Source organism: Citrus sinensis, chromosome 4 (assembly GCF_022201045.2).
Source record: "Citrus sinensis cultivar Valencia sweet orange chromosome 4, DVS_A1.0, whole genome shotgun sequence".
Lineage (NCBI taxonomy): Eukaryota > Viridiplantae > Streptophyta > Magnoliopsida > Sapindales > Rutaceae > Citrus > Citrus sinensis.
The window spans coordinates 7,401,220-7,473,308 of NC_068559.1; the positions used below are offsets into that span (position 1 = coordinate 7,401,220).

The 72,089-nt window shown below is 33.2% G+C and overlaps 3 protein-coding genes, 1 long non-coding RNA gene and 2 other non-coding genes across 7 annotated transcripts; 4 read left to right on the top strand and 2 right to left on the bottom strand.

The window, feature by feature from the left end:
- The first annotated feature begins 16,187 nt into the window (after positions 1-16,187).
- Positions 16,188-25,752, top strand: LOC102629442 (DEAD-box ATP-dependent RNA helicase 5). Of its 2 annotated transcripts, none has more exons than XR_003062426.2 (7): positions 16,188-16,502; positions 17,066-17,722; positions 18,417-18,505; positions 19,101-19,200; positions 20,288-20,533; positions 24,675-24,920; positions 25,198-25,346. XR_003062426.2 is itself a non-coding variant. In XM_006492107.4 (7 exons), the coding sequence occupies exons 1-7, from the start codon at positions 16,347-16,349 to the stop codon at positions 25,496-25,498; spliced, it is 1,722 nt and encodes a 573-aa protein (XP_006492170.1). In that variant the 5' UTR covers positions 16,189-16,346; the 3' UTR covers positions 25,499-25,752. The 2 variants fall into 2 exon arrangements, 1 of the variants encoding a protein (XP_006492170.1); XM_006492107.4 differs by having other exon boundaries at positions 16,189-16,502; positions 24,675-24,847; positions 25,198-25,752.
- Positions 19,647-19,793, top strand: LOC112496012 (small nucleolar RNA snoR135). The gene has a single exon (XR_003062430.1). It is a non-coding gene; the product is annotated as a small nucleolar RNA snoR135 (small nucleolar RNA).
- Positions 25,753-31,736: 5,984 nt separating the features above from the next.
- Positions 31,737-36,001, top strand: LOC102629737 (glucomannan 4-beta-mannosyltransferase 9-like). Its single transcript, XM_006492108.4, has 9 exons — positions 31,737-32,444; positions 32,546-32,644; positions 32,746-32,998; positions 34,112-34,222; positions 34,320-34,456; positions 34,697-34,810; positions 34,907-35,106; positions 35,189-35,380; positions 35,466-36,001. Exons 1-9 carry the CDS (start codon positions 32,133-32,135, stop codon positions 35,626-35,628), a joined length of 1,581 nt encoding a protein of 526 aa, XP_006492171.1. The 5' UTR covers positions 31,737-32,132; the 3' UTR covers positions 35,629-36,001.
- Positions 36,002-37,986: 1,985 nt separating this feature from the next.
- Positions 37,987-40,275, bottom strand: LOC127901943 (uncharacterized). Its single transcript, XR_008054312.1, has 2 exons — positions 40,194-40,275; positions 37,987-38,271 (listed from the first exon to the last, which is right to left on the bottom strand). It is a non-coding gene; the product is annotated as an uncharacterized LOC127901943 (long non-coding RNA).
- A 13,879-nt stretch (positions 40,276-54,154) lies between these two features.
- Positions 54,155-56,378, bottom strand: LOC102630016 (uncharacterized). Its single transcript, XM_006492109.4, has 5 exons — positions 55,645-56,378; positions 55,421-55,542; positions 55,282-55,322; positions 55,082-55,180; positions 54,155-54,593 (listed from the first exon to the last, which is right to left on the bottom strand). Exons 1-5 carry the CDS (start codon positions 56,186-56,188, stop codon positions 54,431-54,433), a joined length of 969 nt encoding a protein of 322 aa, XP_006492172.1. The 5' UTR covers positions 56,189-56,378; the 3' UTR covers positions 54,155-54,430.
- A 13,118-nt stretch (positions 56,379-69,496) lies between these two features.
- On the top strand, positions 69,497-69,603 carry LOC112496013 (small nucleolar RNA R71). The gene has a single exon (XR_003062431.1). It is a non-coding gene; the product is annotated as a small nucleolar RNA R71 (small nucleolar RNA).
- Positions 69,604-72,089: the final 2,486 nt, after the last annotated feature.

Here is a 72,089-nt window from a genome sequence, read left to right on the forward strand (position 1 = left end):
CTTCGTGATAAAAACGCTGAGTTACTACATAATTTAAGATGTAGGAAACTTAGTGAATTTCAATGTTACAAAACCTCATTCTTTACCAGACTATTTCTAAGGGATGATGCAAATCATATAACTTGGAAAGAAAAATTTCTCGCTGGATTACCTACTCTTCTAGGTGAAAAGGTAAGAAATTCCATTAAAGCCCTTTATGATAACCGTATTCCTTATGATGAGCTCACCTATGGTGAACTCGTCAGTTTTGTCAATAAAGAAGGATTAAAGATTTGTCAAGATTTGAAATTACAGAAACGACTTAAGTGGGAGCTTAAGAAGTCTAAACAAGAATTAGGCAGTTTCTGTAAACAATTCAATTATGACCCCTTTAAAACTTCTATCTCCAAAGATTGTAATGGCGAGTGTTCTACTAAACCCCGCAGGAGACATTACAAATCAAAAAATTTTAGGAAACCCTTCCGTAATTTTAGAGAACTTCCTTATAAGAAACCTTCGAGGCCTTATAAGAAACCCAAATTCTCTAAAAGAAAAGAGTTTAGAGCCAAACCAAAGACCCCTTTCAATTACAAAGAAGCTATATGTCATAAATGTGGCATGAAAGGTCATACTGCAAATTATTGCAGGATGAACAAAAAGCTTCATGAACTTGACCTCGCTGAAGAGATCCTTTCCAAATTAGCCCCCCTTCTTGTCGAATCTTCTAATTCCGAATCTTCCATGTCGGGAGACAGTGATCCATATCAAGTTGATGAGCTCTTTGACTCAGATGACTCTGTATCTAGCAGTAGTGAATCTGAATCTGATTCATATTTAAAGAAAATCAATGTTTTGACTAAAGACCAAGAAACTTTTCTTGAACTTGTAAAGCATATTTCTGATCCAAATCTTCAAAAAGAATATCTTGATAAACTTTTGAAAACTTTGGATTTTAATAAAGCCGAGACTTCTAAAGTCCCAATTGTTAAAAAGAATTCTTATGATCTTACTCAAATTTTGGATAAAAAGAAAACAAAGAAGACGGTTCCTAATATCCAAGATCTTCAGAAAGAGATAAAAGAAATCAAATGTGAAATCAGAGATTTAAAAGAAAAACAAAAAAGTGATTCTGATACTATCCAACTTCTTTTACAAAAACAATTGCAGGATAATTCAGACAATGAATCTAATCCTGATGATGGTGATGACATTAAAGTAGAAAACATTGAGTCAGTACCCAATGATTTCCTATTTGTTTTAAAGCAAATCACCACAAGAAAGTATTTGGTTAAAGTCACTTTAATCTTTTCTGATGATTTTGCAATGGACGCCATTGCCCTTTTTGACACTGGCGCCGATTTAAATTGCATTAGAGAAGACATCGTCCCCAAAAGATTTCATGAAAAAACAAGAGAAAGACTTTCTGCCGCTAATAATTCCAAACTGAATGTCAGTTCCAAGGTTGAAGCCTCAATCCATAATAATGGTTTTGATTTTAAAACATCTTTTGTCCTCACAAATGATATTCATCATGCCATCATTTTGGGAACTCCTTTTATAAATCTTATAACTCCATATACTGTCAATTATGATAGTATATCCTTCAAAGTAAAAAACAAGAAACTTGTTTTTCCTTTTATTGAAAAATCTAAAACAAGGAATTTAAACATTGTCAAAGCTTGTTCTGTTTACCAAAACAAAATTAATGCCATTCATAAGTCCAAACATGATGATTTATTTTGTTTACAAAAAGATTTGAATTTCCAAAGAATTGGAAGTCAATTACAAAATGACTTTATACAAAGAAAAATCTCCGATTTCAAAAGCCTTATTGAAAAAGAAATATGTGCCGATTTACCATCTGCTTTTTGGAACCGAAAACAGCATTTAGTGGATTTGCCTTATGAAAGTTCTTTTGATGAGAAACAGATACCTACTAAAGCCCGTCCAATCCAAATGAATATGGAATTGGAACAACATTGTAAAAATGAAATAATTGACCTTGAAACTAAAGGACTCATTGTAAAATCCAGATCACCTTGGTCTTGTGCTGCTTTTTACGTAAATAAAAATTCTGAAATTGAAAGAGGCGTACCTAGACTTGTGATAAACTACAAACCTTTGAATAAAGCTTTAAAATGGATTAGGTACCCAATACCTAATAAAAAAGATTTACTCCAAAAACTTTGTTCAGCTTTCATTTTTTCTAAATTTGATATGAAGTCTGGTTTTTGGCAAATACAAATTCACCCTAAAGATCGATATAAAACAGCTTTTACTGTTCCTTTTGGACAATACGAATGGACAGTAATGCCTTTTGGTTTGAAAAATGCACCCTCAGAATTTCAAAGAATCACCTAAACAGTAAAACACTTTCCTCCCCTTGGCTCTGATACCAGAAGGAAATAGGATCGAAGGATGGATGTGTTTTCGTAAAAATTGCCACCACACTTAAGGCGCTTACCACTCGCCCTAAAAGCTTAAGCTGTTAGGAGAAGGCGCTACTTTATACTTAAGCACCACCCGGACCAAACCAGGTAACGTCTCCACATTATGCCACGACATCGTGACCCCACATCGGCCTTACAGGAGTCACCACAAGGGTGCGGGCCCCAGTTCCAGTACTGGGATAATATATTAAGCCCATTCCTCCCCCCCGAGTTTCGAACCCTGGCTGGCTCTGATACCACTTAAGGCGCTTACCACTCGCCCTAAAAGCTTAAGCTGTTAGGAGAATGCGCTACTTTATACTTAAGCACCACCCGGACCAAACCAGGTAACGTCTCCACGTTATGCCACGACATCGTGACCCCACATCGGCCTTACAGGAGTCACCACAAGGGTGCGGGCCCCAGTTCCAGTACTGGGATAATATATTAAGCCCAAAACAGTAAAACACTTTCCTATTTCCTTCTGGTATCAGAGCCAAGGGGAGGAAAGTGTTTTACTGTTTAGAGTTTCGTGTTTAAAATCTTGTGTTTTATTTTGAAGTTTTGTTTTGTGGTGAATTTTTACTGGTTGTAAGTCCCGTTTTAGGATAAGGATTCCGCTGAGGGCTGTAAATCCATACCTGTAGCCATTTTGACCAAACCAAAAATAGACCATAAGGTCTTGACCATGGATCCTCCAATCTGTAGAACATCGTCCTTTTCTAGCTCTTCTTCCGGAAAGACTAGTGAGTCAAAGCATGTTGTGAGTTCAGAAGAATTCATTATTGAGAACTTTGATAAAGCAATTGATTGTTGGGAACTTCCAAAAATTTCCAAAGAAAAGATTTACAAAACAAAAATGCTTGATCTTTTAAAGCATGATTATATTATAAAAACTGAAGAACGTGATATAACTCTTTCAGAGCCTTTTGAAACAATTTATTTGTTTTCAGAAAAATCTTTAAAGAAATTAAAGGAAAAGAATTTCAAATATATTCATATTGGTTTAATCCAAGTAGGAATAAAACCTTTGACCAAAGAAGGCTTGGATACTTCTATCCTTGCTGTCCTTAGAGATGGGCGATTCATCTCTTTTGATGATTCTTTACTAAGTAGTATCGAATCTAGTCTATGTAAAGGTCCCATATCTTTTGATTGTTATCCAAATATAACAATTTCACTTAAAGACAAAAATATTTTAAAAAGCATGATTTTACAAATCAAAACCCATAATTATCATATGATTAAGGGATCCATCCATGTTGCATTAATTTTTAAAATTTCTTACAAAGCCATGATTTCTGCATTTAGCACACAGCATAAATACCAGTCGAAAAGAGATGAGACCCTTCTCTTGCAGACTGATTTGTCCAAAGCAAACACGGTCATTCCTAAACCAATCCAATGGAAAGATGTAAATCTTCCAGAGGAATGGATTCTTGAAGGAGCCGCTCCAACAGCGATTCCGAAACAACTTGAGCCTAATACAGAGTTGCAAAATGTGACTCAGTATTCCGATGGTAAAGTCAAACTGTCATTCAGAAGATCTACCTCATCCAGATTTTCTGATAAAGCATCGTTCTCAAGCATTCCTTCATTAGAAAGGAAATTTACAAAAATACCCTCTGTTATAAATCTCCCTTTTCAGTCCATAAAAAGTCAACCTAGGTTTTCTACTTCAGATATACCTAGTACCTCCATCCGATCAGTTGATTACACAACTAATGTTCCTCATCCGATCTACACTAGTAATCAACATGTACAAAGTCAGGAAGAGAATGAACCTTCTCCTCCAACTTCCCCTACGTTTTCTACTGTTACAGAAAATGTCATTAATGTCATTGAAAAGGAATTTGAATTAGATAAAACTTCTCTGCATAATGATTTTTATTCTGATTTAAACAAAGAAAAAAGACTTTGGTTTTTCAAACATTTTTTAAACCAAAGAAAAGAGATCCAACAAACTTACTATGAATTTGTGAATTTTCATAAAATTCATATATTGTTTTTTGATTGGTTTGAGATTTATTCTTCTGATAGCAACATCTCTTATCCTTTTAAAGAGTCAAACCCTATTACTATTAGGAAGAAAGTTCCTGAATGGAAACTTCTTGATAGTGATAGAACTATAGAGTCTGAACACCCACCTCTTCGGAGTGTAACCGTTGATCACGGTGAACCTCCTGTCCAAATTCGCGCTTCACCTTACAAAATTCCAAAACCAAATGATTCTGAGGCAAATTTAAGTAGTATTATCCAACAGAATAATTTCTCTAATACTAACTTAAATACAATCGAAAAACAGTTGACTAGGATAGAAAACCAAATCCAGAAGTCAACTATTACTGTTCCATCAACTTATCCTATTCCAACAAAATCGGATTCTGACAAAAAGCTTAAGGAACCTATTTTCAAACCCCTTCAGGTTTCGAAAACTAGCCAAAAGCTTGTTCAAGAGTCGAAATCAGATTTTGCTAAAGCCATAAGAGAACAACTAGATAGGATAGAAGCTGCTTCTTCCTCATCTAGCAAAGTTCAGATAGCCCCTGATACTCCTCAATCTAGCAAGATTGGAGTATTAGAACAAGACCAAATGTCTATAGCCTCTTCTGATATAGAAGCCTTCAAAGAAGAACCTTCTACTCCTAAAGCCAACAAAATTCATTGGGAATTAGCCCTTCCCACTGTCAAGACTCCACCGGATCTAGCAATAGATAATAGACCAAGTGCATTAAATCAATCCCGATATAATTCATCTTCAGTCTATGAGTGGAATATTGACGGCATGTCTGAATACAATATCCTAGGATTGTTGCAACAAATGACTATGGCAGCCAATGCCTATAAAACCCAAGCAGGAACTTCTGATCGTGCTATATCAGAAATCCTCATTGCCGGTTTTACTGGTCAATTAAAAGGTTGGTGGGATCATCTTCTCACTAATCAGCAACAATTAGACATTCTAAATTCCATTCAAGCCGATGAAAATGGAGTCCCTATTCTTGATGAGTTCAACAATCCAATTCAGGATGCTGTTGCTACTCTAATTTTAACCATTTCCCTCCATTTCATTGGTGACCCTTCACACCTTCGTGATAAAAACGCTGAGTTACTACATAATTTAAGATGTAGGAAACTTAGTGAATTTCAATGTTACAAAACCTCATTCTTTACCAGACTATTTCTAAGGGATGATGCAAATCATATAACTTGGAAAGAAAAATTTCTCGCTGGATTACCTACTCTTCTAGGTGAAAAGGTAAGAAATTCCATTAAAGCCCTTTATGATAACCGTATTCCTTATGATGAGCTCACCTATGGTGAACTCGTCAGTTTTGTCAATAAAGAAGGATTAAAGATTTGTCAAGATTTGAAATTACAGAAACGACTTAAGTGGGAGCTTAAGAAGTCTAAACAAGAATTAGGCAGTTTCTGTAAACAATTCAATTATGACCCCTTTAAAACTTCTATCTCCAAAGATTGTAATGGCGAGTGTTCTACTAAACCCCGCAGGAGACATTACAAATCAAAAAATTTTAGGAAACCCTTCCGTAATTTTAGAGAACTTCCTTATAAGAAACCTTCGAGGCCTTATAAGAAACCCAAATTCTCTAAAAGAAAAGAGTTTAGAGCCAAACCAAAGACCCCTTTCAATTACAAAGAAGCTATATGTCATAAATGTGGCATGAAAGGTCATACTGCAAATTATTGCAGGATGAACAAAAAGCTTCATGAACTTGACCTCGCTGAAGAGATCCTTTCCAAATTAGCCCCCCTTCTTGTCGAATCTTCTAATTCCGAATCTTCCATGTCGGGAGACAGTGATCCATATCAAGTTGATGAGCTCTTTGACTCAGATGACTCTGTATCTAGCAGTAGTGAATCTGAATCTGATTCATATTTAAAGAAAATCAATGTTTTGACTAAAGACCAAGAAACTTTTCTTGAACTTGTAAAGCATATTTCTGATCCAAATCTTCAAAAAGAATATCTTGATAAACTTTTGAAAACTTTGGATTTTAATAAAGCCGAGACTTCTAAAGTCCCAATTGTTAAAAAGAATTCTTATGATCTTACTCAAATTTTGGATAAAAAGAAAACAAAGAAGACGGTTCCTAATATCCAAGATCTTCAGAAAGAGATAAAAGAAATCAAATGTGAAATCAGAGATTTAAAAGAAAAACAAAAAAGTGATTCTGATACTATCCAACTTCTTTTACAAAAACAATTGCAGGATAATTCAGACAATGAATCTAATCCTGATGATGGTGATGACATTAAAGTAGAAAACATTGAGTCAGTACCCAATGATTTCCTATTTGTTTTAAAGCAAATCACCACAAGAAAGTATTTGGTTAAAGTCACTTTAATCTTTTCTGATGATTTTGCAATGGACGCCATTGCCCTTTTTGACACTGGCGCCGATTTAAATTACATTAGAGAAGACATCGTCCCCAAAAGATTTCATGAAAAAACAAGAGAAAGACTTTCTGCCGCTAATAATTCCAAACTGAATGTCAGTTCCAAGGTTGAAGCCTCAATCCATAATAATGGTTTTGATTTTAAAACATCTTTTGTCCTCACAAATGATATTCATCATGACATCATTTTGGGAACTCCTTTTATAAATCTTATAACTCCATATACTGTCAATTATGATAGTATATCCTTCAAAGTAAAAAACAAGAAACTTGTTTTTCCTTTTATTGAAAAACCTAAAACAAGGAATTTAAACATTGTCAAAGCTTGTTCTGTTTACCAAAACAAAATTAATGCCATTCTTAAGTCCAAACATGATGATTTATTTTGTTTACAAAAAGATTTGAATTTCCAAAGAATTGGAAGTCAATTACAAAATGACTTTATACAAAGAAAAATCTCCGATTTCAAAAGCCTTATTGAAAAAGAAATATGTGCCGATTTACCATCTGCTTTTTGGAACCGAAAACAGCATTTAGTGGATTTGCCTTATGAAAGTTCTTTTGATGAGAAACAGATACCTACTAAAGCCCGTCCAATCCAAATGAATATGGAATTGGAACAACATTGTAAAAATGAAATAATTGACCTTGAAACTAAAGGACTCATTGTAAAATCCAGATCACCTTGGTCTTGTGCTGCTTTTTACGTAAATAAAAATTCTGAAATTGAAAGAGGCGTACCTAGACTTGTGATAAACTACAAACCTTTGAATAAAGCTTTAAAATGGATTAGGTACCCAATACCTAATAAAAAAGATTTACTCCAAAAACTTTGTTCAGCTTTCATTTTTTCTAAATTTGATATGAAGTCTGGTTTTTGGCAAATACAAATTCACCCTAAAGATCGATATAAAACAGCTTTTACTGTTCCTTTTGGACAATACGAATGGACAGTAATGCCTTTTGGTTTGAAAAATGCACCCTCAGAATTTCAAAGAATCATGAACGATATTTATAATCCCTATTCTGAGTTTTGCATCGTTTCTATTGATGATGTGTTGATTTTTTCTCAAAGTATTGATCAACATTTCAAACATTTAAAGACTTTTTATCTTGTTACAAAAAAGGCTGGATTAGCCCTTTCTAGTTCAAAAATTTCTTTATTCCAAACAAAAGTCCGGTTCCTTGGTCATCATATTTCCAAAGGAACTATCACTCCAATAGAGAGGTCACTTTTGTTTGCAGATAAATTCCCAGACAAAATTCTGGACAATACCCAATTACAAAGATTTCTTGGTAGTTTAAATTATGTTCTCGATTTTTGCCCCAATATCAATAGGATGTCTAAACCTTTGCATGATAGGTTGAAAAAGAATCATGTTGCATGGTCAGAAGAACATACCAAAGTTGTTAGATTAATAAAACAGTCTGTGAAAAATATTCCATGCTTATTTCTTGCAAATCCTGCATTACCTAAAATTGTTGAAACTGATGCATCTGATATAGGTTATGGAGATATATTAAAACAAAAGGAAAATGACAAAGAACAGATAGTACAACATGTTTCTGCACATTGGAATGATTGCCAGAAAAATTATTCTACTATCAAAAAAGAAATTCTTTCTATTGTTTTATGCATATCTAAATTCCAAAGTGATTTACTAAATCAAAAATTTTTACTTAGAATTGATTGCAAAGCTGCAAAACATGTTTTAGAAAAAGATGTTCAAAACATTGCATCAAAACAGATTTTTGCACGATGGCAAGCTATTTTAAGTGTTTTTCATTTTGATATTGAGTTTATTAAATGTGACAAAAATTCTGTTCCTGATTTTCTAACCAGAGAATTTCTTCAAAATAGATAATGCCGCCAAAGAAGAAAGATAAAGGTAAAGCAGTTCTCAAAGTTACTGGTTCTCAAGAACCTTCTAAAGAACCCCAGTTAACCCCTTCTAAAGAAAAACTACTTTCTTCTGCCATGCCCATTAAATCTTGGATAGAAATGGTTGAAGAACATGGAGCCCAATACAAATCTATTTCTTCTGATGACCAAGTAAAGCAATGGATGAGTTCCATTACAAAATCTCCAGAGCTCATGCTCGCCCTACAAAACCTTTCTCAAAGCCAAACTTCTCCTAAAAAAGAAATTGATAAACCATCTTCTCAAAATATTGTTGTGTCTGCTGAAAGCTCATCTTCCTAAATTGTGCTTTCCCAGCCAACACCTTCAAAGAAAACCTCCGATTGGTTTGATAAAACCCATTTTCAAAACATTCTTTCTATGGAAGATGGATTTTACCATACTGATCCTTTTCAAAGCATTTCAAAGTTTTTTCCCAAAGGCTGGTTTTTCAAACCATGGGATTTGACAAAACCCCAGTCTTACTACCAAAGCATCTTAGAAATAACTGAATCCGTTAAATTCAAGCATTTCTTTCTTGATAAAACCCATTCTGAGTCGGCTTATTCCACGACCACAATCTTAAAAGTTTTGAGCCCAAACCAGTGGGGTGATCTACTCCACAATTTTAAAACCTTTCCTTTAAATTTTGAGACCCGTTTACCACATTGTCGGACTTTTTCCTCCTGGGATTACCAACAAGCCTGGTATAACACCTTTTTTATCCAAAACCCTAAAAAATCTCATTCTTGGTTATTTTTCTTTAATCCAAAAATAACCGTCCAAAGCCTACCTAATTGGTTTCATCATTGGTGGAACTTCTTCGGACCAATACCTCAAATCCTAACTCCAAATGCCACAAATTGTTTAAACCTCTTTAAAACCTATTATACTCCTTCTGACTCAGAGAAAAGATTTCCCCCCTTTCTCTGTTTCTGTACAAACTTCTTCCTACCATGGGTCTGGATGTGGAACCTCCGATTTCATACCCATGAGTCCCAAGTCATCCTTCAAAGAACCTTCAAAGTCAAATGGTGGTCAAAATTTGATGAACAGTCGAAATTGACTGTTAACATGATCAAAGATTGGCTCTCCTCTAAAAACCTCCTACAACTAACCCTAGAAGCCTCTAAAGCACATGTCTTTAAAAGTGGGCTTAATATATTATCCCAGTACTGGAACTGGGGCCCGCACCCTTGTGGTGACTCCTGTAAGGCCGATGTGGGGTCACGATGTCGTGGCATAATGTGGAGACGTTACTTGGTTTGGTCCGGGTGGTGCTTAAGTATAAAGTAGCGCTTTCTCCTAACAGCTTAAGCTTTTAGGGCGAGTGGTAAGCGCCTTAAGTGGTATCAGAGCCAGCCAGGGTTCGAAACTCGGGGGGGAGGAATGGGCTTAATATATTATCCCAGTACTGGAACTGGGGCCCGCACCCTTGTGGTGACTCCTGTAAGGCCGATGTGGGGTCACGATGTCGTGGCATAACGTGGAGACGTTACCTGGTTTGGTCCGGGTGGTACAAAAAAGGCTGGATTAGCCCTTTCTAGTTCAAAAATTTCTTTATTCCAAACAAAAGTCCGGTTCCTTGGTCATCATATTTCCAAAGGAACTATCACTCCAATAGAGAGGTCACTTTTGTTTGCAGATAAATTTCCAGACAAAATTCTGGACAAAACCCAATTACAAAGATTTCTTGGTAGTTTAAATTATGTTCTCGATTTCTGCCCCAATTACAAAGAATGGGATAATAATAATAATAATAATAATAATTATTATTATTATTATTATTATTATTATTATTATTATTATTATTATTATTATTATTATGACAATAATAAACTAAGGTCAGTTTAGTAACTTGTAACTATCTATTCCGATTTCAAGAAAAAGTAAACACATAAATGGCAATACAATTCATTACGATTCCAATTCTCACAACTAAAATAAACAATTTATTCTTATTCTCATTCCTCATTCTGATTCCAACTCATTCCGATTCCACTCCATTCTAATTCTAGTCCATTCTGATTACTGATTAGTAAACACACTATTAAAAGATTCTTTAGGAGAACGTGTTGATCTGAAAGACAACACATGACTATAGAAAGCAATCAAGCATTATGGATTCATGTAGGTTTCCGCATATTTTGTTATTGATTCGTGGTGATACAACATGAATGTTCCTAGATTGTAGGTGATGGTTTTCACGAAAGGATTTATTATTCTAACAAGTGGTATCAGAGTCTCTTCATGTTGAATCATTGAGAATCGAATTTATTTTGGATTACTAACTAATTTTTTTTTTTTTTTGTTCTTGAATCTAATAATTCTGATATTATTGAATTTGAGAACAAATCTGTAGTTGTTTTTTAGTACTACCAATTATTAAGAAATCCATAATTTAAGAAAGGTCTTTTGGAAATATGGATAAAGAATGATTAATGCCAGCAGCAGCAATAGCCATCACCAGCATTCGAGCAAGATGTGGCCCAAACCAAGTCGTGGCCTGCAAATTAAGTAAAAGCGGCTTATCATCAAGAACTATAAAAAAAAAATAGTGGTCGTTTTCTGGCCAGGAAAGGCACGGCCATCAAGACGCATCAACAACTTGCGTGAGAGCAGAGGAATGAAAAATGAAAAAAAAAAAATAGGGTTTCAAGATTTGCAGCTAATTCAAGATCCAATTCGGGTTAACCCAAACCAGTCCAGCCCTGAACCGGTCAATGGTTGATGTTGACTTTGACTTTGACTTTGACTTTCACCTGAACTTTTTGGTAATTTTTTATGCAATTTTAAATTCAAATTTTGGTATGTTTATATATATTTTGAGATGAATTAATTGAAGCAACATATCACCAAAGTGACCTCTCTTGTGGAAATTAATTTGTTGTGAAATATAAACTACTTTCTGTATGTAATTTCTGTAAATATCAATCAAGTCTAAAGGAATGTCCATATTTAACAGAATTACATATGCACCTGTAGCAATAAACGCGTGATAATTATTCAATTTTACATGTGAATAATAAATCAACCCAAAGGCAAATTTATTGTTTGACATGTTTTATTATTAGTGTTTGATTACTACACTAAAATATTACTTACAAGTTAATATTTTTTGTCCAAAGATGAAATATTAATAGAGTGTCAGGTATCTTGAGATATGGCTTACCTTTATTTAAATTTATTTTTGCTTTGAGACTTATATGGCTTCATTTAATAGTTCTCGCAGTCATTAATCTCGATCTTGCGTTAAAGTTTGATTTACCCTCACCTCTTACAAATGAAAGTACCTCTAATGACAAAAGAGAAATAGGAAGGTGGGAGAGATCCAATCGCATGTGTATCATGATCATGAAGAATACCATTTCAGAAGCACCTAGGGGCTCAATGTCTAAAAAGGCAATTACAACTAAGGAGTTCATTCCATAAAATAAACTGAAGTTTTTCAAGAACGAAAATGCTAAAATTGGTACGCTCTTGACAAGCATAATTTCAATGAGGTATATGGGTAAAGGTGATATCAGTGGAGATGTCTCATCTTTCTTATAAAGTGAGAGCACTTAAGCTTGAACTCTTTGAGGATTTGCTAGTGCATCTGGTTTAATATCCTTATCAACCCATTTTAACTAGTTTAAGGTGAGCTATAACTATCAAAAAGAGATTTAGTCTCTGAATGAGCTCATATCATATTGTGCTCAAGAAGAGAATATGATGAAGAAAAATAAGGCAAAAAGCACTCATTTGGCCTCCACATCTAAGGGTATGGTTAAGGGCAAAGAAAGGAACAACAATAAGGAAGCTGCATATATAACACCTCAAAAGAAATAACAAAAGAAACTAAGTAATCCAAAAGGTACTGGTTATTTCTCCTATGGAGCTAAAAGACTAAGAAGAAACATTACTATAATTATCACGCATGGCGTGCTAAGAAATGTATGCTTCTTAATTTGGTTTATTTTGAGGTTAATTTAAATTTAGTACCTAAACACACATACTTGATAGATTCTAGTGCAACCACTCACATAATTGTGTTTATACAGGATTGCCTAAGTTCCTAAAAACCAAGTGATGGTGAAGTTGAAGTTGAAACAATTGGAAGATTTAAATTAATATTAAAGATTGGATTTAATTTGGATCTTGACGAAACATATATTGTTTCGTCCCTTAGTTGACTTCTATTTCTGTTTTAGACAAATTTGGTTTTTCTTGTTCATTTGGGAATGAAAAATTTTGTTTCTTTCATAATTCAAAATTGATTGGATCTGATTCTTTACTAGGCTATTATAATGTTTATTTAATTGATATAATTACTTCATTTAATGAATTCTTACATGAGGAATAACGAGAAAATTAACCAATGAGAATTCAGCTACGCTATGGCATAGAGATTAGGTCATATCTCCAGATAGAGAATAAAGAAACCTGTGTCAGACAAAATTCTCGACCCCTTAAATTTTACAAATTTTGATGTTTGTGTTAACTGTATAAAAGGGTAACAAACCAATAAAGGGATATTTGAAGCCAACAAGACTTTAAACATCTTAAAACTCATACATACATATATTTATAAGTTATTCCCTGTTGTTTCTTAGAATAGTCAACAATATTTTATGATATTCATAGGCGATTTTTCTTGATATGGCTATATATATTTCCTCTATGAAAAGTCACAATCCTTGGAAATGTTCAAAAATTTTTAAGAATAAAGTTGAGAATCAACTCGGCAAATGAATCAAAAGCATCAAATCTGACTGTACTACTGAATAACATCGTAAATATGACCATTCAGGTGAACAATGTTCAGGATTGATCTTTGAATTCCTAGAGAAATGTAGTATCATCCCACATCATATTATGTGGGGTTTGCCCACTATAAAAGGTATCGTTGAAAGACGAAACAAGATGCTTAAAGACAGTGAAGAGTATGATTTGTTATTTACCTTACCAAAATCACTTTGAGAGCTGCGCTTACGACTACAGCGTATATCGTTAACAGGGTTCTAGTTAAAGTGATTGCCAAAATCCCTTACAAACTTTGAATAGGCAAAACATTTAGTTTAAAAAATGGATCGATGCCATTAATAAGGAGATAAAGTCCATGAAGGAGAATGACGTATGGGATCTTATCCCATTACTAGAAAGTGCAAAACCTATTAGCTGCAAATGGATATATAAGACCAAATGGAGAGGTACAAAGTAAATCTTGTCGCAAAAGGTTTTATACAAAAAGAAGACATTAACTATAAAGAGACTATCTCTCAAGTTTTTTCGAAAAACTCTTTCAGGATTATAATAGCATTAATGGCGTATTTTAATCTTAAGTTACATCAAATGAATGTGAAAACAATGTTTCTCAATGATGACATTGATGAGACGATCTATATAGGGCAACTAAAAAACTTTGTGTCAGAAGACCCAAAGAATGTAATTTGCAAACTTAAGAAATTCATCAATAGGCTCAAGCAAGCATCTTGATAATTGTATTTTAAGTTTCATCAAGTGATCATATCATTCGATTTTGAGATAAATTTGGTCGATAATTGTATATACCTTAAGTTTTGTGAGAGTAAGTATATCTTTCTAGTTTTATATGTCAATGACATTTTGCTTACCAATAATGATATAAGCTTATTGCATGATACCAAAAGATTTCTAGCTAAAACTTTTGAAATGAAAGATCTTAGTGATGCCTCTTTTATATTAAACATACAAATACACCAGGATCGCTCTCGGGGTATTCTTGGATTATCACAAAAGAGCTATATCGAAAAGATTCTCAAGAGATATGGCATGCCAGATTGCAAACCAATGATACCCCTGTTGCTAAATGAGACAGGTTTAGTCTCAATCAGTGCCCTATGAATGATTTTAAGAAAAAGGAAATAAAGAAGATTCCATATGCCTTTGTAGTAAGAAGTCTAATATATGTTCAAATTTGTATCCGACAGGATATTGCATATGTTACTGGGATGTTGGGCAGGTATTTAAGTAATCCAGGAGTAGACCATTGGAAAGCAGTCAAATGAGTCTTACGGTACTTATAGAGGACAAAAGACTACATGCTCACGTATCAAAGGTCAAATCAGCTTAAGATCGTTGGGTATACTAACTTCAATTTTACTAGATGCCAGGATAGTATGAAATCCACCTCATGTTAAATCTATCTAGTATCTAGGGATGTTGTCTTCTAGAAGAGTGTTAAACAGTCTCTTATAACTTATTCTATGATGACAACAGAGTTCACAACATATTAAATGGCGTTGATAGACTACTCAACTTATTTTGTGACAAATCAACAATATTGTATTACAATAACAACAGGAGCTCGACGAAGTCGTAGTATATAAACATTAAGTTTGTAGTTGTTAAAGAAAGAGTTTACAGTGGACAGTTGTCTATAGAGCACATTGACATAAACTCCATGATTGCGGATTTGCTTGCTAAAGGATTGCCACCTAAGATGTTTTATGAGCACACTACTTGCATGAGTGTTGTGTCATTAAAGAATATTTAATTTTAGTAGGAGTTTGCGATTTTAAATGCTCTTATAATGTGAATGCTTTTTAGTTATTTCAATTCATGGATATTTAAAGTTATTTTCTGCATAAATAAAGTTTTTGATTTATTCACAGTCTGATTTTAGTGTAGTTTGATCTCACTAAGATTTAAGGTAGACCATTTGAAAATAAGCATGTTAAGGTTACATTGCATAATACTTTCATGCTACGCATACACATCATGATTAATATCATTCTGTTGTATTAGCATAAAGACCATTGATGGGTCAAGATACAATAGTTATAGTGAAAGCTGCTTTGATTCTATGTTTCTATAATTGATGGATCAGATTGATTATAAATACATTTCGGTAATGACAGTAAAGTTAAGCTCATATGGTTATTTTTTGTAAAGAATAATTATAAGGTTACATAAATAGCTCAAGTGGTTTGTAGTATTTCCTTTTTTTCCCTTTGTACTTTCATTAAATAAATTTTTAAAAAAAATAAAATTACTAGCTGCCCTACCTAGATGGTTTTGGCATTAAGTAAATAATATCACCAAAGAAAGATGTACTTGAAGAGAATGGGCAATTAAGACAAATTTGCAAAGGATTAAAAAAACAGAGCACCAAACTATTATAGTTAGAATAAATTTGATAAATTTGAAAAAACACACACCAAAGCTAGAAAAGAAGATAGCATTAACAAAATTATAGTTAGAATTAGTATATGTAATAAATTGGTGCAAAATTATTTTTAAAATTCCTAAAAAAGAAAAGTATTTCCAATAATGTGTATTTTAACATTACGTAGCCCTTGGTTTACGACCAAACCATATGAAACTCAACACAATGGGCCAAGCACAATTCACAAGCCCAGTAGTCCATTAATAAAATTTTTAAATGGCTAAAATACCCTCAACAAATTCTCCAAAATGCTCCTTTTGCCACTCATCCCTCTCCTCTCAAATAGGTTCATAACACGAGTCGCCGTCTTCACTTCTCTTCAGTTGAACCCCAACCAAGTTTCCATTTTTTTCCTATGTAAATATTATACAGTAGCTACACGCAGATTTTACACAACAATCTTGGTCTTTTTTTTTTTGTGTGTTGAGATGACGAAAGGTGACGATGCAGTGATGAGAAGAAGGAACAAGGCAAAAATAAAGAAACTGAATAACAAAAACACTTCTTCTAATGTTTCTGCTCGTGTCGCCGCCGTTATCGCCGCCAAGAAACGTCGCAAGTCCGGAAAACGTCGCCAGTGTCAGGTGCTGTACTTTTCTTTTTGCTTTTATATATATATATATATAAAGAGATATATAGAGCAATGCTAGTTCATAGAACCCATTTTGATTCTTGTCCTTTTTTGTTGTTTTTATGATTGTTTTTCCGTTTTCAGAGAATCTAGTAAATGGATTTTTAGCAAAATAGCTTCAGCTTCAAGAAAATGCTTATCTTGTATGAAGAAATATGTTTTTGGAGCAAGACGAAGGCGTTGTGTCTTGGATTATTGCTGAGTGCTGATTGTGGAATTTATTTTGTTTTTAATTTTTTGTGAAACTTGGATTGCTTTACTTTTTATTTATCTATTTTACTTAAAATGCTTTAGAAAGAGACTAGTAGTGTATGCTCTCAAACTTGATAGTAATTTAGTATACATATTGAAGCTGCCACTTTGTAGTTTGTAGTTTGCTGATTGAATGCTACACTGCTTGCTCTGCTAACTGATTTTTCATCTGCATTTTTGTTACTTGAGTTTGGGAAATGTGTGTTGCATGATGAAATTTCTCAATTAATATTATGTATATATGACATTATCGTTTTGTTTCAGGGGATGTGTTTTAGCCTACCCACACTGGATGATCCTTTCAATGATAGATATGATAAACGTGAAACTGAAACAAAGGCAACCAAGAAGAGAAACTCTTTGCAATTGGATAAGAATAAGAATGCATTTGTTAAGGGTAAGAGTGCTGTGTCCAAGAAAGAAACTAAAAGGGACAATAATGAAAAGCCAGGTCATCTAGAACAGACAAAAGAGAAGGCTATAAATTTGAAGAATAGTCAGGACAAATCTTTGTTGTTTATTGATGGTGTAGAGAAGAGAACTGGTAACGTAGAAAGGGCAGAGGTTCATTTGAATGGCAAGAGTTGTGCTAATGGTCATCATGGACAAGCCTGTGAAAAATTGGATTGTCCGTCCAAGTTTCTTATATTGTGCTTGAATGCCATAGAGAATGCAATGCGTCATGACGGTGTTGAGCAGGATAATCCTTTGTTTGTCAATTCTTGGGGAATTGAATTTTGGAAATGTTATTCATCTGCAAAGGATATATTGGAGACAAGTGGATCTTCTTCTACCATAGTGCAAATTGCATGGATAGTTGCTACTGCTGCTGATAGTATTGCAAGAAAGGAGAAAGAAGGTTTTTCATTCACTGGCCCTTTCCTTCTGTTTCTTGTATCATCTCAAGAAAAAGCTGCTAAGGTTTGTATGCTACTTTCTTGTTAGCATTTTTGTCCTTATTTGTTTATTCCAGTTAAGCTACCCAATATTTCATGTTAGTATTGGTTTTCTTTTCTTTTTTGAACTTATAATGAGAGACCCATTTGAAAGAAAAGAAATAAAAGGAAGGCATGTGGTTTTCCTTTCTTCCTTTTGTCACTACATGGAAATAAATTAACACTATTATTTATCTATCCAATTTTTTCATTTGTAAAATTGGATAGATAAATAATAGTGTTAATTGATTTCCATGTAGTGACAAACTCTCGTCGTTGAAGGCCTAATGTATTTATTTCAAATGATATAATAAAAGAAAGGCCTGTGGTTTCTCATTCTTCCTTTTTTCCATCTGAAAAATTGGATAGATAAATAAATAGTGTTAATTTATTTCCATGTAGTGACAAACTCTCGTCGTGGAAGTCCTAATGTATTTATTTCAAATGATTTAATAAAAGAAAGGCCTGTGGTTTTGCATTCTTCCTTTTTTCCATCTGAAAAATTGGATAGATAAATAAATATATTGGTTTTAGCATCCTTGTTGTGACAGATTTTCATTGGCAGAGTTGTAATATATTTATTAATCGATTAAAAAAGGATTTTTGTATTTATGCTTTGACAGAGTCAGATTTATTATGCTATCTATTTGAATTAGTAATTTTCCTTCAATTTTTCGCAGGTACGCTCGGTGTGCAAGCCTTTGAAGGCCTTTGGAATACATACAGTGAGTCTTCACCCTGGTGCTGCTATAGATCATCAGATTACTGGGTAACTATGTGAACTAAAACTTTTTGTAGTAAGAGTTTGATGTTAGGAGCATAGTCTTGATGGTGGACAATTGCCTATTCTTCACGTCATTTGCTGCTGTGTATCTATCCTCTGGGCATTCTTCTATCTTATACTACTGAATATGACTACTGATGGAATTAATAGCAACTTAAGACTATTCTAGTGATGTCATTTGATGCTGTCCTGGAAATAATAGACCATAATGTTTTGCCTTTTTATCAGTGCTTGCTAGGAGAAAAGGGAATGTTATTTGATCTTCTTTTACTTCTTATGCATAGCAATGGCATCATCTCTTTCTGCATGTGTGTGCATGAAGAGGCATATAGGCATATGTGGGAATGCATATGTGTGTACCTTATTTTCTTTTTCATTGCTCTTTGTCATGTATATGTATGCATATGTTGTTACTAATCCACCTTCATACTGTTATTATCATAATACAAGTCTTGTCCCTTGATAAATAAATAAATGATGGTACACTGTCACAGCACATGCTTTCTACAGCTTGAAACTATTTGGATTTAAGTTTTGTTTTCTTTTTCCCATTTTCTATTGAAAAGATTCCTTGTTGTAGTTTGAGGAGTTGTGAGCCTGAGTTTCTTGTTTCCACGCCTGAGAGGCTTCTTAAGCTCGTTTCCTTGAAGGCCATCGATGTATCAGGGGTCTCTTTGCTGGTACATTCTTCATATCTATATCTTTTTTTGGAAAATTAAATACCTGTTAGTTAATAGTTTATTAGTTAATGGTTTGTCTATGTTCACTATTTGTCCTCATAATCATGACAATGTTGAAGTAAACAATCATGAATAACAGGATAACTAAACGCATATTGTCATCTATCATTTGGACATTATTCATAAGATTTTGCTTTTCTGTTTGTGGAAAGTGGATCTTCGGTTGATGTTGTCTCTTAATGTCTCTTCTACAATACTTTTCTTGCATTCCAAGTTAAATAATCCTTTATTATAGAAAATTAAAATTTCTTCTTGTCTTTATCAGTGTCAGATTCTATAATATGCTGGAAGCTGTGAATATTAATATTTCTTCTCTTTGACATGCATATATGCACAGCAATCCTGATTTTTGTTGTCTACATCTGACATTTATATGCTCCAAAAGCTTGGCAGGAATTGTGTGTATCGACATTGTGCTACATTCTATGCACTCTGTTTCGAAAGTGTTCCCTGCTAAATTAATCTAGGGAAGATGGGCAGTTGTCTTTCAATTTCCACGATTGAAATTGTCAACAATCATCTTCCCAATATCACAGATGTACCGTGAACATTACTTATTAAGGAACAGATCAGCGAGTCTTGTCACTGACTTTGGTTGGACTTTGTTGTGGTTGACTGTTTGGAATCACTTTTTCTTTGTAAATTGGTATCAGTGGTGCTGTTTTGTCACCGTTGGTTGTGTTTGTGTTATGTAAGAGCAGTCACTAGCTATATTTTGTCGTTTTCATAAAAAATGGAGTAATTCAAAGTCACCACGATGAAACTTATCCAGGAAGTTTAATTCCTGTATTTCTTGTGTGGCATTATTTTGAATGCATGAAATATTTCCCATGCGTGTGTTTTCTTAATATAATGGGTTCATGGTCGTTTTAAGTGAATACAGCAAATATTGATTTGTCAAATTTGTTGTTCTTGTTCTGTTGAGTTGCTTATTGGAAGTCCATAATTTAATGGCCATGAATATTGCTTGTTGCACGCGCTTTTATTTGCTGTCTCTTTCTTATTTGCTGTTTTGACACTTGAATAGGTTGTTGACCGACTAGACTCTCTTAGTAAGGGTGATACTTTGAGTTTGATAAGGCAGTCTATTTCTGGAAAACCCCATACTGTGGTTTTCAATGATTGCCTCACTTATACCTCTGTTCCAGCAGTGCAAAATCTTCTGCTTGGATCAATCAATAGGTTGTCTCTTAATCAGTCTGTTGCCAGTCAAAGTGCATGCATCATCCAATCTGTTAATGTTTGTGCATCTGACGAAGAAAAAATATTGAAGGTATGTACATTGTTATGTATAACACATTTTTACTGCAGTTACTAATTTAATTATAGTGCCTAAAGCAATTTTATTCAGCGCTCTTCACTTTTTGATTCATTTATTGGTAATCTAAAATATTGCACTGTATCGTTCCCGCCATCTGCTTTAACCTTTTTCCAGTATACCATTCATTAATTCGGAAGGTTCTCTCTGTTACTTTCTTGATACAAAGATCTGTATTCATATATATGCTAACAATATACAAAATGCATTAGTTGTTTGATTTGCAAAGGCGACCTTTTAGGTTTTGAATTCCACCCCCCCCCCCCCACCCGGGTTTGGGAGGGTGGGTATTAGTCCATCCTAATTTTAAACTATTCTTTTATTATTGAGTAAAACAAACACACATGGACAAGGCAAGAACAAAAGTTCACTTTAGTGGCTTACAATAGGATAAAAAAAATTCATCACCCAGTGATATCCTGCAAGAGAAATAGGGCTTTTCACCTCACTATAAAGAATCCAACCATGAGACACAGAATTTAAAGAAGGAACTCCAAAGAAAAGCAGTCTCCTAAGTTACACTCTCAAAATTACACACATTATTTCTTAAAATTACAACATATTGCCTTTATATTGATAACTTGGAACATCCCTTCTAACTTAGGATAAGATTTCTATTATTTTAGAATTCAAATCAAACTTGAATTGTATGTCTTAGTTGTAAATAGGTGGAAGAGAACAAAGCAAAACACAATTTGATTTCAAAGTCGGTTTCAAAAGTAAATTTGAGCAGTCAATATTTATTTAATTATATCTTGATGTAAAAAATTTCAAGTCAAACATTACAAAATTCATTGAACTCTTAACTAAACTTCAAGTCGAACACCGTAAAATTCATTGAATTCTTAATTCAAGTTACAACTAAGACCTTTAATTCAAGTTAGATTTGAGTTCTAAAATGATGTAGATCTACGCTTGAAGGGATGTTCCAAGTTATCTATATAAAGGTAATGGTTGTAACTTTAGGAAATAATATATGTGATTTTGAGATGTAAATTAATAAAGTGCTCGTTAGTTTCTTTCGCTTTTGTTCTTATATTGTGGTTAACTTTAATAAATGAAGTTTATCTTTATTCCGATGTCAAATTTAATATCAGAGCTTTAGATTTTGTAATCTATGATTAATCAATGATGCCTTATCTCATTTATTATTGGAAACAATTATAAAGATGATGTTTGGTGTGATGTTGTACCAATGGATGCTTGTCTTTTATTTTTTAGTCGTCCTTCGCAATACAATCGAGAAGTGACTCATAATAGCCGCAAAAACACCTACTCTTTCATCAAAGATGGTGTGAAAAGTTATATTAATTCCTTTAAAGTTGAAAATTGCTCTCAAAGAAGAATGACATAATTTACTTATTTTTGTTCAAGGTGAAGAGGAGTTGAAGAAAGATGCCTTGAAAAATTTAGAATCGAGGACAAGTCTTTCTCAACCAGGGGAGATTCACATAGGAGTGTTTGAAGAGACAAGCACAACCTAAGATTATAACTCTACTTGTTTGAATTAACGTATTTTTTTAGAGATTTTGTCAACAAAGGTCACTATCGCTTGGGAATAAATGCTTCCCTAGCAGCTTGCCGGAGAAAAACGAAGCCTTAGAAATTGAAAATTCATCCCTCCAAGCGGATAAGGGCTTAAACCTATTCATCTATCCTATCCCTCGCTTTACTCTTCTCGGAAAAGGTTTAGCTGTCAAAAATTTTGCCCAAGGTAGTAAATTCTTAATACAGTAGCATCAATGCATTAAAGTTAATACCCAATGATATCCTACAAGAGATATGGAGCTTTCTAACTCACCACTCTTAAGAAACCCACCCAAGAGATAGAGTTAAAAGAAAGAACTACAAGAGCACTTTCTAAGTTATACTCTTAAAATCACACATTATTTCTTAAAGTTACAACCTATTACCTTTATATTAATAATTTGGAACATCTTGTGTAGGTTGGATAATATTTTTATTATTGTAGGACCCAAATCAAATTTGAATTGAAGGTCTTAGTTGTAAATAGATGGAAGAGAACAAAACAAAATATGATTTGACTTCGAAGTTGATTTCAACAGCAAATCTGACAGTTAGCACTTATTTAATCATATTTTGATGTATAGAACTCTAAATCAAACACCATAAAATTCATTGAACTCGACTCTTAGTGATATGCAACTTATGTATTGATTCAGGCAAGTTGATGCCAGTTTATTTAAAACATTTGACCCTATGCAGAATTCCTGACAACTGTAATCTTTGTTAACAAAATCTTGAATATCTTTAAGAAAAGAAGTCAGAATTTGGTTCCACAAAATTCTTCAAAGACTAGGCATTTATCTTTCTAACAGTATATGATACATAATTTAGTTACCTCTAGAAAAATATAGTTAATTTGAAAAAGTGGAGTCATAGTTGGCAACAGCAGAAAAAGTAGCTTACTGACATTGGCATAGCAAAGACTATCCTTTGCTTTCCTCTTATCTGTTGATTCCCAACTCTCCAATCAAAATCGTTTTCATGGGATCTCTTGCAGTCAAAGTGTTATTCCTATAGCCTCTTCTCGTTCATCCGCACCCTTCACTACTGAAAGTTGATCTTATCATTCTTTTGATCTGCTTATTCTTGGGTTGTGCTTGTCTTTTGGACTAAATCCGAAAACATTGTTGTGTCAATCTCCTTTGGTCAAGAAAAATTCGTCCTCGAGTCTAAATTTTCTGAGGCATCTTCTTCAAATTTTTTTCAGTTTGAACAAAAGTGAGCAGATTATGTCATTCTTCTTTGCACACCATGCTTAATTAAAGAGTAAGTGTTTTTGTAGTTATTGTGAGTCACCCTTCGATTGTATTGCGAGGATGGCCAAGAAGTAAATGATAAGCATCCATTGACAGAAAATCACACCAAACTTTATCCTTATAGTTGTTGCCAATAGTAAATGAAATAAGGCGTTGTTGATTAATCATAGATTGTGAAACCTAAAGCTTTGATACCAAATATGACACTGGGCTAAAGATAAACTATATTTATTGAAGTTAACCATAATACAAGAACAAAAACGAAAAAACTCTAACAAGAGCACTCTTTTAATTTACATCTCAAAATCACATAAATTATTTCCTAAAGTTATAATCATTACCTTTATATAAATAACTTGGAACATCCCTTCAAGCTTAGGATTAGATCTATATCATTTTAGAACTCATATCTAAATTGAATTGAAGGTCTTAGTTGTAACTTGAATCATGAGTTCAATGAGTTTTACGGTATTTGATTTGAAGTTTAGTCAAGAGTTTAGTGAATTTTACGCATTTGATTTGGAGTTTTCCGCATCAAGATATAATTAAATGAATGTTGACTGCTCAAATGTACTGTTGAAACCGACTTTAAAATCAAATTGTCTTTTGCTTTGTTTTCTTCCACCTATTTACAGCTAAGACCTTCAGTCCAAGTTTGATTGGAGTTCTAAATAAGAGAATTCTTATCCTATTTTAGAAGCAATGTTCTAAGTTATCAATATAGAGGTAATAGGTTGTAATTTTATCAAATAGTGTGTGTGATTTTAAGATTATAACTTAGAAAAATGCTCTTGTTTCGAGTTCTTTTATTCAATTCTGCATCTCTTGGGTGCATTTGTTAGATTGGTGGGTTGAGAAGCCATGTATCTCTTGTAAGATATCATTGGGTGTTAAACTTTAATGCATTAATGCCCTTAAATTCAAAACTTTCGGCTTTGTGCAAAATTTGTGACACCAATGACCTTTGTTGACAAAATCTCTAGAAAAAATACAGTTAATTCAAACAATTGGAGTTATAATCTTGGATTGTGCATGTCTCTTGGACTCAATTTGAAAACACTCCTGTGTCAATCTCCGTTGGTTGAGAAAGACTCATCCTCAAGTCTAAATTTTTTGGGACATCATTCTTGAACTCCTTTTCGTCTTGAACAAAAGTGAGTAAATTACGTCCTTCTTCTTTAGGAGCGAGAATCGTTGTTATAGTTTTTCCTTCCCTAGTTTATTTTATTTGATCAATTTGCTATGTAATTGGCTGGTGTAATTTCCTTCGACTTTCATTTTCCTTAATACCTGTTCTTAATGATTATTTTCAGGGCATCCAAGTTTTGGATCATGCTTATGGTGATCATTTCCATTCTGAGCCTCTAAAGGTCCTATATATTGTTGGTAAAGACAGCAAGTTTCAAAACCTCGTTTCCACTCTTAAATGCAAGGGTTATTCCATCTCAACTGGCTCAAATTGTATTGTTTCACACATTAAGAACAGGTGAATCTCCACCCTGTCGGATATAAACTACTGGTTTTAATCATACTATTTTACAGTATGTTGATTGAAATAGGTAGTAGTACAGCTGCTAGGTTTCTGCTTGTTATGTTTGCCCTTTGCTATTCCGCCAAAGATGCCTTTGCTTTATGACTAACAGTATATATAATTGGTCCAACTGAAGTTTGGTTTGGTTGGTTTGAAAGAAATAAGAAAAATAAGATTATATGCGGTTGATTTTCTGCTTGAGTTGTTTAGTAAATGATTGCAAAGTGGAAAAAGGGGGGGTTATTGTAAATGATGGCACATATGACGCAACTGATCTTCGTTTTAAATTTTGTATTTCTTGTCAGTGTGGAAGCTGATGGCAGAAAGAGACCTGCAGTCTCAATGATTGATAAGGATCACATAAGTACGGCTGAGTTAGAGGAGTACGAAGTTGTAATAGTCCCGGATTTCATTATATCAATGAAGAATTATGTTGAAATCCTGACAAGCATGGCCCGTCACACTGTCAGTGGCATATTGCATAGCTTCTTCACAAAAGATGATGCTGCACACGCAGGACAAATGATTGAAATCCTTGAACAATGTGGGCAGGTTGTGCCTGATGCTCTAAGAGACTTGTATCATACATCACCCATGTTGGAATGATGAAGTTTTGATATGCTTTTGTTGATTGTAAGTTTCCTTTTTTTTTTATTGTTTGTGTTTTACTTCTAGCTCCCTGATTCTCTTTGCCAGAAAACATGTTTTGCTGAGATTTGAATGAGTAGCATCACCACGAAATTCCGGTGAGCAAAGGATTAGAGTCTTGAATTTAAAGAAATTCATATTCAAAACCGGAATGTACCTCACATGAAGTCGTCAACTAATAAGATGGACCAGAAAGTGGTGGCTATAATTGATTTCTTTCTTGTAGGAAGGTAATTCTCATGTAAATGCTTCTTTTTTATGAAGCTACTCGGCTTTATCAACAAATTTAGCTTTTAAGTATCATGATTGCATTAATAATATTCATCGTACAAAGCGTCTTAAGAGTAAGAAAGGACAAGAAAATTCAATCATTTATATTTCTTTTTTCTTTTTCCCTGAAATTGTTACAATCTAGATACATTACAATACGAAATCTATTATTTAGAATTTCAGATTATATATATATATATATAGAGAGAGAGAGAGAGAGAGAGAGAGAGAGAGAGGCGGGTAAAAATCTACCCTCTAATTTGAGAGATAGAGGTTGAAACTAGCCAAACTCAGAGTCGTAAATACCTTTGAGCTATATAAGCCAATGGCAAACATTTTCATCCTTAATTTTTATAAAATAGATGTTGAAATTGAAATTAAATAATGATCACTTGACAGTTTCAAACTTTCAATAAATAGGTAAGTTCAATACCAAGAATATATGGGTGTGTATATATTACCAAGAGTCATTCATGATAAATAAAGGATATATTCCATTTCTTACCAATTATCACGCATTGTAATTTGAATATACACACACACACATGCATATGTTTATATATACTCTCTCTCACACACACACACACGTGTTGACCTCAAAAGTCATCATGTTTAACTTTTCTTCTTTTAATTCATTAAAAACCATCATATCAAAGAGACGATAAAATGTGATTAATGTTTAAAAATTTCAAGTTTTAGTACTAACTTGAGCAGAATAAAATGCTGGGGTGCATCTTTCTTCAAAATTTAAAAAGGAATCTCGGATCCATCTCAAACAAAATTTTTACAACTCTCTCTAGCATCGTTGTAACGAGAATGCAAAATTTATAATTTCTTGCTTTATTGCAAGAGGCTAAACCAATCTAACAAGGTTAAAACAATGCAAAAAAATATGGTTTAAAAACTAAAAAATTGGGTCAATGCAATAGGCTTCGAACTCAACCAAAAAAAGAAAAAATTACGATTATGTTTGGTGTACTCTTAAGATTTTGTAGAGCAAGACTTGCGGATGTAACCTAATATCTTGCTGAATGCTGTGGGACAATTATGGTTGGTTACTGAGGATAATAGTCGGTTGCTGGTATTGTATTCTATACACACACGCACACCAAATTATATACAAAAATGAAATGCCATCAACCATAATGGCTAATATGAAATGACATTCAATATATAAAACAAATTGAAAGAAATGAAAGTTGAGATTTGATTGATATATATATATATATTCTTGGTCCAATTCGCATGATGATTCCTTTACTTCTCGTACTTCTTGTTTGTTGATTAGGAATTGGACACCACAACTCTCTATCCCATCTAACACTCTAGCTTTCTAAACTTACCCCTCAAGGTTGACCAAACATTTCTCTTTCTAATAATATCAATAATGATGATGACGATCTAAGTTGGTATTGCAATGACCCTACTAGTTAAGGGACACTAAAAAATGTGCTTAGTTTTTTACTCCGTTTTAGTTTAATTGTTTGGCAGTTGTGCTGGTAAAGTTAAGTTGTGAAAGTGTTTAATAAACATTTACAATTTGCTTTTGGTAACACTTCTGAATATTTCTTACAACTGATTAATTGAGATAATGTAATTTTTTTTTTTTTTTTGGGCGACAATTGTGGATTGGGGCTTTTGAAGTTTAAACTAGTACACTTTAATACTAAACAAAACGCTAGTCAATAGCCTTATGGATTATTAGTTGCCCAATGTAACAAACCGGGCGCCACTAATTAATAATGAGGAACTTTATTGCTTTTATTTCCACTTGATTTGTTTCGTAAACAATTTGATTTTTCATGATATAATCTTCCATGCAAGTTCTCTGGCTATAGCTGCTTTTCAAATGATTCTTTTGCTTTTTCCAATTGTTATATTGGTCTATATGCAGTTACAAATTCATGATTATGCATGCAACTTCTATTATTATAATATAAAAACAGTCTTTAAAATTTTCATTGGTAGGATTATCAAACTAAGCATCCGATGCCCATTTCAAATTTTCAATGGCCATCAAAACAACCTTTTGCATCACTTTAATATAATTTTCCTGTCTTTCATGACTTTATCAATAATTTGGTTAATTATTCTCTAAATTAATTATTTTTATTTGCCACTCAACATGAGTTCGAGCCCCCACAATACATTGTAGGGATATAATTTCCTTTCTTAATTTGAGTGAAGACAATATTTTCTCCTGTAAAATGTAAATAGAATAGTAATCTTATAAAATATGAGTTGTAATCTGAACAATAATCTCATGTAATTCTAAAAAAAGAAAATGATCTTTATTCAAGTTATGGACTCCATATATAATTTGATTCTAATTAACCTAGAAGAGACATATTCAAAATGTGGGGTTTTTTTTTCTTTCTTTCTTTTTTTTAATTAATTTTTGATTGGCCATGTTTCTGTCTGCGACACAACATATGTTTCTTGTGGGCTATTTTTTTTGGTCAAATTAATGTTAATTTGATTATATTTCATTATGTAGGGTTCAATTCCTGTAGCTACCATTGGAAAGTAAGGTATTCTTTATATTCTTAACTCAATTTTCTATTTTGTTATGATGTTTGAATGGTTGGGCTGTGTCAATCTTGATAGGTGATCTGGCTAATTCTACCTAATCAAAGTGCCACGTCATCATTTGAAAGCCTAAAATTATATAAATATAAAATTGACCAAGATTTTAGCATATAATATATCGAAACACTTCTTGCATGACGATCAGAATTCAGAAGTAAAGTACTCAATTTCTTGAAATGGTTTCATTCTTGACTACAAATTTTATAATATTTTACTCAAAAGGAAACAGGCAGATTAACAAATTCTGAAAAGCAAAGCATTTAAAAGTATATTCTGTTAGAGGCTATTGCAAAGTGTTTGACATATTCCAATTACACACCGACACATGCAAAAAATGAGCTGAAAAATATACTTTTTTTTTCCTCTTTTAGTGAAATTAATTATTCATTCTCTTGCATGAATGACTTAATCAATAAGACGCTTTTACAAGTCATACGAGGGAAATTGCTTATCCAACTACCATTTTCTCATTTTTCTTCGGCTTACAATACATTATCTTTCAATCAAAGTCACCAACTAAACTCACAGGCACTTTCCTTTCTTTTGTTTTTGTATAATGTTTTTAAGTTTTATTTCGAAAATTTTTATTTAGTGATAAAACTGTCTCAAATACTATTGTTGAATCAGAACGTTTTACCATAAATTTTGGGTCAATTAATTATTAATACAATATGCCAAATCCTCATCTGCTCGCTTGCGTCAATTAATTTATGCTTCAATTCTTATTGATTCGTAGGCTTCTGTTTCGATCATACTCCGTATTCTAAGCTTCTATCTTGATTCGTTTTTTATTTACATGACCCTAAAATTGGATTAATTAATATTTCACAAGGGCTGGTCTCAGATTTAACAGTTTCTCTAACAACTCATTTTTTTATGAAGATTTCATTTTCCTAAGAAAGAAAAGGAAACACAACTTCTATTCTGTCTTTGGTGGTGCTGTAGGCTAGCTAAGCTTTATTATTGTTGTAATTTGAGCTAAAAGAGAATCAAATCATTATGCATTTATTCTACGAAGAGTAATAATGAAATTGACATTTAAGCGTTTTATTTTCTTGAAAGTAATTTTTGACGAAAATTAGTAGCAGCATTTTGTATTACAAAGGTGTCTTGTCCATTTCTAGTATGTCCATTAATTATTGACACAATGACACCCCGTATCAAGCAAACATTATTATGAGAATCACTTGTTCAGAGAACTAATCATTCAATGTACTGTAAAGCACTTGAAATGTAGCTTTTATAAATAGATTACTAGATTGACACATTTATGCAATTTGAAAATTTATAAAACTAATTTCTTAGTAAAATAATTTTAGAATTATACAATACAATATACTAAAATTTATGATAAAAAAATTTACCAAAACCTCATATATAGATCAAATTTATTATAACATAGTTTTGATATGTCTGAATTTAAAATAGATTAGCTCAAAATTTAAAAGAATATCAATCCCTACAATATACACTCAAGAAGACTCGAAACCATAAATGAACGAGAACTGAGGTGATTAACTCTAAACCATTTAGTGGTCCTAATTTTGTAAATAGTTTGGGAGTTGACATATATCTTCTATAAGTTAAAAAGGGAGATTGCCAATTTTTCCCCTACTATAATCAATATATACAATTTGTCTCCCTACTATTTTTATAATAGCCAATAACCCCCTTAATAACATAAGTTTACAATATTACTCATATTTGCAAATACACTTTTATTCATATTTATTATAGATTAAACAAATCATATGAATGTAAATTAAAATAAAAAATTAAGTATTAAAAATAAGAAATGGATGTTTTGATGTGAAAAAATTAATAATAAAATATTTTTCTTGTACTTTTTTTTATGTTATAAGCATTTTCTTATAATAAAATTATAAGAAAATTATTATAAAAGGATAAAAAATTATTATAAGAAAACTTGAATGATAAATAAAAAATTATTAAAAAATAAATAATAAAATATTTTTCTTGTACTCTTTACATTTAATTTTAAAATATTTTAAAATATTTATTATAAGAAAATGTTTACATAGTAAAAAGTAAAAAATTATTATTATTAATTTTTTACATCAAAACATATATTTCTTATTTTTAATACTTAATTTTTTATTTAGTTTCTATTCATATGATTTATTTAATTTATAATAAATATAAATAAAAGTGTGTTTCAAAATATGGATAATATTATAAACTTATGCTCTCATGAGGGTTATTGACTATTATAAAAACAATAGGGAGAATAAGTGGTATATATTGATTATAGTAGGAAGAAATTTGCAATCTTCCTAAGTTAAAATACCATCATATATACATAAAATTTAGGTTTAATTAAATTAAGGTTATGAAAGTCGCCATGTATACTTTCTTGTGATATAAGATTTGTCATTTCTCTCACACTTTGGTCATGAAAAAAATTGCTTGACGTGATTATCAACTTATGTTCCTTTTAAATCATGCATAATTGCTAAATTATTGTCTATTTGTCTAGTGATTTTTCTGCTGGACACACTGGCAATGTCATATCAGTAGCCCATCAAATTGTACAAAATTAGTTGTAATCATATCAATTGCAATTAGGAGAATCCAATAGCTTTGCTATTCATCCATTAATAACCATTAATCACACAATGCAAAGCATATGTATTTAAAAGAAAAAGAGAGAGAGAGAGAGAGAGAGAAATCAATCACACCTTGAGGACTGTTAATAATTTTACGGAAAAAAGAATCATTATATAAAAAAATATAAATATTTCCGATAACAGTCCAAATTAAAAAGCTCCTTTAGCTGGAAAAATACTCAATTTCCCAGAGAAGTATGTTGAGGTCAAGTCCGCTAGAAACATAATTAGCAAAGTTAGCAAAGTCTACTTTAACATTATTAATTAAGCTTATAACCATAATTAAGATCCGTACCACTGCAGTAATTATTTTTCCACTTCACATGCATCAGTGTGTGTATGTGTAAGCTAATAACTGACCGACTTTCAGGTTAAAGTAATTGACATGTGAATTGATAATAAATTAATTCTTGATAAATCTTTTCATAAAGAAAGCACCCTTCAAAAAGCATAATATATGAAAAAAATTTATTCATACTTACAAAACCCATTAATTTTATTGTCGGCTTTTAGACCATTTAAAGAAAACTGAAAGTGACAGCTAAACTTGTTTTAATTTTTAATTTTTATTGTTTTTCTTTTAAATCCAATGCTAGCTAGCTGCTTGATTCTGACTGTTACTTGCCGATCGTAAGTCCTTTTCAATTTGACCAATTATAAAAATTTTGCTTCTTTCACTTATATATTTGTGTCCTCCAAGCTTAATTAATTGCATAGCTCCAAACCTTGGCTTGGCCTCTCTCTTTTCTTCTGAGAATCCCCAAGAAATTAAAAATTAAAAACCCAGTTGGGTGTGTCTCTCTGTGTAATGATTTGAGTGCACAAACTGACGCACACTTGTTTATTTTTCTTGGATTCAACTTCTTTGCTTAGTGATGATATAAAGTGTGGTGTCTCACTGTCTAGTGATCAATTCACTGCAAAAATTCCAGCTCTTGTATCACACACATTGCCTAAACGTAACTCACAAGCAAAAATCACAGCAATTGAAACTCTCTTTCATTTTGTGTGTTCTTTTCGCAAACGCACATCAAAAAGATTTTTTTCTTTCTTTATAAAGACCAAAACAATTCTTTAAACCTCGGCACTCACAAGCCACAACTACAATGGACGCAGCTTCAGCGGCCACCATCATTTTTCCTGACAGGATTTCGGGCCAAATGGGATTGATGTGGCAGCAAACGAAGGCGCCATTGATCGTGCCATTGTTGAAACTGTTAGTGTACTTGTGCTTGGCCTTGTCAATAATGCTCTTCGTTGAAAGAGTTTACATGGGGATTGTCATTGTCTTGCTGAAATTATTTGGCCGAAAACCCGAAAAAAGATACAAATGGGAGGCTATTAAGGATGATGTTGAACTTGGTAACTCAGCTTATCCTATGGTCTTGGTACAAATTCCAATGTACAATGAAAAAGAGGTAAAAAAATGTTTTTCTTTTCTTTCAATTCATGGCATCTAATCTTGTTTTGTATCGATATAATGATATGTTTACTGTTCCATTGTGATCATTATCTTCAGGTTTATCAGCTATCTATTGGAGCTGCATGTGGGCTCTCATGGCCGTCTGATCGGATTACAATTCAAGTTCTTGATGACTCAACAGACCCAACAATTAAGGTTAACTTTATAATTTGCCAATTCACATGCATGGACAATTAACAATCCGTGTGTGTGTGTGTGTGTCATTTTTTGGACTAATTAAATTAAATTAAGTGCAGGATTTGGTGGAGCTAGAGTGCCAAAGATGGGCAAGCAAAGGCATAAACATAAAGTATGAGATAAGAGATAATAGAAATGGATACAAAGCTGGGGCTCTAAAAGAAGGCATGAAGCATAGCTATGTTAAGCAATGCGACTACGTTGCAATTTTTGATGCTGACTTTCAGCCTGAACCTGACTTTCTTTGGCGCACCATTCCATTTCTCGTACACAACCCAGATATTGCTCTTGTCCAAGCTCGCTGGAAATTTGGTAAATTAATTAATTTTAATCTTATTCACTAATTAATTAACCTTAATTGATTTTTTGGTTTTGGGGTCTTTAGTTAGTTACTTAACCACCATGCTAAACTTGAATGTCGGCCTGTCGGTGATCATTTTATAAGAAGCATGTGTCCAAATTTGCTTTGCTTTTTCTTTTTTCTTTTTCTTTTACAATTTGATTTATTTTTTATTTTTATATTAAAACTGAATGATATCATTGATTGAAGAATATTGTAGAGGTGGTGGTTGTACTTGTATTTTTGTTCTTGATATTTATTTGAACAAATAATACGAGTCACACATCACGCCACGTATTTGTTACTAGTTATCAATCCCCACAAGTAAACTGAGATTTTCTCTTAATCTAGTATGTTTAACCATGTGATTAGAGCAATTTGAGGTCTTTATAACATGGATCAAAGAATCATAGTAGAAGAAGCAGAAGCCGGTGCCAGCTTTTTTAATCATTAAAAAAATCAGGAAAAGTTTTGGCCAAGTGTTTCACTTTTTGTTTAGATTTGGGGGCATGACATTGAAGCTACCATAGCTGGCAGTTCAATTTTTTTATTGGTTCAAAGTCATGGTGAATAGGCTACCGGTAAAATAAAGTGGTACTTTTTGTGATTTGTCTTTAGAACGAAAGATTTCATTGGTTCAAACCACCGATCCTTATTAAATATGATTTTCTTTTAAGGGGAAACAACAGTCAGATAATTAAGATATTAAACTCTATGTGATGTGATGCATTAACCAAGAATAAATTGAGTGTCACACGTTTAGGAAAACTAATCAGTCGTTTTCAAATAATTGGATCTTTGGTCGGCCTTTTCGTTTTGATTTCTTGAGTTATTTTATGGAGAACTAATTAATTAAATATATGTTGATAAAACGGTTAATGTACCATAGATGTTACACGTGACCTAATATCAAAGTTAAGGTCTCGTAACTTTGTAATATATTTATTTCCGTTTCTAGTTTCATTGGACTTAATTTATGACAAAATTGGAGTTTTGAAACATTTAAGATCAATTTGAAACAATAGACAAATTATTGGGTCAGCATTTGGTTAGTGATGATGGGTATTTTTTGGATGGCACTGCAGTTAATGCAGATGAATGCTTAATGACAAGGATGCAAGAGATGTCACTAGATTACCATTTCACTGTGGAACAAGAAGTTGGCTCTTCAACCTATGCCTTCTTTGGTTTCAATGGTGAAACCACAACCCTGTGACTATTTTACAAATAATGCAATATTTTATTTATGTAAATAATTTTTGTAACTTAAAAGCTGGATTAAATGCGTTACAGGGACAGCTGGTGTATGGAGAATTTCAGCACTCAATGAGGCTGGAGGGTGGAAGGACAGAACCACTGTGGAGGACATGGATTTAGCAGTTAGAGCCAGTCTCAAAGGCTGGAAATTTGTTTATGTTGGTGACCTCAAGGTATATTGTTTCTATTGATTATTTAAAAGATTATTTGAAAGATCTTATGACATGATATGTGTACATTTATGTAGTTTACCGTTAATATTTAATTATATATATATATATATATATATATATATATATATATATATATATATATTTTAATAATTACCAATCACCACTTTATAAAAAGATTAGCACAATGCTCTAATCAGTGTGGAATCTAAATTCCTTTTGAAATGTTTGTATAATTGATAGGTGAAAAATGAATTGCCAAGTACGTTCAAGGCCTATAGATATCAACAGCACAGATGGTCTTGTGGCCCTGCCAATCTCTTCAAGAAAATGGTAGGAGAAATCATGAGAACAAAGGTATGATTAATGCTTAATATGCTTAAGCTCTGGTTAGTTTCCGTATTTTCCCTTGTAACCATTTTGTCTGATCTTGTTGTTTCTTTCTTCTTGCAGAAAGTCACTCTGTGGAAGAAGTTGTATGTGATTTACAGTTTCTTTTTCGTCCGGAAAGTTGTTGCACATATTGTCACATTTGTATTCTACTGCGTCCTTTTGCCGGCAACTGTTTTGTTTCCTGAAGTTGAAGTTCCCAAATGGGGAGCTGTCTATATTCCTTCCATCATCACTCTCCTTAATGCAGTTGGCACTCCAAGGTCTATTTCACTTCTTGTTGCTCATATTGTCACATTTGTGGTTTAATTATTTTATGAGTTTCTAACAATACTTTTCTTGCAGATCACTCCACCTATTGGTTTTCTGGATCCTATTTGAAAACGTCATGTCGTTGCATCGAACCAAGGCCACATTCATCGGCTTGCTGGAGGCCGGAAGAGTTAATGAATGGGTTGTCACGGAGAAATTGGGAGATGTCAAGTCAAAACTAGGCGGAAAAACTCTCAAGAAACCTCGTATTAGGATTGGAGAAAGGTATGTTTTAGTTCAAAGCAGCCGTTTAATTGTACGAGAGAGGTTCAGGGTTCAAATCCCGCTCACATTATTTGATAGTGAACAGGGTGCATGTGCTAGAGCTTGGTGTTGGGGCTTACCTCTTCCTTTGTGGCTGCTATGATGTTGCTTTCGGAAAGAATCATTATTTCATATACCTGTTTCTTCAATCCATTGCCTTCTTCGTCGCCGGAGTTGGTTATGTTGGCACATTTGTTCCCAATTCTTAGCAGAATTTTATGGGAAGATTAATCATCTCCAGAATGCATTGTTGCCACATCTCTGTTTCTTCAACAGATGATGTGTGATTTAATTCATTTGAAGCTTCATTTGTTCAGATTGTTGCATTTTTAGACTACTAAACAAAAGGTTGGTTTATTCTTTTATAGTGAATTTGAGCAATGGTTATAAATTTTTACATGTATAGATATGGAAAAAAGAAATTTGAAGGGAAAGTGAAGTACAAAATTTTCTCTGATAGCAGCGAAGGGGTTTTCAATTGAGTAGATAATTAATGTGAACATTATTGGATTGTTTGTAAAATAATGGGTTGAGGTTTTTGTCATGAGAAAATAAAGCTGGTGACAAGGATTTTAAAATTAATATCATTGAGATCATTTCAATATTTTGTTAATTCTGTATTGATATTACTCGATTTTTTTTTAAATCTTTCATTTGTAATTTTATGGTAATATTTTCTTTTATTTGAAAAAAATAAAGGAGCTCAAAAAGCATCTTTTTTTTTTCTAAAGTCAAATCATCCCAAGCAATCATAGAAGGTAAATTTACAAAAATAGCTTTAAAGCTTTTCTATTTTTTAAATTTAGCCCCCCAAATTTTTTCATATCATAAATAGTCAAAAAAAAATGTTGCACTAAATTACCTCCACATTTCCACACTCCAAACTCTCTCTATCAACACTCTAAACTTTTGCTCTTGAACGGCAAATAACGACCGACAAACGGTGACAACAACAGCAATGGGGATGGTAAACTAAAATCCAACTGAATCCACCATAATCTATCTGAATTAGAAACAAATCCAAGAAATTGAAAGAGCCAAAACCCTAGGTTAGCAAACCTCAGCTTTTTTTAATGATTTGAATTTGATTGGGATTCTAGATGATTATAGGTTGTTAGAGTGATATAATGAAACAAAATTTACCTAAAATGATGAGTTATAACTATTGCACATTAGGTGTTTGATGAAATTCCTCTTAAATAGTTTATGTTTAGTTTTTGTATAATCAAGGTGTGACAAGGGGTTAGTTTAAAAAAAAAAGGTGTGACAAGGGGTTTGTTGAGTTGCGTACATTGTTTTTCGTATACTAAGTGTGATGGAGAGTAAATTTGGTGATCGATGAAAGAACGGAACACGCGGCTATCGCATGTAGCACACGCACACGTTGCACACAGCGCCCCTGCACTGGTGCCTATTGCGTGCGTGCAAAAGGGTGTGACAGGCACCCTGTCGCACCATGTTTTGGGCAATAGGCACCCAATCGCACTAAATGACAATCCTTTTTGTGTTGTTGTTAATGTTGCGGATTTATTGACATGTAATTGTGTATTATAACAATTTAATTATGTAACTTGTATCAAATAAATGGCGAAACCAAAAATATCAAAGTATAATCCATATGAACCGACGAATTAATTAGCATGACGAAGGTACCTTATGGCGATCACTTTCTTCCCTGGGCGTATAACAAGTATGTGTAAATTAGATATAGTTGTAAAAGTCATCCAAGAAAAATTAACAAAACGACAGCTGAAACTGTTCAAGATGAAATATTTGGGCATTTCATGGAGTGCCAAAACTTTCCATTCAGTGGCATAATTGTACGTAAGGTGTTGCTTAGGCAAGTAGCCCATGGAGAAAGAAACGAAAAAAATCAGTTATGGCAAGTGGCCCATAGAGAAAGCAACAAGAAAGATCAGTTATGGTTTCAAATTAGTGAGAATTTGATATGCTTATCAGTTAGAGAGTGGTGCCCAGTTACAAGACTTTGTTATGGTAAAGATGTCGTACTAAAAAAGCAAAAAACGGTGCACATTATTCTATACCTTTTATGTAACACCCCAATCCAAACTCCGAGGGCAAACCTGATCACAACTCACGTATGAATTTAAATAACTCTTTACAACCAATAACAATTCAAGCATCAAGTATATTAGACAGCGGAATAATTTAAGAATTTGGCCAAACCATCTACCATCGTTAATTCAAGTCCTTCTCACTCATCATGAATTAATCCTGACTTTTGGAAACTGAATCACAATAAACTATAATGAGTATAAAACTTAATAAACAAACTAGTTTTTCTTATACCAAAATACATTCACACTTATATATAATGCAAATGGATGATATGCCATTATCTTTTCAAAATATAGTGAAACAATTTCATCAAAACCTTTTTTTTTTTTGTTGCTTTCAAACTTTCACATTTTCTTTCAACAAAATATATCCTGCAATGTGGCACTTTATAGTATGTGTGGCACTTTGTACTATGTGTGGTACTTCGCAGCACATCGACCCTCGAGAGATGGTCCCTCATGCAAAATCTCATAAATCATAAATTCCACTTGTTAAAATCCACTTCTCATTCATAGAAAACTTAATGCATTTTCGCGCTTATGCTAATGAAATTTCACACGTACATATGCCGACGTACATAATCACACTCAACACATAATAATACATCACATAAGCATATGGACAGAGACATATAAATCAATATCCGTACATATCAAAAATAGTCTTTTTCACACAAGTCAAACATATATATTGTTTATTGTGATTCATTTAAAAGTCTAGTTTACTTACCTCTTACCATCCACACTTAACAAAAGCGTATTGACATCATCAACCTAAAAATCATCAATAAAATTCTTATAAGATATAATTGAGTTATGATCATAAACTCCAATATTCTCAAGTATCCCATTTTAAATAGCTCCTAAACTAAACCTTAAATGCCCTCAATATTCGTTCCTCAAAACCAAATAGTCCATCTTCTTTGATTTTTAATAAGTTATTACCTTATTGGAAAAATCTCAAATTTTATAAAGCATATGCTGACTTGAAAATTCATTAGTAAAAATGTCATAGCTTAATTCCTTCAAAAACTAAACTATTGAAAATAACTTACGTTTCAAACATCATCAATTCTGTTAAACAGTTTTCTGTTCTGGACATGCTTACTTTAAAAATACAAAACAATTTATTGTTTCAGTATAAAATCATGAAAATTTCCAGAATCACACTAGACATATATAAAAATCCCTAGTCCAAATTTCATAATTTTTTTAATAAGTCTAGTTATGGTAAAAATAATTTCGTAATCAATGTTCTTCACTGAAATCAGAAATTTTCAAGTTTTCATACTTGATTTCAAAAAAATAGTAATTAATTGAAATCTTATTTGATCAGCTTGGAAAAATTTTCAAAACATTCTGGAAGATATCTAGTTTAGTGGTGGACCTACATGTGGGCTAGACTGGGCTGTAGCCCGGTCTAGTCCAGACAAAATCGTTTATACCCCTTAATGTTTCATCAATTTATAAAATAATAGAGTTTTAATTTTATTTACATATATGTCCCTAACTCAATTATCCTTATATTTTCATCAATTTAGTATAACAATAGAGTTTTTATTTAATATTCAAATATGTCCCTAACCCAATTACCCTTATGTTTTCATCAATTTTATATAACAATAGAGTTTTTATTTTGTTTACAAATACGTCCCTTATTCACTTATATTATTTTCAATTGAAATTAGTGACTTATTCTATAAAATGATTAAATCATATATTTATTGAATAGATTGAAAACATTAGGGAGCAAAAATTTTATTACTGCTTTAATTTATTTTAAAAAACTTCTAATTGAAAAAAAAATGTCAATGTAATAGAACATCGTCACTAGTAGTAAAAGTACTTATAGAAACAACATGTAGTAACAATTATCAATATTTTTATAAAATTTTTATGTGAATTTTCAGATTTTATTTATTAGTTATATTAACTAAGATAGAAAATAAAATTTGAGTATTTTAAGGAGGTTTTGATAGAATAATCATCAATATCTAGTTCTTTAAAGAGAGATAGAGCGCTGACAAAGAAACAACTACACCCAAATACATTTTTACTGAATTGAGTTTAGTTTATTATTGAAACTTTTGACTAATAATACATTTACAATTTGAAAGGATGAATAAATTTTATGTTTAATTTATTAAGTTTGGTAATTTAGTACTTCACTTTAAATATAAAAGTTTTACTTGCAATTTTTAATTGATTGTAATTACATGTATTGATCTATTTTAATTTAAAATTCTTAATTGATTTTTTAATCCTTATATAATTATATATTATTATAGGCTGCAATGTCAGATTCTATCATTGAAAAGTAGTGTTTTCATATTCAAGTTGTCTTTTGTTTTTTACTTTTTTTAATTATTTTTGTTTATAGTCCATATTTAGAGAGATAAGATTTTTGGTGTTCTTCCTTATTTAATGTACTTATTTTTATATATAATTTTTTATATTCGCTTCAAAATAAAAATTTTAATTTAGCCTGGGGTAATATTAAGTTCTGGATCCGCCCCTGGTCTAGTTTAACATGTCCAAAATCAAGAATTAAAATCAATTTGTACAAATTATTATGATTTTCAAAATAACACACTGTCAGCATATTTTCTATAAAATTTTAGGTTTCTATTTCTGTTGCAAATATCTAATCATGCTTCTCCATAACAGATTAATGAAAACCAAGAATTAAAACTTACCTCCAATCTTCTCTCAACTTGATTTTTTTCCCTCTCTATCTTTTTTTTTTAATCATAGCCGATCTCTCTTTCTCTCTCTTATAATGGGAAAGACATCTTATTTTTTTTATACTAGGGTAAAACGATCACGAAAAAATTAAAAAGACTTATATACCCTCAGGAGAATTGGGGTATTACATTCTACCTTCAAACTCAGATCTTGCTATATATCTATATATATATAAACATATTTTATATAAAATTTAATAATTTTCCATTATCCACATGTCCTAATTATATCTTGTTACTTTAGTGGAATATTAATAATCATACTAACAAATTACTACTTATACATTATTAAAATACAAAAAGAATTGTATAAAAATAATTAAAGTTAAAGTGAATTTTTAGATATTTTGCTCTTTTACCGTACGAGAGTAAAATAGTCATATTACTTTATTTTAAGGCAACCTTATAGATCAAACATAATTAAAAAAAACATAGTCTTAAACAAATAAATGAATATCAAATAAATTACCACTCACACGTCATTAAAATAGAAATTTCATAAAAATAATTAAAGTTAAAGTAAATTTTTTAGATATTTTATTACTTTTACATGAGGGAGAAGTAGTCATATTAATTTATATTAAAGCAACTTTATTGATCAAATACTCAAAAAAATAATATGGATTTAATTGATTAATTTTTTAATTTCTTCTTAATTTGAACTTTAAAAAATAATGTGAACTTGTTTTAATAATTTTTTGAAAATGGGATGGGTTTATAAAAATTTTGTAGAGTGGAAATATCGCCACCCTTAATTTAATAGGATAAAATGATAAATACTCTTCTAATCCTTATAATTAAAGCTAATTAATTATTCAATCAGTGCATTTGTTTTCAGAAACTTTTTAATCAATACACACTTGTCGTTACATTCATGATAGCTATTAAATCTAATTAGGGATGACAATTCTTCTGTTGTAGGATCCCATCTCATTTGGGACAAGATTAGAATATATTTTTGTCCAAAAAAAATAAAGAAACATGAATGACATTTTTTTTGTCCCATTTACATATGTGGGATAGGATTGGGATTGGCAAATCCCGTCCCATCTCATCTCATTCCATTTCATTGTCAACCCTAGTTATTGGTTTGATTTATTATCATATTATTGAATTATTGGATATTTAACATAGCTAAAGTTGGTTACTCTCCAAATCTATAGTTTTTAAAGCGTAAGTCTTAATATTAATGAGCAATGGAAGCAAACAAATAGATAAAAAAATTTAGCATGAAATTATATTTGAACATGCATGTAGTCAAAATGAAACTATTATTTGATTATTCTATTTTATATTTATTCAAAAAAATTGCTATATTGAATTATGATGATCTTTAAAAAAAGTCAAAATTTATTTATTTATATTTGAGTTTATTTAGGATAATGAGATGGGACAAGATATTTAACGGGACGGAACTCGGATAAATTTTTATCTTAAAAAAAATAAAAGGAAGGAAATGAGAATTTTTTTTATCCTACTTTTATATATAAGACTAGACTGAGATTGACAAATCTCGTCATATTTCATCACATTACCAACCCTAAATCTAACTAATCCTTAAGTAAAGAATAAAAATTTTATTTAATAAAACGTAAAATTTAAACAAACCTGACATGCAACAGTTAAACATATATTCAGAAATCAAAACGTAGATTGTGTGAAATTTCGCACCAGAATTTGTGCAAATTGTTTGTCCCTTCATCGCTATCATTGTCGCTTACAGGTTCACGCAAACAAATATTAATTTAATTGGATAAATATTCTTTCAATCTTTATAGTTAAGCTAATTACTCAATTAGTCACTGTATTTTCAAAACTTTTATAATTAAATCACTCTTGTCGTTATGTCTCTAGCTGTTGGATCTAATTAATTTTCGACGGAAAAATTAAGGAATGGATGCGACAACAGACGTGTCTTTAGAGAATTCTTATGCACCCTATTTTTTGTGTCATTAAACAAGATGGTGACTAACTGGTCGTCGATAATGAATTTGACTTTACCCCTCCCCTTTGGTGCACCGTAGATGGGCCTCATGAGAAAGGGCCCTTTCGAATGTTACGGCCCAGAAAAGGCATTAATTTCCCATAGCGTTATGGGGGCTCCAACTGATGGTTCTCCCCACCTCTTTCTTTGAAGCGGAAAGGCATAGATTCTTCGAAACCTCTTGATTAAAGTGAATACGCCTTGATCCCAAGACTAGCTGCGGATTGGGTTCTTCCTTTTATCCGGACTAACACTAATTGTGTGATTTTGACTCAACTACTCCCCCTGTCACAATAGAAATCGAGAATGGAGGTTACTTTACTACCTTTCTCCGTGAACAATATTTCTTTCCTTGCCTCCAGAGAGTAGCCTTATTATTAATCTCCCTTCAGTGAGTGAACCACCCGCGGGGGGTGGCGCGGAAGTGTGCTATAATAAGTTGTGAAACAATTATAATTTTATCTAATATAACATAAAATTTAAATGATTTCGACAAAAAAAACGTGTTTATAATTTAAATGATTTCGACAAAAAACGTGTTTATGGCCCATCTTTGACAATGACATTCCATTGTAATGGCGCAGACGTGATGCACATTAAGCCTATCAAGGCCAGAGACAAGTTTTGATAAGAAAATGCCACGCGTGGGTCATACAAAGCTGAAATCGGATTATTTCTTCGGTTCAATCTATTGCAAGTTCGTTTTCTCTGTTAAATCTATCAAATATTCTCTTGACCTATTACTCAATCATGCTTCTTTATAAGAAGAAAATCTTTTAATTTTCAAAAAGGGATGAATTAAAAGTTAAAAAAAACATACGCTCATGCATTATATTTTGTCTTGTAATGTAGTGAAATGTGTGTATTTTTTTTGTGTTGTTGTTAATGTTGTGGATTTATTGACATGTAATGTAACAATTTAATTATGTAACTTATATTAGATAAATGGCGAAATTGAAAATAAAAAATTATAATCCACCCAGACCGACGAATGAACCGGGCATGATGAAGGTACCTTATGGTGATCACTTCTCCAGACGTATCACAATTATGTGTAAATTAGATACGGTTGTAAAAGTTATTTGGGAAAAATTAACAAAACGACAGTTGAAACTATTAAAGGATGAAATATTTGGGCATTTCATGAAGTGCTGAAACTTTCAATTCAATATTATAATTGTGCATAACATGTTTCTTAGGCAAGTGGCCAATAGAAAAAGTAACAAAAAAGATCAGTTGTGGTTTCAAATGAGTGAGGATTTGATACGCTTATCAGTTAGAGAGTGGTGCCGAGTTACAAGACTTTACTATGGTAAAGATGTCATACTGAAAAAGTAAAAAACAGTGAACATAATTCTATACCTTCTACATTCAAAGTCGGAATATATATATATATATATATATATTGTTTGGGAATTTAGTTTTATATTTTATAATCTAACATATTTTATATAAAATTTAATAATTTTCCATACTCCACATGTCCTAATTATATCTTGTTAGTTTAGTGGAATATTAATAATCATATTAACAAATTACTACTTATACATTATTAAAATACAAAAAAAATTGTATAAAAAATAATTAAAGTTAAAGTAAATTTTTAGATACTTTGGCACTTTTACCTCATGAGGGTAAAATAGTCATATCACTTTATGTTAAAGCAACCTTATTGATCAAACATAATCTTAAATAAATAAATGAATATCAAATAAATTACCACTTACACGTCATTAAAATAGAAAAAATTGCATAAAAAATTATTAAAGTAAATTTTTTTGCATAAAAAATTTATTGATCAAATATAATAAAAAAAATAGTCTCAACAAATGAATATGGATTTAATTGATTAATTTTTGAATTCCTTCTTGATTTGAACTTTAAAAAATAATGTGAACTTGTTTTAATAATTTTTAAAAAATGGGATGGGTTATAAAAATTTTGTAGAGTGGAAATATCATCACCCTTAATTTTATAGGATAAATACTCTTCTAACCCTTATAATTGAAGCTAATTAATTATTCAATTAGTGTATTTGTTTTCAGAAATTTTTTAATCAATACACTCTTGTCGTTACATTGGTGATAGCTATTGAATCTAACTAGGGATGTCAATTCTTCTATTGGGATGGGATCTTGCAGGGGACGAGATTGAAATATATTTTTATCCCAAAAAAAATAAAGGGGAGGGAATTAGATCTTTTTTGTCCCATTTACATATGTGGGACATGATTGAAATTGGCAAATCCCGTCCCACCTCATCCCGTTGCCAACCCTAGTTATTGGTTTGGTTTATTATTATATTATTAAATTATTAGATTTTTAACATGGCTGAAGTTGATTACTGTCCAAATCTATAGTTTTTAAAGTGTAAGTCTTAATGTTAATGTGCAATTGAAGCAAACAAACAGATAAAAAGTTTTGAGTCTGAAATTATATTCGAACATGCATGTAGTCAAAATGAAATTATTATTTGATTATTCTACTTTATATTTATTCAAGATTTTTGCTATATTGAATTATGATGATTTTTAAAAGAAAAAAATCAAAATTTATTTATTTACATTTGGGACTATTTAGGATAATGAGATGGGACGAGATATTTAACAGGACGAGAGTAATTTTTGTCTTCAAAAAAATAAAGGGACGGAAATAAGATTTTTCTTATTCCATTTTCATAAATGGGACTGAACTGGGATTGACAAATCCCTTCATATTCCATCCCATTACCCACCCTAAATTTAACTAATTTTTAAGGAAAGAGTAATAATTTTATTTAATGAAACATAAAATTTAAACAAACCTGGCATGCAACAGTTAAACACATATTTAGAAATCAGAACGTACATTGTGTGAAATTTCACACCAGAATTTATGCAAATTGTTTGTCCCTTCGCAGCTATCATTGTCGCTTACAAGTTCACGTAAACAAATATTAATTTAATTAGATAAATGTTCTTTCGATCCTTATAGTTAAGCTAATTACTCAATTAATCACTGTATTTTCAAAAAATTTACAATTAAATCACTCTTGTTGTTATGTCTCTAGCTGTTGGATCTAATTAACTTTCAACGGAAACATTAAGGAATGAGTGCGGGGTTCAACTATGGTGCAATTGTGGTAGCATCCCATAATTGTTTTCAACCATTTGATCTAAGTATGGTGAGTACAAATGGCTAGATCCGATGGCGTGCAACTGTGATATGGTACCACAGTTGCACCATAGCTAAGTCCATGGTTGCGACAACAGACTTGTTTTTAGAGAATTCTTATGCACCTTTTTTTTTTTTGGTCATTAAACAAGATGGTGACAAACTGCTCGTCTATAATGAACTTGACTTTACCCCTTCCCGTTGGTGCACCGTAGATGGGCCTTTTGAGAAAGGGTCCTTTTGAATGGAGCGGCCGAGAAAAGGCATTAATTTCCCAAAGCTTTGTGGGGGCTCCAATCCCCACTCTCTCTTTGAAGCGGAAAGACAAAGATTCTTCGAAACCTCTTAGTTAAAGTGAAAACGCCTTGATCCCAAAACTAGCTGCTGATTGGATTCTTCCCTTTACCCGGACTAACTCTAATGGAGTTACTTCATTACCTTTCTTGGTGAAGAATATTTCTTTCCTTGCCGCCGGAGAGTAGCCTTATTATTAGTGCCTGTTTGGTATGGCTTATTTAAGAGCCATAAGTGCTTATTTAATCGTATAAGCATTTTTTAAAAATTTTTATGGTGTTTGGTTATTTTTTTAGTAGAGTTTTTTTAGCTTAAATAAGCTAATTTACCTCTACTAGTAAAAGCCCAAAATTTGAGCTTTTGGGAGTAGAGGTTATAGAGTTTTTCTAAAAATCAATAATATAAAAAATATCACATAGTTTAATGGTTCAAAAGTACTTTTTTTATTGACAATCAAACACCCAATGACTTTTTGTGCAAAAGCTCTATTGGTATAAGCTCTACTGCTATAAGCTCTACTGTTATAAGCTCTATTTAATAAGCTGTACCAAACGGAGCCTTAATCTCCCTTTAGTGAGTGAACGCCCGGTGGGGGGGGGGGGTTGATATATAATAAGTTGTGAAAGAATCATAGTTTTATCTAATATAACATAAAATTTAAATGATTTCAAGCAATAGATGAAAAATATATGATGAAATCATTTATATATAACAAGGACATTTTGAGTAATTTAATTTTAAAAATATATGAAATAAGGGACTTTTTTTTTTACTTAATGACTTAATTTACTTAATTTTAATCGGTTAAATCATTAAGTCCGTTTATTTTTTAACTTAATAAAAATTTTTAATCATTAAATTATTAAGCCAATTTTTTTTCTTTTCCTCTAAAAAGTCTAAATAATATCATTAAAAGATATTCTCCAAAATATCCCTATTTTATTAATTAATTTTCATCGTTACCTAAATAAACTTTAATAATTAGCATTATTACCCATCTCTATAACTTTTAATAATATAATGGTGGACTATTATTATTTTCATCTTTTTATTTTCTTCAAATTAGCATTACTTATCTTCATAATTTTTTACGAATATTTTTACACAAAAACATCATAAACTACAATAAAATTGATTAACATATACTAATTATAATATAAAGGGTTGTATTCAATATTTGAACATACTTTATATTATGATAATATATTATCTTATCCAAGTTCTTTGAGATATTTTTTATTTGTTTAACAGTTATAATTTGTACAAACACAAATGTAAAAGTAACTTAATATTTATTTCTAACAAAGCTGACAAAAAAAATCTAAACATATTATTCAAATTCAGACATTCAGTTTCCAGAATTCAGACCAATTCAGGTCTATTTTAATTTTGCACAAAAAAAAAGTGTGATGATACAGCCACAAATTCTTGTACAAACTAATGTGGCATTAATTCATTGGTTGAATGAAAATATAAAATAATATAAATAAATTATGTGAGTCAAGATATATTTAATTTAACTAATGAATTAGCACTACATCAATTTGTACAAAATAAATTTGTACAAGAGTTTGTGGTTATATCATTACTAAAAAAAAAACCATCTAACTGAATAACTAGATCAAACTGTATTTACCCCAATTCAATATTTTGTAAAATTTTGAAAGCCAGATACATCTATTACGTTTTCTTATAATATATATTTTTAAAAAATATTTCAATTATTTACAAATGTTCGAAAAGCTGTTGTAAAGATGGATGATGCTAACGACTTTCTTGGACTGTGAACATATCCAAGTAAGCCAGCATATTTTAGCAAGCTTCAATTCGTAGCTTGTTTGTCACTCTTTATTATATTCTAACTATTTACAACAATTTTTGAATGCTCGTAGTTCAACTAATAAAACTATATGAAGCAACAAAAATAAATGCATAGATACAATTCGTGATTCAGAACCATACTTCATATTATCTTTTATTAATTATTTGCGTTTCATGGTTAATATTAAGTTTTTTTTATTCTATTCCAAAAGGTTTGTCGAGTAATTTTTAAATAATTTTATTTAATTAACCATCTAAATTTAAATCTTAACCCAAGAGTTATGGGGGCTAAAAATTAATTAACGTTTAATTTCGCCCACCCCATTTTTTTAGAAAATTCATTCGCCTAATTGTTAGATAAAAATTTCCATTTACCTACGTAATCGAATTTGTGAATGAAATGAGTTTGGGAAATTTACACCAATAACTATAAAATTTTATGCTTTTTCCATCTTAACCCCCCAAATTAATTTCTATCAACATTAGCAAAAAAAAAACCTTTCAGACCAAAATACCCCTCTCATGTCTCTCCCCCAATAATCTCTCTTTCACTCATCGCTCCCAAACCGAAGAAACAGCCATAGTCGGCGGCAATATCAGCCCTCGTGGGCGGCGGCTCCATCCATCATCGGCGTCCGATCTACCATCTACGGCCTTCAACAAAACCTAGGTTAGCCATTTTATTTATATTTCATTAATTTAAAATGAAATTTTAGAATAATCGTGGTTGTAGTTTGAGAATAATGGTGGTGGTGGTAGTGGTGTTTGTAGTGGTGGTTGTTGTTTTGGGAGTGATTTGTGATTGTATTGTTTTGGGTTGAATGGTGCTGCCCACCGAGGGAACCGCTGTCTAGCGACGGGCGCTAGAGAGCGCGCGCTGCTGGCCCCCGTCGCTGGGCAGCAGCGCGCGCGCGAGCGCGTTTACTGTCGCACCAAATTACAGCAGGTTTAATTTTTTTTTCCGTGAAGTCAATTTCTTTTATTTTTTTTGTAAATGAAATATAATAATGTTATAAATATTATAAATACATAGCGGAATCAGAACCATCGGAAATCGAACTAGGCAGGATGTATTTTCCTTATGCCGATCACTTTCCAGGTCGAATTTTGAGCATGTGTAATTTATCTTCGGTCGTAAAAGCCATCAAGCAAAAATTAACAAAGCGGCAGTTGAATATGTTCAAGAAGGACATATTTGGGCATTTCTTGAAGTGTCAAAACTTTCCATTTAGTGGTGTAATTTTACACAATCTTTTACTTAGGCAAGTGGCCCATGAAGAAGACAGTCGGGAGGATCAGTTATGGTTTCAAATTGGTGAGCATTAATACGCTTGTCAATTGTAGAATAGTGCTTGGTTACTGAACTTTCCTATGGTGTAGATACCGCACTAAGAAATAACAAAACGATGCATAGGCTACGGAATACATATTTTGGTGGTGTGCATCGCAAGATCAATTTTAAGGAATTCGATGTATTATTTGAGAAGTTGAAATTCGAGGCAATGGACGATATTGACGCATTAAAGATTGCGCTCTTTTATTTTGCGGACAGAGTTCCAAATGCAAGAAAAAATCATTGTCAAGTCAATTTCTCATGGCTTAACGAAGTAGATGATATAGAGTACTTCTGAAAGCGTCCGTGGGGTTGTTTGTCGTGGGAAATGATATACGAGAGTCTTGATAATGCATTGTATGAGAAAGACGAGAAATTTAAGACAACTCGGTTGCAAAACTCAGATTATAACATTGAAAAGTACAATCTTTTCGGCTTTACGTCCGGGGTTCAGGTGCGTTGTTTTTTTGTTTATTAATAAGTTTTATAGTATTAAATATTTGATAGTTGTTTTAATAGCTTTTTCACTTTGGTTGTTGCAGGCTTGGATTTACGAAGCGATCCGAGGTTTGCCGTCAGCATGGGTCGTGAAAACGAAGAAGAAGATTCCCCACATCGTGCAATGGAAGCCCATGGCGTCTTCGAAAATCAACTTTGCTGAGGTTTATTCGTTCTTCAACGACGAATCTCGTCTTGTAAGTAATATGTATTGGTTATTTTTTTAACGTTACTAAATTCAAGTTATGTATACTTACTTAAAATTTTGGATTGAATTTATGGCAGGGGGACGTTTTACAAACCCTTGAACCGAATGCAAAGGAGAGTAGCAGAAAATATTGGCTCACTGTGGATGATTACATGCCAGGCATTCCAGACTGGGTTCATAAGGTCGGTATCCTATAAGTACTATTATTTATTTAATCGAAATTTTTGATTTTTCATTTCCTAATTTTAAATGCTACTTTATACAGCATCAATCCTCAATCAACGCGCTGCCGCCCGTTACAAGGCAATCAGACGAGCATGACGACATACCAAACCCAATACCAGAGCAACGTCATGACACTTCTGAGGATGAGGTGGTTATTGATGACCATTAGGAGCAGACAGATAACTCTGATGACTCACATGATTCCGAGGTTATAAATAATTTATTTTCTTCATTTACAAATCATTATTTTTTTACTGTTATTATAAAGTTTTACTTATTTTCTTTTGTAATAGTCGAGGACAAAGCAATTTAATGATTACATGCGACGACGGCTGGGCAAGATTGATCGTAACATTTATGAACTAAAGTCAGAATTAAAAGATTTTAAAGAAACTGTGGTTGGATTTATCGATTCAATGTCTAAACGTCCAAATAAGGATTCTCCCACTGGATGCTCATATACGGTGAGCAAATTTAAATTTAATAATTGTGTTTGTTTAGCTTTTAATTTGATAGCTGTTTAATATGTTCATTTTCCTTAATAGGCCCCAGATGACTATGGAATGTATACTGATGTGGGCAATCAAAATTTTTCTACTCCCACGTCATTATATAGTTTCTACGGGAATGTTAGTGGGGAGAGCGTGCAAGTCTTCACTGAGACGCCTCCGGGGATTAGTAAGTTCGGCCGAGCGTACATACCGTCGTATGTTTTTTTATAGTCCTTACCATCTCCATCCAAGTGCTACAAAGTAGTACAAGAAATTATCATCTCCATCCCGCTCTAGGTGAGTGACTATACCCTCATTCACTTTAGTCAATACGTGAGAGTATTTCGGGAGCAAGTTGTATGACTCTACAGGGTTGCCCCGAACTATTTCAAGATCAACTTCTCTGGCTCTATATGCCTGCTGGTATGTTAACTGAACGCCGTATTCCTGTTGCATATCTGCTCTTATGTCATTTGGAGTATAAATCCACTTGTTTTGAATATATTTATCTGCGATAATGTGACCGACAACCCGACTCCTTACTTGATGACGTCCATCAACCAATACCCTATTATGATAAGTGTGTACATTGTCAATTCTCCGCACCACCCAAAGAACATTTTGCTCGTTCGAACTTCTAGTTGCTCGAATACGCCATTTACATGATTCCGAACAACAGTGAGCCTCGAAACGTGTCGTTGTAGACCGTGCAATCTTGAAATCAAACTTATCTGTAAAGGCAACCTTGTGTAGTTGTAATATAAACTCATTCTTCTCAACAAATAACTTACCCACACTGATATCATCTGAGTCACAACTGCTAAGAAAGCTTGGAGCAACCATGTTCGAAGGAAAAATTGGAGCAAGACTTGTGAGGGGGTCAATCCTCCTTCTCGATCAAACCATTGGACGAATAGATCCATTGCCTCTGTTATTCACAGGAATATTGTCTTCACACTCATCCTCATGCTGAAACGACAGAATATTCAAAGGACCGGCTCCTCCATCATCACCAGCATTATTGAAATGAGTGCCCCCCCATACTATTAGAAGGTTCTGCACAAACATTATCCCCCTCTATCTCATCATGAAGATCATAATTGTCCTGAAAATCATTGTTGTGATACGGAGAATACCGTTGTTCCAACGACGTCGTTATTGAAAATACCTCTTTTCCAACATCCTGTAACGTAATGTCGTTGTCGTTGTCATAATTGTCGTGGATTAGAGAGTAATATTGCTGCAGCGACATTGTCCTTGGCAACACCTCTTCTTCATTATCGGGGCCAGACATATTTGCTCTAAAGGAAGTTTCTGTTTCGACATGTGACTTAATATCTTCGCTCGGAACTCGAGGTGATGTGGTAACGAATACAGGAATGCATCCAAAATTGGCTACATTGGATGTCATATGCAACCCTCACTATTTCATCATCAAATATATCCATGGGCAGTGCACATATACGATATAATGTGTTACTAGACCTTAAAGTTGTCTTCATTGTGATACTATATTCATTAGGATTTATTTGTAACATCTCGTATACTCTTGTCAAAAATTGATCAAACAGATAATTTTTCCCAACCAAAAAACCTCTATTTTTACCATTCACATACTCCATACAGCCATCCTCTAACGTCTCCCACCACCCATCATAACACAATTCAGGTACAACTGAATCCATTAAGCCTGAAATTATAAAAAAAAAAAAATTATTTGAGCACTATCAAATTAATAGTCAGTTGCAATGAATTTGCCTCTTGGTGTGACAGGGTGCCTGTCGCACGCTTTTGGTGCGATAGGCTACCCGTCACACCAAAAGGCAGATTCGCCCACGACTCGCAGCAAGCAACCGCACTAAAACTCTCGCGCAAGTTCAGAAAATAACTCATACCACTAAGTGATGTCAATTAGTGTTGGATCTGGATAGATTATGATCGAATTTCACTTTTACTGTTCGCCGTCGGCATTTATCGTTGCCTTTTACCGTCGCCGGTGATGATTCAAGAGTGTAAAGCTGTGTTTGGTTTGACGAAAGGAGAGAAAGAAAGTTGTTTTTGGTTTGTAAATAAAGGTAATTTGGAAAGAAAAGTGTGTGTTTGGCTAATGTTGATAGAAAAAAATTTAAAGAGTTAATTATGAAAATAATAAAAATTTTATGGTTATTTTTATAAATTTCCCAATGAGTTTTCACTTTAAAACTTTCGGCATCAACAGCATGACGAGATTTTATGATACGTGTGAAAGAGTAAGCAGGAAAAGCAAAAAGCATCTTTGAGACATTGACAATGACATTCGATTGTAGTGGCGCAGACGGGATACACATTAAGCCAATCAAGGCCAGAGCAAGTTTTGATATGAAAATGCCACGGGTGGGTCATACGAAGCTGAAATCGGATTTTTTCTTTTGTTCAATCTATTGCGAGTTATTTTTTTGTTAAAATTTTATAAAATTATAATTTTTTAATAAAAATAATTGTTAAAATTATATAAAATCTAAATTTAATAAAAATCAGCCGAGCATCTAAATTTGTGATTTATTTTTATTAAATTTAGGGATATTTTATAATTATAATTTTTTTTATTTTTTAAAGATTTTATAAGGTTGGTCCTTTAATTTATGTAGAGGTAAAATTATCATTTTATTTAAATTATTTAATGGTGTTAGTGTAAAGGTGGTTAATTGATACAAATTTAAAAAGAAATGTGGTGTAGAGAACATGTTAGAATTTTGTAGTAATTGGATAAACATAAGATAAAATAGAGGTGGTGCAGTGATAATTTCCTTAAATATTTTGTTATTTTTAACGATTTAGCAATAAAATGATAATTATTGAAATATCAAGTAGTAAAATATAATTGTTAAAAAATCTTAATGGTAAAATGACATATTAAAAAAGTGGAAATTTGATAATATGTCCATACATATCTTGATTTGCACTAAATTTAGTTGAAATTATTTGTTTACATTAGCCTTTAAAGAAATGAGAAATTATCCCTCCACCGTCCTACGTTTTATCAAAAATGCTAATAACCATCAGTTTTTTCCACAAATATTTGTACGGCAAATCAATTTTTGATTTTATTTTAACGAATCACTTTTTTTTAAAAATAAAAAAATTCGTCAACTACTTTTTCTAAATTAACATATTTTTAGCCGTGGGGTTATTTATTAGTCCATTCCTATTTTCTTTTTAAGGTTTTCATAAAAACCTACCTACAAATCAAACGTATCTTAATGGAATTGAACCCTCAAATCTCGTACTAATTTACAAACTCATGTCTTAACTTACATAAGTACAACACCAACAACCAAAAAAAGGTGATCGGTAACATTGCATGAAATAAAACTTGGAATACCCGTTGGGATAAGCCTGATCCTCATAACTTTTCTTTCTTTTCTTTTTCCCCCTGAAGCTAAGGACACCATTGTTTTTGCTTTGGGGCACTATCCAGCATCCACTTTTTCTTTTCCTTTTTTTTTTCTTTTTTCCGTACACATTCAAGTCAAAATGGATTCTGTTACATTTCTTTCCAGGTCAATGACTCCAACTAAAATGCAATTGATGAAAATTTTTCCAAATGTGCCAAAGCAAAAATGAACTGCAAAATGGTTATGAAGAAAACAACTCTAGAGTAAAAGCAGTTAGAGAACTACACCTACACCTCCTCTATTATCGGATTTCATATACAAATGAAATATTATCATTGAAACAAGTTGTCATCAGCACGAAACAAGATATGCAAAGCATCATTAGTATAATCCCAACAATTCCAATCCCCGGTAATCTACTCATATTTGTAGTTATATTTGCTTCAAGCTCAAGTTGAGAGAGAGAAGAGAAGAGAAGCCGAAAAAAAAAAAAAAAAAATAGATAGATACTTTCACAGGCAACTAAGGAGAAATGGACAAACCAAAATAAAATTGTTAATAATTTGACATCTTGATTGAGTTTCCCAATCACAATAAAAACAATCACGGCACCTACAAAAATTTAGGAAGCTCAATTGTTGCTTGAATTGACTGGCAATGCTAAACCAACCTTATTGATCTTGAGAAAGCTTCCAGTTTTACTGGAATGCACCATTATGAAAATTACAAGCTCTCTACTTAAAACGAAATGAAACACAAGTAAATTTCTACAAAAACATACCCCAACTCATGCTTGTTTAGCTTTTTCACTACTTTTGCTCTGAGAAAGTCTCCAATATGTCGTAATGACCATACCCATGAAACAGCACGTTAATGGGAGATTCTTTATCCTTCTGATACTCTTCCCCATAGTTTGCAATGTTTACCAAATTACCTGAGCTTTGAACGACCATGAAGACTGCTATAGGCTTCCTGTGCTCACAGATTGGGAAAGGTATGTCAAACACAATGATGAAGCACAAGAAATAAATAGAACACTAAATATGAATCATAAGAGAAGGTCAAGGGGAACTTTGACAATGAAAAAATAAATTGGATACGACTTGTTGGAAATAAACTCATTTCTTATGTGTTGACATCAGCCAATACCCCACCCTAACTGACAAACAAACTTCTGATTTCAACAATGAACATGCTCTTCTTAAAGGAAAAAAAAAAGTGCTTAACCTCTACACCAAGCCATCTCAAAGAATAATTATAAGAACTTTTCCCTTCTCTTTTGGGTAAATGCCATCTGTGCCTATCGCTCTAACTCCACAAGCAAGGACATATGGGGATGGTTTATTTGATCTCTGATAAGGAAGTGCCACACATGGTCACATGCACATCGAAATTATTGAATATGAATTCACATAAGCAAACTAGTAAAAAGCGGCAATACAAATGGTTACAAGACTCACTTCAGAACATGAGAAGCCATCAGCAATTCAGGCTCTCCACCCCATACATATGGCTGTTGAATTTCCTTCACATATGTATCGAAATCTCCTTCAATAAACCTGAAAACAAACCAACCCATCAATAGAAAAACATTTTCTCCAAAAAAAACAAATCAATAGAAAAACATTTACAAATCACCATATCTCAAGCAAAGGCTTACCATTCTGTTTCTTTCCGCCTCTTTAAAAGTTCATCCACAACCTAACATAACATAACAAAAGCAGCAGACATTTTATAAAATTTCAACCTTATAATTACATAAATAAATAAATAATTAAAATTGTAAAAATTGCAATTACTTGAGCTCTTAGTTCATCAGCAAGTTCTCTTTGACGTTCCTCATCTGGCACTTCTTCCCCGCTTCTCAAGCACGCTCCATGCGCTATTGCTCTAAATAAACACCTCCCATCCGCTAGCACCCCTAAATAAAATTGATTAATTGTAATTAAGATTATGCAAAACGATTAATTTAATAAACGTAATTAACTGAAACAATTAGTGCGGTGTAGAAGCATAATAATACCAGTGACTTTAAAAGGCCTCTCATTTATAATTTCACATCTTTTTACATTCAAATCATCATCACCACCACCACCACCACCGTCGATCTTACTAATTTTTTCTTCATAAAACGTCACCGTTTCGGGATTCGAGTCATTCGAGTCAGTCCAGTACTCAATTGGCGCGAGGCAGCTGCAGACTCCGAACAGCAGCCAGGCCGAGTCGGCTCGGTGCAGCCACCGCGCCGGTCTCTCGTCCGACGCCGCGTTCCACGACCCCTCCCCCGGCTTCCTCCTCCCATTCCTACGGCGACGACACCCGCTGCATCCGTCGGAGGGAAGGATCGCGTGCCATATCGACGCCGCGCCGCCTCCGACGCTCAAGCCTCCTCCGCCGACGCCGAGTCGACACGCGGTGGAGTGATGTCTACGGCGTTCGGGAGATTGAACATGAATCGGGGAGTAAACGAACCGGTGCTGGTGGTGAGCCGCGAATGAACCGTGAGCGAGCAAAGAGATTGAATTCAGGATCCACGGCTTGTGACGTGCGCAAAGAACTCCAAGCATCACCGGATTGGTGAAATATTATTTTTTGTTCGACGCTAACTTGCGCTGCCAGAGGAATGCGGCTTAAACTACGCACTTACTACTCCATCAGCTCGAAATGATACTCTCTGTTTATAAACCTCTCCAATTTTACAGGTACACTGTTTGCTTCTGAATTTTCTTTCTTTTTTTTTTTTTTCTTTTTCCAGCTAACTGCGGGTCCTATTAAAATAAAGGAGAATATTATGAACATCTCCGAAACTTCATGAAATGACCAAAATACCGATCTTATATAACGTTTTTTTCTTAATATATTAAGGACATAAACGTAATTTAGTGAAGAATCAGTTGAGAGCATCAAGGTGGTACACGTGCATCAAGAGTCACGTGTTCATCCGAAGAATTAAAAAGTTAGGGATTAGAAACAATAAAGTGCGGAGAGACTCATAGTAATTAACGTGGAACAAAATGCAATGACGTGTGTAATGACGATTGCATTTGTTGTGGGATAATCGACGGCGTGGGTGCGGGGTTGTATTTATTTGTTTGTTTGCGCGAGCTCATTCACAACTTTCAACATAATATTTTATATTTTATATTTTTTGGAAAAATTATTATTTTAAATTTTGGGAGCCCGTTGAGCCTAATTTGTCGATTATTTAATTTAAACTTTTTTGGGTGGGTGAGGAGACAAGTTGTTCAATGCTGACCCGTCTGATAAGGCAATCCAACAGTTCACTTTTCATTTGCTTAATATGCTTTGACATGTTTGAGGTCCGATTATTTTATATATATTATCCCATCTCTTCTAATTAGAAAATCAATAAAATTTAACTATATGATGATATTGAAGTAATACTGTAATCACAGATATTATTTATATTAAAGGAACCATATTTTATTCGAATATGAGCGAGAGGTATATACGAATACGAGTACTGCTATGCCAGCTTTATTCGAATTAGAAGGAAGATTTTATTTTCACGAAAATGTGAAATTTAACACTAGTTATTATTTTCTGGTCCATGGGGGAGAAAATGACGTGGAGGTAGCACGACGGCTAATTGGTTGAAGAGTCGTTGAAGCCAGGAAAAGCATAAAATCATAAAAAGAAAGTGATGTGAAATTCTGACACCAGTGTTATATATCTACGTGGCATCATATGAATGTCAGTGACATGACGTGGCACTTTGTGCTTTTCGTTTGTTTTGTATCCGTGTCGCTATTTCTTCCACGGCCCTTCAATATTTGGTTTCGTCAGTTTTGTACTATAGTATTGGTGGCACATGCAGGAAGTATTTCTGGTCTGATATGAGTAATATAAATGATAAAAAGACACGGGTTCTTTATGATATAACCAAGGGAGATTGGCTATTAAAATTTAATGCATTTTATGCCTAAAACCGAATTATCATCACATATTTATGGTATTTGACAACCAATAGAATTTCAACACCTTTATAACCAGTGCGTGTGCGTAGCTATTTGGTAAAGGCAACCTTCCTTGCATGTGATATGATGGACGACAAACCACTGCCATACACATTCATACTTATTTCATGTAGTGCAAGAATCTCCAAGTGATTGAAGCATGTAATCACAAGAGTTTGTTTCGCAAATTTCTAAAAAAATCACTATTTTATTATAAGTAGAAACATATCTCGTTTGTGAATGAACTTTATGAGAATTAAATAAATAATAGCATCTATATAATCAACACATCACCTAAATTTTTTGTTATGTTATTAGAATAATATAAATCTAAATCAATAGTTCTATAAAGATAATGAAAAATATGTTGAACACTATTCCACTATCATTTAGTTGGTTCTGAACTAAACCTTATCAACAATTTTACTGAAAAAGTTATGTCCAGTCTACTACATTAGATAAATATATTACAATACCAATGACACTAAAATATGATATTTTTAAATCAAGTATTTATTCATCATCCTCTTTAGGATGAGATTAATCTTTCTTTAGATCAAGAAACTGGACTATCACTGAGATAGTAATAAAAATAGAGTTGAAAAACTATAAAAATATAAAGAGTATAAATGAAATTTTCCTAGGCTATATCTAGCTGTGAGAGAGAGAGAGAGAGAGTCCTTTAGTGAGAGCATATCCACTTTAACAAAGTGAAGATGTACACTAAAATACAAAAAAATACATATTTTAATACACTAAATTTTTTTTTTGTCTCTTATTGATATCCTCACTTTGTAAAAATGAGTATGTCTTCACTAAATTATTATATATATAACTGTTTAGGGAATAAAACAAGGTGACCACGATCTCCTCCAAGAAAAAGAGAACAAATAGTTGATAGGCTATCAGGAGAAAATTTTGGTGTCTTGAGCAGATCACCTCAACTAGATGATAATCTTGAAGACTATGAGCAGATTTCGACCAGAAGGTAATTTCTTAGACTATGAGCAGACCATTTCGACCAAAAAGTAATTCTTGAGACCATGAGCAAATGGGTTTGATGAGACCATAACCAAGTTAGACCAAAGACCCCAATTAAGTTCAACTGACAAGTTCTTTCTGAAAAGTCGGGCATAACGTCCATGCATGCTCAGCTGCTATAATTACAGCTCAATAACTACTCTGTAACAGGTGCATTCAACTCGGTAACGCCAACGCATTAAAGATGGTTCAACAATTCCGGATGCCTATAAAGGTACTAAAAAATCCAAAGCAGGGGGACTCTCCTTCTCAATTTTGATTTTTCTGTTACATTTACTTAAGATTATTTTATTCATAAAAACTAGAAATTACATATTTTATTTTTCCTGTAAACCCATAAACTAACTTGGGCGTTAAAGGGTTTACGTCGAAAAAACTTTCAGCACCTCTTACCTTTTTTTGTGATTTTAGGTGTTTGCGAGTTATTTGCTAATGATCGTAAGCCGCTTCCCCAACAAAGAAATTTAATACTGACACATAGATTTGATATCCAATCAGTAACCAACTAGTCCAAAATTCGACGTCAACATTTAGTGCCGTCTGTGGGGAATGATACAAAAAGTCATCTTTGCCTCTATCAACTTTTCATCTGGCTAAAGGAAAGGTAGAATATTATCATGCACGAATGTTTGAGCTCACTATAACAAGGGAACCAAACAAGACCAAATGGAATGCTACCCATGAAGGTTTTGACATATTTATCTTTTTAAGTAAATTGTCATTAAAACTTAAATTGCAATTGCCATGATGGTTAGTTTATTGAAAGTGTAATGCCTGGAAATTCTTTAGTAACATGCATGTTTCAAAAACATGCATGATATCCTTGATGAAATTGAATATTATCACTTGAAATTCGTTGATAATATTTTCTTATGAAATCAACTTGATAGAACTGGCTTCATTTATAATTCATTCAGTAAGATTACATGTTATTACACTTACGAATGAATTGTTTTATATATGCCCACTACATGCTTGTCATAATGTCTTAGACAAGTGATAGTTGAGCTTTGTTCTGGCTACTTAGATCTATGATGTTAGTACCGTCATTATTTTGCTAACATATTAATACTCCTTAATTGATTATTCTCATTTCATTAGACTCTAGAAATAAAGTATGCCCAAAGAATAAACGATTTGCGGTATTGTCAACGGTCAATTTCTTAAATAAAGGCTACTCGTAAAGTTAAACTTATTTGGTGATAAGTATAAAAAATCCACGGATCTTTGGCTTATTTAAGATATTTCCTGCTGGTTTTACATGCCATTAATCAACCATGTAGCTCTTTTTCGTGTGAAGAATATGCAAGGAAGAGATTCAGAACAATTCTGGCTATACACTTAAAAGGAGACCTTGATGCTACAGTTGCAAGCTAATCAGATAAAAAATTCTAACAAATTTATGTCTTGATGCCTACAAGAAAACATGCATGTGCAGGTATAGTATTTACCAGCTTATAGTTTGTAACATAAAGACAACTCATATCTAGCAAACATAGATTTGTTGAACTCACATAAGAGGTAATAGTATAGCTCAATCAATTAGATTTCTTGAAACCCATTCGATAAGATGACAGTTTATGGTTGAACTCAATAACTCGACTTAATTTTTATTGATGTTTCTTTATGTAAGGCCGAGTGAAGTTTAGAACTCTATGAAAAATTTTAGAAGGCTCAAGGAAAGTTGAAATACTTTTAAGAATAATAACATAACCTTATTCAACCTTGAGTCTTGATCAAAATTGAGTAAGAGAAATAAAAACACCAAGTCTATTTAAAGTTAAAAGCTTTAAAACCTGCTCAATGTAAGGTATAAAACTTTAAATTGACAAGAGTTGTTTAAAGTTACTTAAGTCAGTGCAAGGTTAAAAGCCTTAAAGCCTATTTCAGGTAAGGCATAAGACCTTAAACTGATAAGAGTAGCTTAAAATTACTTAAGTCAATTAAAGGTTAAAAACCTTGAAATTTTCTCTAGATAATGCATAAAATTTTAAACTAACAATACCTACTTACTCATGACATGGTCAGCAGAGAAAGCAAAATAAGTTGCTTAAGGTTTTCAGTTTGTAAAAAATTATAAACTTTATAGTTTCTAGTCTTGATTTGTTTCACTCTCAACAGTAGAAACTGGGAGACTGGTGTTTAGGGAATAAAATAGGTGACCACAATCTCCTCAAAGCAAAAGAGAGTAAATAGTTGATAGGCTGTCAGGAGAAAATTTTGGTGCCTTGAGCAGATCACCTCGACTAGGTGGTAATTTTAGTCACTTCGAACAGATCACCTCAACTAGGTGGTAATCTTGATGACCATGAGCAGAACATTTCGACCAGAAGGTAATTCTTTAGACAATGAGCAAACTATTTTGACTAGAAGGTAATTCTTGAGACCATGAGCATATGGGTTTGAGGAGACTAGAACCGGGTCAAACCGAAGACCCCAATTAAGTTCAACTGACAAGTTCCTTCTAAAACGTTGGGCATAACGTCCATGCACGCTTAGCTGCTATAATTACAACTCAATAACTACTTTGTAACAGGTGCATTCAACCCAGTAACGCCAACGCATTAAAGATAGTTCGACAATTCCGGATGCCTATAAAGGTACTAAAAAATCCAAAGCAGGGGGACTCTCCTTCTCAATTTTGATTTTTCTATTACATTTACTTAAGATTATTTTATTCATAAAAGCCAAAAATTACATATTTTATTTTTCCTACAAACCCATAAACTAACTTGGGTGTCGGAGGATTATGCTGGAAAAAGTTCTAGCGCCTCTTACCGTTCTTTGTGATTTTAGGTGTTTGCGAGTTATCTACTAGTGATCATAAGCCGCTTCCCCAATAAATAAATTTAATGCTGATGCAAAGATTTGATATCCAGTCAGTAACCGACCAAAATTTGACGTCAACAATAACCAATGAATGTTAGCCAAACATAAGGACAAGGCACCCACATCTGCTCTTATTTTTTGTTTGCTAATTTAAGAAAACAACTATAATCGTATTGTTTCTCAAATTGCTTAGCCAGGTGGCTGATGAATCTAGTAAGACGAGATCGTGCATGCAAGTGGTATGCACGTGGTGAAAAGCCACCAATATCATAACATGGTTATCTATTTCACAACATCACATGGTTATATATTTGGGTGTAGAATCTTTCTCTAGTGCCGATATCAAATACAATAAAACACAGATTTTAGTACATTGAATATTGTGTATTTTTGTTTGTTAATGTATTCAAAACAGACATCTTTACTTTAACAAAGTGAAAACACTCTCATTAAAAAATGACCTCATATATATATATATATATATATATATATATATATATATGTATGTATGTATGTATGTATGTATGTATAACAAAATTCGTAATATTAACAATAAAATATTTAATTCTTTCGATTTAGTGTTTTGAATTTCACTTGTAAGAAATTTACAATTTTAGCACAACAGTCTTTTAAGATAACAAAAATAAATGTGGCCCAATAAAAACCTCATGTTTCCTCGGTTGCTGACTTATGGAAGAGTTATTAACTCTATGTATTTCATTAGCTCTGGCCATAATATCCATATAGATTGTTAAGCTGTTCACCAACTTTCCAGCCACTGAGAATTGATTCCTCCAGAACCATAACCTCCAAACTGCCACGCCAAAGATACAATCCCAAGGGAGGGGAGATTCAATCTTCCACTTATTCTGAAGGTTGTCCACAGCCCAGTCATGAAGATTCGAGTTAAAGAAAGTGCTATGATTCTCCATTGGAACCAGCCTGCTCCAAGCCTACTTAATACAGCTGCAATCTCTCAATGCATGGAGGATATCTTCAACCACACCCCCACACCTATCACAACCCACATGAACGGGGATATGACGCCTAGCAAGCTCTTTTTGAGTCTTAAGTTTCCCATGCAAAAGCTGCCATAGAAAGAGGCAGATAGATTGAGGTCCCTTCCAAGTCCATGGTGAGCTCCAAGTTCTGTCATGATCAGTAAAGTGCTGATAGCAAAGAGATTCATAAGCTGACCAAACCATGAACAAGCCTCTAGGATCAAAACCCCAGAAAATTTTATCATCCCCAAGATAAGGAGCAGGAGGCATGATCGAAGCTATTTGCATGAGAGTATAGTTCAGCAGCAGATGCTCAAATCTCGACCAATTCCAGCCCCCATGCCCATTCATAAATTCACTCATAATGGCGTTAATAAAATCCTGAGGAATCGGCTGGAGGGCAAGACTGATAAAAGGATTAGACTTCGTAACCCAACAATGTAACCAAAAATGAATTCTAGCTCCATCACAAACGGACCAGCAAGCACCATGCACAGTTGCCGACCACGTGCTGCAAATAGCCGTCCAAATCTGAAACCCCAGCTTATCAGGAAGGGAAATCGAAAGGTTACTAAACTCCAAGCCATTTTTCGAGCAGAATACTTTTACTCATAGTTTGTCCGAGCTCGAAACTACTTCCCAACACAACTTCATCAGCAGTGCCTGGTTCATCTCATCTATTTTTTTAAACCCCAGACCTCCATGAATTTTTGGCATGCAATTTTTTCCCACCCCACCATACTCATTTTGTGACTCTTCGACTTCCCATCCCAAATAAAACGCCGACAAGATTTGTCTATTTTGTGACGCATCGGAGAAGAAAGCAAGGTCGTTTGCATAGCATATACGGGCATAGCTTGAATAACTGATTGAGCTAGGGTAACTCGACCCACAAAAGATAAGTGAGCCGCATTCCAGCAAGTGAGCCGCTTGTCCACTTTGTCAAGAATAGAGTGATACATATCTTTATTCACCCGTGAATGGATTAAGGGCATTCCAAGATAATTACCCAAGTAATTTGTAGCCGAAAAGCCCAATGTAGCACCGATGAGATGGGCATCCCGAGACACAATATTCTTTGAAAAAAAAATACTTTGGTTTTCATTTTATTGACTTTTGCTTCAGAACTTCTACAATAATTCTCCAGAACAGCATTAATGACATAAGCTTGATCAATCGAAGCTTCCGCAAAAAGAAGCAAATCATCTGCAAAAAATAAATGCGTTAGGGGAGTTCCATGTTTGGCCAACCGAATAGGCTTCCATTTTCCATCCATCACTGCTTGGTTTATACCATGGCTTAACCGCTCAATACAAAGAACAAAAAGATAAGGCGAGAGAGGATTTCCTTGGCGGATGCCTCACCCCGGAACAAATGCCTCTGTAGCCTCCCCATTCCACAAAATACTCATACTAGCTGAAGTTACACATTCCATGATGAGCCTCGAAAGATGAATCGGTAAACCAGTCTGTTGTAGCGTAACAAAAATGAAATCCCAGTTAAGCCGGTCATACGCCTTCTCGAGATCGACCTTAATGGCCATAAATCCTTTCTTGCCTGTTTTCCTGCTCATGGAATGGACTACTTCCTGAACCACAACAATATTGTCTACTATATGCCTCCCAGGAACAAAGCTTGTCTTATTAGGGCCTATTAGATTAGGCAGCAAATATTGCAAACGATTAGCTATGATTTTAGTCATTGTCTTGTAAGCTACTGTGCATAAACTTATAGGCCTGAACATCTCTAAGCTGGTAGGGTGCTCCTCTTTGGGAATCAAAACCAGGAGTGTAGTGTTGATTTTTCGTTGAACCTTGCCCGTGGTAAAAATATCATCAATAAATCTGCAGAAGGAAGGACCAACAATATGCCATTGGGATTGATAAAAAATAGCATGCAAACCATCCGTACCTGGAGCTTTCAGCGGCTTCATACTAAACACAACTCTTTTAATTTCCTCCCCCATAATTGGGGCAGCAGCACTATCAACGTCATGATCTTCCAAGATTGAAAATAGATTTGGAACATGGTAATCTTGATAAACTGGAGTTTCACTTTTAAATAAAGAAGAAAAATACCCCACTGTATGGCCTCGTATATCATCCTCATCATACAACCAATTCTCCGAATTACCTCGGATGGCCTCAATTCTATTCAGCCGCCTTCGAGTAATAGTTTTTTATGAAAGAACTTCGTATTTCTGTCTCCATGCAACAACCAATCTTTTCGAGATTTTTGTAGCCAAAGAATTTTCTCTTCTCCCATCACCATTTCGAGCTCAGTTCGCAAGCAGGCCTCTAACCGCATCAAACTTCGAGAGTAATAATTCTCTAGGGTTGCTTGAATCTCATTAATCCGAGCCATAAGTCAACGTTTTCTCTGAAAGATATTCCCAAAAACATCTTGATTCCAAGCTTTAACCGCCTGAACAAAATGAGAAGTCGTTGCACTATAATGAGTTTACGGATCCCACACCTGCTTTACAAAATTATTGAAATGTTTATAATGAGTTTACGGGAGTCCCGGATTAGAACAGCCTCTTTTAATTTTTTTTGGTTTGGCTGCACATGGTGGGCTCCACCATGTGCAGCCACAGGTGGCCTTTGGATTCAAATCCAAAGGCCACCAGCCTTTCTCCCGGACATTGTTCCAATCCGAAATTCCGGATTCGAACAGTACTCTATATATATATATATGTACATATATGTATATGTATGTATGTATGTATGTACGTATGTATAACAAAATTCGTAATATTAACAATAAAATATTTAATTCTTTCGATTTAGTGTTTTGAATTTCACTTGTAAGAAATTTACAATTTTAGCACAACAGTCTTTTAAGATAACAAAAATAAATGTGGCCCAATACTATTGTGCCATAAATAAAGCTCATAATTACTCTCTATATACATGTTAATATTTAATACATGTGACCCCAAAAGGAAGTATGATTATGGAAAAATTTTCAGTGCTTAATTTAGATCTAGAGTTAACTTGTCCTTATCTTTTCATGATTTTTTGTTATCCGTACATTTATAATAATATAAAGTTCAAATTTAATAACATATTTTCTTACCTAATAATTAATAATCTCATTTTTTTAAAAAGATCTATACAAAGTTCGGCTTAATATTGAATTAGTTTAGAAGATTGCTCGTCACAAAAGAAATATAGTTGTATTCATGCACTAAACAACCTTTTAATTGCATATGGCTGGTTTTTAACATTCTTTATGGTTTTTTATTGAATTCAGGAAGCTATAACTACATTAGGTCACATTTTTTAAATTGGTTATTGTCTTTTTATGCTTTGTGGAAGATTTTAGAAAAATGATATTCTAAATTGATGTTATTCCTCTTAATCTTAATATGGAGAAAAAATTCTAACATAATCTTTATTTTGAGAGCAAAATGAAAACGAAAACCAAACTGAGTCCAAATAAATATGGTAAAGTAATGACTTATATTCAGATTATATATCAAATGGGTTATAAGTTTTTTTATTTAAAAACTCCAGACTTGTCAAAAAGTTAGTGTAAGGAAAGAGAAAAGAAAAAAGAAAAAAGAAAGAAAGAAAGTGGCGGACCGCTCAGGAAAAGAAAAAAATAAAATAAAAATCAAATATTAAATGAACAATAGCCAATTTTGGTTATAAAAGGAGGCGCTTCACCTCATTTGCATTCATCTTATTTTCTTCAGCTTATTTTTTCTCTTAAGAGTAAGGAGCAAAGAGAGTTGAGAGTGTCAGACTTTTAAACTCTTATCATAGTGATTTGAGAGATTGGGTGTATAGGGGTTCTAGGTAGTGAGCCAAAATATTACAATACTTATAATCCTCATTTCACTAGTAAAATATTTTCCTTCTGTCTTTGCTCGTGGACGTAAGCTAAAAGTCGAACCACGTAATTTCAGGAGTTTCTATGTGATTCTATTGTCTCATTATTTCTCAATTTCATTTTAGTTGCATGTCTGCTTCACCTATCAATTTTCCAACAATGGTATCAGAGCTATTGATTGAATTTTTTAAATCGAGTATTGTTCACGTGAACGGTATTGTTCACATATACAATACTATTCACATATATGGTACTACTCACATATACGGTACTGTTCACGAGAAACGGTGGGAGCGATCCAAGAATTTTATAGTGCAAAGCAGGGAATAGTAGTGTGAGTGGAGTAATCGTGTGGTTTTGTATATGCCTAGGAAAGTTCAGTCACAAAGCCAATAAGAGCCGAAGGAGTCTGGGTTTAAAGTGAAACTGTTGTGACCTCTCCAATCTTTCCTATGAACTTTCTTAGTGTGCATTTTCACACATACAACTATTTAAGGTGGTACACTAACTTGTGTGCAGTATTTATCAATAAAATGGCAGCAAAGTATGAAATTGAAAAGTTCAACGGGAATAATTTCTCGTTGTAGAAAATGAAGATGAAGGCTATATTGAGGAAAAATAATTGTTTGGCAATAATTGGAGAAAAGCCCACGGAGATAACTGATGATGACAAGTAGAGTAAGATGAACGACAATGTCATTACTGATCTACACTTGGCACTTGCAGATGGGGTATTTTCCAGTGTAGCAGAGAAAAAGACAACAAAGGAAATATAAGATATTCTCACAAGACTATATGAAGTCAAATCACTGCACAACAAGATCTTAAAAATGAAACTTTACATTGTTCGAATAGCGGAATCTACATCGGTGACCGACCATATCAACACCTTGAAGACTCTATTTTCGCAACTCACAATGCTGGGTCATAAAATAGAGGAAAATGAACGTGTGGAGCTTCTACTTCATAGTCTACCAGATTCATATGATCAGCTCATTATCAATCTGACAAATAACAATCACGCAGAAAATCTAGTTTTCGATGATGTAGTAGCCTTCGTATTAAATGAAGAGAGCAGTCGAAAAAATAAGAAAGAAAAACAAGTAAGCTCGTAACAAGCAGAAGCACTATCGGTGACAAGAGGGAGATCAACAGAACGTGGCCCCAGTGGGAGTCACAATCATGGTAGATCAAAATCTAGAAGTAAGAAGAATGTCAAATGCTACAATTATGGTAAAAAAAGGCACGTCAAGAAAAAGTGTTGGAACTACCAAAAGAGAAGAGAGAGTAAAGATTATGAGTTATCAAATGTTCAGGGGTGTGTACCAAGTACCTCGGATGATGGCGAAATTCTCTACAGCGATGCATCAACTATTTCAGAGGGTAGAATATGGCTATCTAACGTCTGGCTTATGGACTTAGGAGCTACCTAGCACATAACCTCTTGGAGAGAATGGTTCCATATATATAAACCTATCTTATGAGGATATGTATACATGTGAGATTATCATACCTTGGAGATTGTTGGTATTGGTACTGTCAAAATCAAAATATTTGATGGCACAGTTCACATAATTAAGGAGGTACGATATGTTAATGGCCTGAAGAAAAATCTATTGTTTTTGGGACAAATAGATAGTCTTGGGTGTAAAACCTATGTTGAAAATGGGATCATGAAGATTGCTAGATGCGCGCTTGTGTTGATGAAGGCAAAAAAGATCAATGCTAATTTATTCATGCTTAAAAGGGAAATACTACATAAAACCGATGCATGTGTCGCGTCAAATAGAGAAGAGTCGACAATAATTTGACACCTCAAACTCGACCACATGTCAGAACAAAGTTTGAAGATTCTCTCTGAAGAAAAGTTGTTTCCGGGGTTTAAATCGGTGAACTTACTATTTTGTGAGCATTGTGTTACAAGTAAGTAGCATATATTGAAGTTCAGCAGATCTGTTGCTAAAAGTAAATGCATTCTAGACTTGGTTTATTCTGATATTTGGGAATCACTAGGCATATCTATGGGAAGTGCAAAGTACATAATGACTTTTATTAATGATTATTCCCGGAGATGTTAAGTGTATCTAATCAAGAAAAAGTCAGGTGTGTTTTCAGTATTCAAACAGTAAAAAGCGTGGGTTGAACTTAAATATGGGAAAATGATTAAGTGCTTGATAATGGATAACAGTGGAGAGCATTGTTGATTAATTTTTACTCAAGTGCTATTGATGTCAATGTGCAAGTGTACACAACAAGTAATAAAGTTATGAGTATTCAAGATCGTCTCCACTAACACCAGTATCTTGATGGATGGGTTGCTGTAACATGTTATCATCTTGAAGTGATTCTTGTGAGGACTTAAATTCTACCCCTTTTTTTAGTCACTTCCACAAGGATATCAACATTCTTTCCAGATCTTAAGTTGATTACTTTGCAATGTTCATTTCCTTTTCTTCTTGGATCTTCTGTTTTGCTGGGCAAGCTTCCCTGAGATCTGCTATTCATTGCTGTGGCAAGCTGACCAACTTGGTTTTCTAGGTTTCTTATAGATACGACTTGACTTTGCACAATTGTTTCATTTTTCGCAATATATTCCTTAATCAGTGTTTCTAATGAAGTGAGAGGATTGTGGCTGGTGTGTTTTTGCCCTTGATTCTGCTGATGAAAACCAGATGGTTGAATACTTCTGTTCTGTCCACTCAATGCTGGAACATTTTGATTCTGATTGCTCCATGAGAAATTTGGGTGTTGCTTCCATCCAGGATTATGATTATTTTAGTACAGGTTGTTTTGAGGCTGTCGGTTGAAATTACCCACATAGTTTACTGATGCTAGATTTCCAGGACATTTATCAAATTCATGTTCTTCACCACAGTACATGCAAAATAGTTCAGCAACTTGCTTCACTGCTGCTGGAGCAGACGCCATGGCTTTCACCATGTTAGTTAGTGAGGTTACTTGTGTTGATAATGTTGTAATTACATCTATATTATGTACCCATGTTGTTCCTCTTGCTGCTGGTTGTCTAGTTGATGGCCACTGATAATTATTGTTGGCAATTCTCTCTAGGATTTCATAAGCTTCAGTGTAAGATTTAGATAATAAAGCTTCATTTGCTGAAGCATCAACTATCAATCTTGTACTTGGATTCAACCCATTTTAGAAGATTTCCAATTGTATGCAACAAGGAATACCATGATGAGAACACCTTCTAAGCAGTTCTTTAAATCTCTCTCAAGCCTCATACAAACTCTCGTCTTCCAGTTGATGAAAGAAAGTGATCTTATTCCTCAATTTTGCATTCTTGGTTGGTGGAAAATATTTCATTAAAAATTTATCAGTCAATTCATTTCGTGTAGTGATGGAATCAGATGGTAATGAGTTCAACCATGCTCTTGCTCGATCTCTTAAGGAGTAAGGAAAAAGCCTTAGTCTTAAAGCATCTTGCGTTGCTCCAGCAATTTTAAAAGCATCACTCACTTCCAAAAACAACTTAAGATGGAAATGAGGATCTTTAATTGGTAGTCCATTAAATTGACCGATGGTTTGCAACATTTGAAACATCACTAGCTTCAGTTCAAAGTTTGCAGCTTTCAATTCAGGTCTGACTATTTCAGGATGTACAACTTGAAGAGTTAACACAACATAATCTCTGATAGTCTTGTCTCTGTCATTTGCCATGTAAATGATATTGTTGTTGCCTGGCTGTCTCTGATTAACATGCTCATTCTGTTCCTCTTGATTGTTGACAGGTTGCAATGGCCCGTAAGGGTCCAAATTTCCCACATCCTGCAGATTATCCATGTCTGAAATAATTTTTGAATTCCTTTGTTCTCTTCGCAGTCTCCTTACAGTCTTTTCAATTTCAGGATCAAATTGGAATACAACAGATCTGTCTTTGCGCATGCAAGTGTTGATATGTCAATAAATAAAACAAATCAAATCAAATCAAATTGGCACTATCAAGATTTACTTCACACGTTGAAAATAAACAATCAATCCCTGGCAACGGCGCTAAAAACTTGTTGGTTAATTTTTACTCAAGTGCTATTGATGTCAATGTGCAAGTGTACACAACAAGTAATAAAGTGATGAGTATTCAAGATCGTCTCCACAGGGATTGGTGCTACTCACAATGCTACAACAATCACAATAGTGCAATCTGACTTTATTTCAAGTAGAACAAATTTAAAATTGATTACTACCGAACCTAACAATTGTAAAGAAATAAAACAAATAAATGCAGTAATAAAACAAGTTAAATAAATTGAGTAAAAGAATCAAATGAGAATGAGGTAGTTGAATGATCAAACTCTCTTCATGGGTTGACTGCTTTTCATCAAATTAACACCAGTTGCTACAGTAATTTCTATAGCACTGGACAGAATTATGTTGTATCCTCAGCTATCGCGTGTTGGACTTCTCATATCCTTACGCATCCAAACAATGACCAATTGTTATTCTACCTAAGGCATGTCATTATAAGCATCTTCTCTCTCTACCCTATAAGGTGAATGTCTATGTCTAGTTCTTCACAAATCTTAACTCCAAGTATAGCCCTTATAGAATTCAAGATAAACTTAATTCAGGAAACTCAAATTAAGATCAAGTATTACTCTAATAATATCCACTAAGACAAGCCTTTTTGCGACTCTATCTTAATTTGAACTATTAAATGGGTGGTCAACCGAAATAACAGTTATAATCAAAGTTATTATAGTAAAATGCTACAGCAATTATATAGCAACTCATAAGAACAGTCAAAGACCCATTAAATTATTTGTCATCAAACTACAAGCAAGTTTAGTTCATACTTTGCAAAAGAAAAACAAACAGCAAAATATTGGTCATGAAATACATTGGTTCAATCAAAGAGTAAAGAAAATAACAATTGGAGAACGATAAAGATTGAATCCAGATAACTCTGCTGAATTTGTCACTGATGCAGAATCGGTTCCCTTGAATTCTTGTTATCTTCTCATTTTCCTCTCGATTTTTCCAATGTTGATTCCCTTTTTCCACTGTTTTATGTGATGTGTGCCTCCTTTTATAACTGAAAACTAGGGTAAACAAAAGCATAGGGCGTGCATGAGCCAAATTAGGAAACTGCAGATCGCTCTTCTGCAGATTTCTCGCGCTAAGCTTTCTCTGTCGTTGTTTCAGGATTGCTACAGCAATGGGTTCTCCCTCAACTGCTACTGCACTGCACTGCTCCAGATTCTATTTCACTTCTTTGGTGGCCATATTCTTCCTTCCTTTTGCTATTCTACTGCATCAGCATCCCTTCCATGATTTATAAGATTATGAAAACCTACAATTATACATATGTTTTGAGCACAAATTACTCTAAATCAAACAAAATTTATTAAGACTAAACTAAAATGAATGTTTATGCAAAACGTAACGAAAATGTAGTAAAAACACATCATTTACTCTCTAAGTGATCTTGATTTAAGTCTATAATTGCCATAATAACTCTCATTTCATGGAGTTATCAAGTATACAAAATGCAAGTTTCTTGCTTTCTATAAGTAAGAATGTATTCAGAGGTAGTTCACGGTGGCATACACTCCTCAATAAAATAAAGTGACGGAGCGGACGAATAGGACTCTTACAGAAAGAATAAAAGTTATATTGAGGATTGCGAGCCTACCAATTCATTATGGGCAGAAGTAGCCAAAACTGCTTGTTATATAATAAATTAATCGCCATCCACAGCAATTGGGTTGAAGACTCCGATGGAGATGTGGATTGGAAAGCCAACCGATTACTCTCACCTACAT

Coding starts and splice junctions, on each gene's coding strand:
- LOC102629442 (XM_006492107.4), top strand. CDS start 16,347: ATGACGAAAGGTGACGATGCAGTGATGAGAAGAAGGAACAAGGCAAAA. Junction 17,723..18,416: donor CTCAAGAAAAAGCTGCTAAG/GTTTGTATGCTA, acceptor AATTTTTCGCAG/GTACGCTCGGTGTGCAAGCC. Junction 19,201..20,287: donor TATCAGGGGTCTCTTTGCTG/GTACATTCTTCA, acceptor ACACTTGAATAG/GTTGTTGACCGACTAGACTC.
- LOC102629737 (XM_006492108.4), top strand. CDS start 32,133: ATGGACGCAGCTTCAGCGGCCACCATCATTTTTCCTGACAGGATTTCG. Junction 32,445..32,545: donor CAATGTACAATGAAAAAGAG/GTAAAAAAATGT, acceptor CATTATCTTCAG/GTTTATCAGCTATCTATTGG. Junction 35,107..35,188: donor AATGCAGTTGGCACTCCAAG/GTCTATTTCACT, acceptor CTTTTCTTGCAG/ATCACTCCACCTATTGGTTT.
- LOC102630016 (XM_006492109.4), bottom strand. CDS start 56,188: ATGCTTGGAGTTCTTTGCGCACGTCACAAGCCGTGGATCCTGAATTCA. Junction 55,543..55,644: donor GAGGCCTTTTAAAGTCACTG/GTATTATTATGC, acceptor AATTTTATTTAG/GGGTGCTAGCGGATGGGAGG. Junction 55,323..55,420: donor CTGATGAACTAAGAGCTCAA/GTAATTGCAATT, acceptor ATGTTATGTTAG/GTTGTGGATGAACTTTTAAA.